This window comes from Euphorbia lathyris, chromosome 2, assembly GCF_963576675.1.
Source record: "Euphorbia lathyris chromosome 2, ddEupLath1.1, whole genome shotgun sequence".
NCBI lineage: Eukaryota > Viridiplantae > Streptophyta > Magnoliopsida > Malpighiales > Euphorbiaceae > Euphorbia > Euphorbia lathyris.
The window spans coordinates 65,000,524-65,072,612 of NC_088911.1; the positions used below are offsets into that span (position 1 = coordinate 65,000,524).

The following is a 72,089-nucleotide window of genomic DNA, read 5'->3' on the forward strand; positions in this document are numbered from 1 at the left end:
TCAAATTCTACTCAGCTTCAGCGGTCAGCTTCGTCTTGAAGCGTTTGTTCTGAAGATGACTTTTCTTCTATTATGCTGAGTTCTTTTCTACTCAGCTTATGTGCCTCATGCTGACTTCATTCTGTCGTACTTTTTATTTCTGTTCACTTATAATTATACTCAACATTGAACAAACATATTAGTACAATTAAATCAAAGCACTTAAATTTAATTGCCCCTTAATCATGGATTAACTTAAATAATTTTGTCAAATCAAGATCATGTGGAATGGTGTTTCAACAGCTAGCCCTCCTTCCAAACATGGCAATTTTATCCCCTATTCTTACGGTGGAATAAGGAAAATGATTGGTTCAAATGGTTGCAACCATCCTTGACGGTTCGCCTTTCTGCACCACTTTGTATAAATGGTGGCCACTTTACTAAACACACACCTTTTTGCATCCCCCAACCCTACTAACCGCTTTTGACATTCCACCATGGCACGAAAGAATACAAAGTCGGCTACCGCCACCAAGGGCAAAGAAAAGAAACCCAATGTGAGTTCTAGCACCCAAACCTCTCTTGTCCTCTCCAAGCAACTTCTTACTTTCTCCGATGAAACCAAGCAAACCAATTACGAAACCTTCCAAAACACGGAGCTGTGCGCCACCAGACAAATCTGCTGGGAAAGTTTGCGCGAGGTTGGTCTTGATGCGGAGGTTAAGCAAATGATTGAATGTGCTAATCTGGCTAAATTTCTAGCCATTGACGAGTTCACATACCACGAACTCACAATGGAGTTTATTTCCATATTTCAACGGGATGCCAAGTACACTAACCCCAATCATCACAAGCGCTACCAGTTTCGACTCATGGGAAACCACATGAACTGCTTTATCAACACAATGAACATTTTTCTTGGCCTGGTCGACCAAACCAAACTCGAAGAAGAACCCTACTTGTCGGCATACCGCGAGATTCCAGAGGAATTCGATGCTAGTGTTTTTTGGCATGCAATCACTGGTCAAGCTGAGTATAACCCTAGTTCCTCTAAGGCCTCGGGTATCGAGAACTATTCACTGAAATATTTACACCGTATTCTTGCTGGTTCACTTTTTGGCAGGGTCCATCAAGCCACAGTCCCATCCGCTGACCTGTTCGCACTAGCATGTTTGCGTGACCGAAAGCCGCTCAATGTTGGGTACTATTTTACTGAGTACATTGCCTCCTTACAACAAAAGAAGAATGTCGCTAGCCTGTTCTGTGGACCATTCATCACCACCATTGCTCAGAATTTGGGATTTTTCGATCCCAAGTTCACTACACTAACCCTTGGTCCAGTTATGGATCCCTTGAACTTGCAGGTGATGAAGCGGATTGAAATCTGTTGCGATATCAAAGGAGTCTGGTACTTATGGAAAAAAGCGGAACAACTCAAGAAAAAAAGACAAGGACCCAGCTGGTCCATCCAAGAGACGCAGATCCGAAGATTCCATGCCAGAACCTGCTCATGTCACCCCCATACGCTCCATTCCAGAACAACCACCAACTGGTGATGATGATAAAATCTACCTCATTGCCGCTAGATTGAGCATGGAGACCGTCCTTATCAACATGCGCGTGATGGAGCAGCGAATCAATGCCTACGAGCAAGAAGTGGAGATTTTACGAGCCAAAATAGCCATTCTAGAAGGAAACAACCAGTCCGCACCAAAACCCCATGTTTCTAATGAATCACAGAAGAGCCCCATCAAGAATGAACTAGTTGATGCAGGTACCACACTTCCTGCTCCAAAGCCACATGCAGATGAGGAGGCGGAGTCCTCCCAGTCCCCCACAGTGTAAATGTATCACTCTCTTTCTCTCTATCCTTTGTTCGACTTGCTGCTGCTATTGTTTTCGCGCGACGCTGTTGAGACTAGTCTCCTGCCCAATTGTTTTCCATTGAGGACAATGTGTTTGTTAAGTTGGGGGTAGGAGACTTGCGTCTTCACAATTGTTTGGCTGTTTAAAAATTTTGCTATAATGTTTGCCATGCTCAAATCATTTTATTCCCACTTCTGATTTTTTTGCTTAGTCCTCGCTTCATGTCAGCACCACCCCACAAAAAGAAAAACAAAGCACAATCACCATATTCACCCTGTGTGCTTCACCCGCAACTCAACCATCCATAATCACTTTGGGATGATTCTACCAAACTTAGCATAGTTAAGTCACCATGCAATTGTTGTTTTCTTTGTGATGATTTGATGATTTGTTGATGAATAGTTTAGGCTGAGTAATTAATTTGTGAAGTCCCTGATCAGATCAAATATAGACTAAGTACAAACAACTAGTGAGGCTTGTGCCTAAATTATGCATGTTGTATGCAAACTATTTCATTGTTGAGTGGGCTTTGTGTATATTAGTTAAGTTAGATTTTGCCTTGTTTGCCCTTCAGTAGAAAGAAATGAATCTTGGCACATGAGGATGAACATCCAATCATTCAATCATTCACCAATCAAACAACCATAGTTGAGGGCTGGTAACAAAAGAAAAAGGCCTTATTTCCCTAAAAATATCATAGGGGACGTTGTGAAATAAACAGAAGAGAACCTGTCCCCTCAAAGCATTCAAAAAGAAAAAAAATGAAACAGGAAAGCCTACAAACAGAAAATGACCAGCTCCTCAAAGCTAAACCTATCCGCCAAACACAAAACAGCTACTCCAACCATACATTCCAACCAATTCACCATTCAAACCACCCCCACCCTTCTAAGGATTCCGAAGTGCCAAGAGTTGTTTCAAGTATCTGTTCGACAGGAAGGCAGGTCAAAACTTATTCTTTTTATGCCTAGCTGTCGAGTGACCTAAACACCCTGCAATCAGAGAGCAAACACTGTGAGAGAGGAGCGAATTCCCAGATGTACTAGGAAAATGATTGATCTTTGATTAGGGGATTCATTAACTAGTTATGTTAGCTAAATCTATCATCATTTGAATTTCAATCATCACAAGTAACGTTAAATGCATTGTCTTAACTGTTCTTTTGTTTATGTAATTTCATCTTGTTCCTCCATTTATTTTGATGTGTTGTTTGAGGACAAGCAAAAGCTTAAGTTGGGGGTATTTTGATGCAAGTAAAAAGAGCAAACTTATGAAGACGATCGTTCATGGAAAAGAGCTTTAAAGTCCTAGTTTTCAACCAGAAATGGAAGAAACAGCCAGAAATTACAATTCTAGCAGGAATCTTCACGAACAGCCTCTCAATAGAACAGAACAGCTTAAACAACAGCATTAATGGGTCATTTGGAAGGAAAATGGATAAACGCGCGGGTCGAGCAAGTTACATGAGAGAGAAAGAGAAGAAAAAAACGTGGAAAGCAAGACAGCTTCCCATCTTGTGCCAAGTGTAGTAAGATTAATCACTTGTCCTTATTTTTACCTTTTTGTGACTTTTTCCCTTGTAATTAGGGTTGATGTAAGGGGAGTATAAATAGGAGGAATGTTTTTATGTTAGGTATCTCGGCATTGCCGCCACCATTAAATTAGATATTTTCTGTTTTTATTTTTCCGTTTGAAGAATGTTTTTGGGAAGAACAAGTTGTTCACTCATGACAATGAGTGAGTAGTTCTTCTGCAGGCCTAGCCAGCCATTTAGACGGTGACTGTAAGTATCTTTTATCAATGAATGAAGTATTTTTATCCACGATCGAGTCTATTTGATAGTTGTCGAGGATGACACGAGAGTGCTCCGATGTAACGGACACGGCTAATCGGCATATTTTGTAGTGGACAGATACGAAAACTACCACATATTGGGGTTTCTTATTGAATGCTCTATGTTGCTTAATGCTTGTTTGTATGTTAACGCAAGGAGACTTGGTTAATATTACTTACTTAGTACCTTTGGAAATGGGACACCGGACCTTAGTGACCTTAGAAAGAGAGACCCAACTCATGAATATAAATTGATATCATTCAGCAGTAAAAGTTAGGCACAGTTGTTCGTTAGGCGTATGGCTAGATCTGTGCTTGTTTATCTTGAATTCATTCGTCTTACTTTCATCTTAATTGCCGTTTAAGTCTTTTATGTTAATATTTTACACACCAACCAACCAATTTAAGGATCTAACACTTAAGGTAACCTATTCTTCTCACTAGAGAACAATCCCTGTGGAATACGACACTTGGTCTTACCAAATACCACATTCGACCTAGTGCACTTGCTAGCGTCCATATTTTACACACCAATCTGCCCGAGGTGAACGGAGGTACTTGTTGGGTTGTCAAGACGTTACACATCTACCTCCACCTCGAACTACACTAAGTGTTTTCTGTCTGCCCCTACCTCGACCTCTGCCTCCACTTCTACCTCCACCTCTTTGAACATCAGCCTGTCAAAAATACAATATGCGTTTAGTATATTAAAAGATTGTCGCGTTACATTGTAACACGACGATATCAAATAGCCAAATGTTTGTCGTGTTGTCGCATTTTATTATAACGCGTCAAACATCAGTAACCAAAAGTTTGTCGCAATGTCACATTTTATTATAACGGGACAAACCTTATTCAGTTGAATAATTGTCGCGTTATAATACCTGCTTCTTTTCATTTACTTCATCAAATGACCTCTCTTGCTCTAGTTCTTACAGGCATATTCTCATGACTTTCATCCTATAAATAACAAGTAAATAACAAGCAATACCAACCAAATAACGGATGATAAACTAAAAGCAACTACATACCAAAATAATAATTGTATCTTTCTTATCATCTTCTACTTCCTGCTTCATCTCTTTGATACTTACATCAATACATCTTTCATCTTTATCTCCTTTGTTTTCCTCATCTTCCTTACCATCCACGTCCTCCTTACCCATCTCCCTTCTCGTTCCCACCATCTCCCTTCTCCTTATCATCTTCCTCATTCTCCTCAACATTCCCACCCTCATTCTTCTCATCTTCATTACCATCCAAATCCTCTTTCACATCCTCTCCCTTATCCTCATTATCTCCTTTCTCCTTATCATCTTCCTCATTCTTCTCAACATTCCCACCCTCATTCTTCTCATCTTCCTTCCCATCCTTCTCATCATCCTCCTCATTCTCTCTCTTCCCATCCTCCACATCCTTCACATCATCCTCATTCTCTTGCTGACCCTCTACATCCTCATCATTCTTCTCCTCTACTACATCATTTCCACCATTATCAGCTCCAAGGATTTGACCCTTTAAGCTCTTTATATCAACCTCACAGATGATAACCGCCTCCCATAACCATTCAATTGGTCCTTAATGCTTTCAAACTGTCCATTACACCACTTTTGGTGAGAGGTGAACATATTATTCACCCGCTCCATTATTTCCTCCACAACTCCCCTGCTCTCAACCACCCTTGGTTTTATTACATAATCATTCACTTCATCTTCCTCTTCTTCGTCCTCCCCCTCCACTTCTTCCTCCTCTTCATCATCTTCTTCATCACCATCATCTTTATCACCTTCATTGTCTTCTTCCTCTTCGTCATCATCATCTTCTGCCAGATAATCCATCAGAAGTTGATACCAAACACATTCCTTCTCCCCTTCCTCGGGTTCAATAGTTGACATTTCTGGAGGATCAGCTACCTACAAAGAATTTCCAACTGTAATAAGTGAAACCAAGCTTCCCAGTTAATGCAACTCATATAACAACCAATTACCTCAAACATTGACTGGATTACAGACAATGTTGTAGTCTTTAAGAATTTCCAGCGAAGCACTTGGGGAATGATATCCTTATTAATTCTTGTATAAAATACATTAGTTGCATTCCATATCTCCAAAATCCAAATCTGTCAAGCAAGATACGACCAGATACTTAGAAAATTTAAGGTTGTGTCGTGTTGTCGCGTTACCGTATAACACGACAAACTTCAGTAGTTATCAGAATGTCGCGTTATAACGCGACAAACTTCATTACACACCTGCCTGTCGCGTTATAATATAACGCTACAAACTTCATTACACACCTGCCTGTCGCGTTATAATATAACGCGACAAACTTCATTACACAATTGACTGTCGCGTTGTCGCGTTATATTATAACGCGAAAAACCTCATTACAAAACTAACACATACAGTTGATATTGCACAAGAAAGCAACAAGTATATACAGATAGATAGATTAAAAAAATATCATACCTGGAATGCATGACTAAACAAACCAGCTCCCCGCCTATTGCACCCTCCAAGGTCCTCAGGCTCTCATCAAAAGTAACCACACCCCATGGAAACTTATGGAATAACTCAGAAAAATCAGTGAGCTCCATGATCTAATTACAGACATTTTTCTCTCGACGCATGTTCTATGATGTTGCCATGTATGAAATACAATATGGCCATCAACACAGCGTCCCCATCATCTTGATTGGCCCAATTTACAGCAGTGAATTTCGCTGCAATGTCTTTGTGTTTTAATTGGCCACTGGTACCACCAAAATACCTCTTTCTTGTTCTTCATCTTCTTCATTTCTTTCATAATTTCCTTTGTGCTTCCAAAGGGTAACCCCATAATCAATCCAAATTCCTTTGCAATATATTTAAGCTCCACACCCCTAACGTTGAAACATAACTCTTTATCATGTTGTTCAACCGGCCTTATCTGTCAGGGTGTGTACAAACAAACCGGACAAAGGGGCCACTGACTGATTTATCCAAATAAAGTTTGAAACATGATTCCTTAAACAATTGGCATTGTTTGGGGGTCAATGTTTTACTGATAACCTTACTCGATGCCAAATTATGCCTGTTAGATAATTGGACACTCGTATTTATGGCATCCGGGTACATGTAGTTTATATATATCTTCCTCCTTTTGTTCTTTTCTGTTGCTTTCTGATCATACTGCATATATATCATTGTCGCATTAACAATTAACAGGACAAAAATTAAGGATTAAAATATGTCGCATTGTTGCGTTTTCATATAACGCGACAATTTTCATAAGCTAAAACATGTCGCGTTGTCGCGTTTTCATATAACGCGACAGTTTTCATAAGCTAAAACATGCCGCATGTCACGAGGGTAACTCTGTGTCGAGCCAAAGCCCCGTGTGGCGCCTCGACTTCCCCAAGTCTCGGCCAACCAACTCCTACCGAAGGGTCCCGTCAATGCCTCTGCCGGTATTCCGTCCCGAAAGGGTCTCCCTGTGGGGCAACCTCGCCCTAGAATGGGCTCACACTACGGGGCACTCGCCGACCCCATAATGTCCATAGAGGTTCCACTCTATGGAGGCATCCGCCTTCCTTCCCGAAGGACGCATGCCCGACTCTCCTAGTCTCTAGTAGATTAGGGTGGATCACTTACACCAGTACCGACTACTGACCCAAGGGGTGGCGGAGATCCATACGCCAGGGTAGTCCTTGTCCCCTATAGTGTTCCTTATGCCAACTCTGCTCCTTCCGTCCGCGTACGTTGACATGCCTCACTCGCCACTCCATGCTGAAGCCTTCTCATAGCTTGCCAATGCTTAGGGTTGAGTTTACATATGGCCAAACTCCCCCCCTTACACGACAAAATATATAAACTATTACTTGTTGCATTGTCGTGTTAACGAGACAACGCGACAGATAACATAAGCTAACTATGTTGCGTTGTCGCGTTAAATGTAACGCGACATAGTTTAGCTTATGTTATTATCGTGTTGTCGCTTTAAATGTAACAGACGTCATTGTTGTTGCAGCAACAGCAGCCGACACATGTAAATCCATCCAATTTCCACATATAACCATCTCAAAACGGATTTTCATAACCTAAATCCTAGATTTGCAGTCAAATTATATAATTATACAACAATGTTGAACAGTATGAAACAAATCGAGGAAGATTATTTACCTTTCTTTTGCTGCAGTCTTCGTTTTTCCTCATACCGCCTGCATTTTTCTTCCTACACATGAGAATGGCACTATAAATTACTTGTTCTTGATAGAGAAAGGTGGTCGGAGGTTGAAATCACCTGCTCCTGCTTCGTTCTCTTTAACGTTTCGTTTTCCCGCTGCTGTTCTCTATCACGTGTTTGAAGAGTAAAGGGAGAATGAGGAAGATGAGGACATTTTTGTCCAAATGATGTTAAAGTGTCTAGATATGTAAGAAATTATAGAACTAGACTAAATATGTAGATGAGTTTCCAAATTGGCCTAGTTTTGTAATTTTTCCAAATTAAATATCAAATTAACTTGTTACATAACAAATAATCAATCAATCCCTTGTTAATTAATTGATAATCAATTAACTTGTTCCATTCCAATTAAATACATAACATGTATTTATGATTATACATCTATTCAGTTCCACAAGTTGTGTGTGCACGATCCTCATAACACTTTTTTGCATCTTTTTATTCTTGAACGGCTTTTGCTTCATCAGTTTAACATCTGATAAAAAAAAATTAATTTAACATGCTACAATCGCTTCATTTAAAAAAAAAAAAAAATACCAGTTTTGGTCTATTACTTATTTTTCCAGGCTATTTAAATAAACTAGTACATGAATTCCTAAAATTGCGAATTTTTCGTTTACAACGTAAGTAAAAAATATTGCATATGATGGATGAACTAAAAGTCTACAAATAAGCTATAAGTTGACACCATGAGACAAAAATTACACCTCTTCAATCATATGCTTTAGTTACTCTGTCAAGCCTCATCCTCTTCTCTTCGAGTTACTTTGAGATGACTATTCTTTGGAAGATTCTTCCTACATTTTTTACTTGAAGCTATGGCTTTTATAAGAACAACAGAAGAACAATTCTTCTTTGATTTCTTGGGTGATCTACAAAAATCAATCCTGCAATGCATTCAGTGAGGAAAGAATTGATCTCCCATGTATTCTTTTCTAACAAATAAGCTTTAGAGATAGGAGGGTATCTCTAGGTCATGGCTAGAGAAAGCCTCAAGTTCACGGAGGGACTTACTTACAAGAGGACTTACATACTTACATATCGCTCCACTATGGAGATTCCAATAGTGGCAGTAGGAATCGAACCAAGCTGAGAGTACCACATGAGTCGCTTCCTTACCACCCTCATATGCCATGTAAATTTTCATGCAGCAAGTAAAGAATAGAAATGGTACGTGGAAATATGTAGAAAAATAAAAATCCAGCTTGCGAGTTACAAATATACTTGCCTCTTCTTAGGAACCTGGAAATTGTCATCAAGTGAATTTTTACAGACTTCTTCCTGTTGTTTCATTTTCATTCCCTGCACAGGCAAGAATAAGCAAACACAAACTCATCAGCAGCATCTCACTGATTATAGTTTGCTCAAGTCTGCTATAATTGGATTTTGCAATACTGTTAACAATATCAAATCTAAAACTAACTGAACAGCATTGTTACTTTCTGCTAAATAATATACACCAATTTTTTTACTATTTTGAGAAAAACCAGAAATTAAACAGTGGTAGTTTCGTTAGGCAACAAAACCCTTAGTTTTCAGGAGTTTCCTCTCTGAGAAAACAGAAGCGGATCCAGACAATCACAGAAGTTATACTTGAAGTGAAAAAATTTACCTTATCCAAGGAAAACAAGGAAAGTGATATATAAAAAGAAAGGCAGAAAGTATAAATAAAAGAAACTGAACATAGCACACACACACAGCTATTTCCAGATTACAATGCGCATTTTAAGATAACAAAATACACAAATAAAAAGGCTGTAAACTTTCAAGTTACAAGAATAGCTCAGCAGAAGCCATATAAAAACTAAGTGGAATTATTGAAATGTTTTGGTCGGCAAATAGTGGAACACATTAGTCAGATTTTGGTAGCCAAGTCCCAAAGGTAGAATAAGATATTTCCCAAGTTGCACCCTACAATATAATTTTCTGACCAGTTGAGAGAGATAGCAATTGCATAGGCATGTTGTAAGGATTAGGATTCCTGGCAATAGAAGATTAGGGCAGAAATAGAATATAGGGAAGAGAAGAATAAGGAAGAAGAGAGAAACAGAGAAATAGGAAGAGAATCGCAGAGTTAGAGAAGAGAGGAGAGGAAGGAGATAAGAAATAAAATCAGAGAGAAAAGAGGGAAAGGAAGAAATAGAATATTCATTGATTTCATAATGGCTATTACAATGGCAGGATAGACCTCATATAAATACTTGTATCAGCTATGAGGTGGCAACCGTTACAGAAAAGGACAATTCTAGTATTACATGAGTCAAACACAGAAATTACTGGCCTTAAATCAGTCAACCACATTAATTACTGATATTAACTCAATCAACCACAGTAATTACTGGCATAACTCAGTCAACCACATTAATTCATGATATTAACTAAGTCAACCACAGTAATTACTGGCCTTAACTCATTCAATCACATTAATTATTGGCTTTAACTCAGTCAACCACATTAATTACTGATATTAACTCAGCCAACCACATTAATTACTCTAACAGTAATACCTAATTAACCACCTAAATAATACTCCCTCCATTCCAAAATATAAGTCATTCTAGGTTGTTTCACACAAATTAAGAAATACAATTAATATAGAGTGAAATTAATGAATTTACATTGGTTAACTAAAAAAATTTCTCTCTCATATAATGGTTGGAAAATAAGTCCTGTAATTTTGAAAAACACACAGACCAAGATAAAGAATTTAAATGTTTGGACCGGAAAACTAAACTAAAAGTTCTTGGAAAACTAGAAAGACTTATATTTTGGAAAAAAACTCGATTGCTAGAATGACTTATAAAAAGGAATGGAGGGAGTACCTAAATGCTTCTCTTTAATTGCTCTAATAATCGTGACACATATGCTTAATTTGAAGTACCAAATATGACAACTTCATCCGTTAGTACTACACAAACTAGAGAACTAGAATGTCATAAAGGACCTATCAAACTTGATACTTGAAAGTAATCCATAACTCAGCAAGTGCTTAGATTACAAAACCACATGCTTATAAAGTAAATTGAAATTATCAAGTTTGTAATGAAATGATATAAGCAAATTCATTACAAATGATTACTGCAATAAGCAAAAACAGCTCATCACTAAGCAGTGGCTGCATGTTAATGAACAGAGATGACAACTTAGACAAATTGCAAACTAACATGAAAATTAATGGAATCATATAAATATATACCCATTAAGCTGAGTCATCATAGCCACAAACAATTTATGTATTTGCAGTTGATCACAAAGGAGTTAGTTAATAGAACCGCAAGTAAGTAACTCGCCAATTGGAAATGACACAAATCTTCAAAACAGTAAAAAATGCTGATACTGAGCACCCAAAAGGTAAACCAAATACATTAAGTAACAGGTCTCATATCTTAACTGTATAGAGGAAGGTACAAAAGAAAAAGAACTTAAAAGGACTAGTCTAAACATATTGTACTTCCAGCTTAATAGCTTAATTACATAGCTAGCTGCAAAACCAACATTCAATGAGGCATCCAAACATAATCTTTACCATTCAATCTACAATGAAAAATAAGCATAAGATCCACACTTCCCCCTACCTCATAGTGAAAGAATATGGGAGGACAACCATATCAAGCATCAATTACATGCAGTTACGAGCTCCCAAAAGGATTTCTGAAATCATTGGCAGTATGAAATCATAATTGCCTTAACATTAAATACACTCAGACATTAGATGAACCCTGAGTCAGCACTAATCTAACCAGTAAATATTACTAGAAGAGTACTACATTTAACATTTGACGCAAGGTTGAGAGAATACAGAAGATCTAATATGTGATTTGACTAGTTGCAATGAACTAACTGAATGTACAAATTAAGACTCAATAGTAGTCTGATTCAACTAATTAGTGCAAAGTGTAACAAAAAATGTAATTAGTTCAAAGTATAGTAGTGATCAACTTCAACCAGCTAAACATATCTAAAACATGCAATAGCAAGAAATCAAGTGTAAAACAAACAAAACGAACTTCAAAATAAAATGAATTGGCAGGCTGAGAAGATGAGTGTCAGCACCTATATAAATTCTATGTCAATAAGTACCAACAATCATATAAGCAGCTGTTTATATAAAACTCCGTTCTAAAATAGCATGTAGAAGGAAGCTTACATCATTCGCAGGCAATATAAAGTTTCCACCAAGGGAATTGGCAAAGATGGAGTTGGTAGACTTGGATTTCTTCTTGTAACTCACATTTCCAATTGTAGAATCTAAGTGAGTTCCTTTTCTCTTCTTCGTGCCAACAGTCCACGACTTCCCTTTCTTGTCAACAACTTTCCATATATTCTTCCTTCTAAACACCAACTTGTCCAACTTCCACATGTCAAAGCTCGTATCGATAATAGTAACCTCACTTCTCGAGTATCCTTTTAACTCTTCTTTATCCCCACCGCTACCATTTCCGCAGCTGCTTTTCTCCTTCTCCTCATCCCCGCAATCTGCATTGGAATTCTTATCGGAAACATATTCGTCTTTTCTTATAGATTCCATGTCATTAGCTGCACAAGGCATCGAAACGTCGCAAAATTTAGGGTGGGTTTGTTTCCTGGCACTCTTTTTCCAGGAAAATCTCGAAATTTTCTCGTTACGTTCTCCCATGTTGAATAGGTCGCAGAGAACATTGTTCATGACACCATACCATTCTCTGTCTCCATTGCCGCTTGAAGTCTCAGCAGCTATGCTCCGATCGGCGGGTAATAATTTATTATCCGATTGAATGGACTCGGAATTGGAATTGGAATTGGAATTTAGAACAGAATAGGATGCGATGGCCGGTGGAGAAATCGAGACGGGATCGTCGTGATTCGTAAGGAAGTGATCGAGGTCGAAGTTGTCAGCGGCCGGGAAGCCTTTGCTGGAGCGGAGCCGATCCAGCCAGTTCGAACCAGACTTGGCAGTCGGTACTGAACAGAGCATTTGGGCGAGTAGATTGGATAATTAGACGAATTGGGGAAAAATAGAGAGCGACCTAGTCATCAGCAGAACGAGACTTTTGAGGTCAAATTTGGACGAGATTAGGGATGGCAACGGTTAGGTGGTGATGTCAATCTCAAACGTTTACCCTTTTATTTTTTAATTATATGTATCTTTTTTATTAGGAGGCATTTGGTTCAAATTTCGAAATCGGAATTGGAATCGGAATCAGAATGTTACAAAATCAGAATCAGAATGACTATTTATTTATTTTGTTTGGTTTAATTCGGAATCGGAATCCGATTACTATTAAGGGTGTTTGGTTCAAATTTCGGAATTGAAATCAAAATCGAAATCGAAATTGGACAAAAGTAAAATTTTTTAAATTTTAATAAATAAATAAAATATAAAAACCATTAATTATAAGGTAACTAAAAAAATTAATTATAAAAATATTTATAAATTAAATTAATATAAATAAATATACTATATTATAGTATATAAAATTATTACTATAATATAAAATTATTATTCTAAAAATATAGAATATTATACTAGATAAATGAATATAATATATTGTATTATACTATATAAATAAATATAAATATACCAGAGAAACATATGTGGGTAGTTATCTTTTTACTTTTTTGTTTATGTATATGCAGTTAAGGTATAGAATCGTAGGTTTTATTTTTATTTTTTTTCTTTTTTTTTTCAATTAAATTTCATAAGGTATAGAACGTGGGTTTTATTTTTTTTCTTTTTTTTTTAATTAAATTTGATAAGGAATGGGAATCATATTTGATTGAAGGGGAAGGAAAAGGGAATGGTTGATTCCCATAGTGGGGTAAATATGATTCCATTCCCGTATCAAAATTTGTAAAACCAAACATCAACAAAAGTAATTAATTATTGTGATTCACATTCCCTACTCTAAATATGTCTAGCCAAACACCCCCTTATTCTAATGGGTATACATTTTGCATCCTATGTCCGTTTCATTTAATTCGTGGGTACCCTTACCCGTTAAGAATCAATAAATGAAACAAAAAATATTAACTTTAACAAAGTATAAATTTAATAAATCATCCATTTAAAAATTGAACATGTTGAACCTTAATTAATAAGAATAAATTAGCTTAGTGGTATCACTCAATAGTTGAAAAACAAAAGTTTGGGGTTCAAATCTCACGTCTTACATCTAAAAACCAATGGTATTTATTAATATATAAAAAAAAATATAACGGGTACCGGGTACCCTGGGGTATTCTCATACCCGTCCCATTACCCTAACGGGTAATGGTTTTGATCCCATACCCGTCTCATACCCTTTTATACAGGGTACAGGTAGTCCTATTAGGGCCGAGTAGTGCTGGGTACCCGCGGGTAGAGTACCCATTGACATCCCTAGACGAGATGTATTAAAACTAGATGGGGTTAATACATATATTTACCCCTATATTTTCACGGAGAAATAGATATACCCTTATATCAAATAAGGGCTACAAAACTATTCCTGAATTTTTCACAAACCTGTAATTATGCCATAATCTAACAGACTATCAATGTGGCATAAACGAAGTAAATTTACTGTGGACCTAGCCATTCAAAATATGACAAGTGTTTAAGTTCTAACTAATAACAAAATGATAAAAAATTATAAAAAAAATCCAATTATACTTCGAATCTTCTTCTTCTTCATTTTTTTTCCAGAGCTTCTTCTTCTTCATTTTTTTCACATCTTCTTCATTCTCCTTCACATTCTTCTTCATTTTTTTCATCTATCAGAAATCTCTTTTTTCCACATCTTCTTCATTCTCCTTCACATCTTCGTCTTCTCCTTGACACTAGCAGCAAAATTGATCCGCATTTCTCGTCGTTTCCTTTGTTTTCTCTTCTCAATTCCATTTTCCCTCTCAGCAAAGACGAACATTCATTGAAGCAAAGAACAAGAAATGGTAATGCTCAGATAATCAAAGGCAGCAAAGAAATGGGTAATTCTTAGCATTTTATAGAGAGATTGAAATAAAAAAGGAGTTGCCCAGAAAAAAGGTGTTATTCCCCTCTGAATCTGTTTGGTTGAGAGTGGATTAGAGTAGAGAGAAAACTAGGAAAAGATGAAAAGGAAAAACTGAAAGAAGGGAAAGAGAAGAAATTAAAACAGAAAGAGACATGGAGAGAAGAGAGAGAAGTGATACATGGAAGTAAGACTATGAGATTCTCAGAAGATGATGTTCATGGGATGACGCCGTTTATGTCAAATAAGTAAGTCTGTTAGATTAGGGCATAATTACAGGTTTGTGGAAAGTTCATGGATAGTTTTGTAGGTTTATTTAATATAAGGGTATATCTATTTTTCCGTAAAAATACAGGGACAAATATGAATATTAACCCAACTAGATGTCATACGGAGTTTCGTTTTTAATTTCATCTTTTTTTTTTTTGAAGAAGAAGAATTAATTTCATCAATTATATATATATTTCTTCAAAAAAAATACCTGTTGGAATTATTAATTTTTATTATTATTATCAAAGAATGAAAGAATTGATTAGGCCTGTAGGCAATTTTGATCGTTACAAGCTAAGTTCCAGATGCTAGCTGGACAATACTCTATGAGAACAATTTTAGAATCTAGATCTTTTGCCTAACTAGCCGAAACGTGAGCCACTTTATTGCCTTCTCGAGGAGTAAATCTAAACTCACACGGGGAAAACGCTTGATATTGTGTAGATTTAGCAACACCGTAGAGCGTCCCTGGGAGGCGCCGTTGGGATCGGCCGGGGGCACTCCGATGCCTAAGTCAGTAAACTTCTTAAGAGAATAAAGTGTAATGACAAAGCAAAGCTAAGAAGAGTGTGTAAGTGTACCTCTGTTGTCATGTTATAAGGGTATTTATACAAGTTTGAGTGATAAATGTAATAAACTTCTCTTTAATGTCTCCTTAATGAAGAGTAATGCTCTTCTAATGTAGTTTAACTCCATCTTCTAACTTCTAAGTTCTGGCAGGTTCTGAGCTATCATTAATGCTAGTTGAATGATAGTGAGTTACGCCGTATAATCCTCTGCTTCTTCTAGAGGGGGATTGCCATATGAGGCGAATCCCCTTTTTGCCCCCTCTTGGGCGGATCCTTGTAAGTAGCCCTAGCACGACACCGTATCTCTAACTAAGGCGGATCATAAGTGGAGTTCTACGAGACGACATCGTATTCTTGTTATGTGCTATGTGGCGGATCGTAAGAAGGAGTGCTCAAGACGACACCGTATTTTTTATCTGTACGCCATATATCTTGGAGGCGAGTGTTTTCTCCATTTAAGTCCTCTTTGCTAGGGAATATTTCCAGTTTAGTCCTTCATGTTTCATGGCCGATGTTATCAACTCTAGACTCACAAATAAAACATCAGAATACAGGAAATAGAGACTAGATTGTGGAATCCGTCTCTTGGTAAGACCAGTGATCATCCCCAAGCTGTCTGACTCAATAATGATAGGGCTAAGGCAACAGTCTTGGGCAAGCTTTGCGCACTCCAATACTGCAAGGTGTTCCGCCCCATCTGCCGAGCAACAGTATGCAGTTGGGATTCCCGCAGTAGCAAGAATCTGCCCATCACCATCACCGGCAATTATTCCAATACGGGTCTGACAGGTTCTTAGATTTCAGGAGGCATCATAGTTAAGCTTAAAAGTTCTGGATGGTGGTGATGTCCAGCAAACACCGTTCCTCTCATTCGCCAATGACTGTCTCGAAATATGGCATTGCATCGGTAGATGATTTCTCCCATTGGCACTACATTCCGCTTGGTACTCCAAGATCTTCGACTGGACCACATGCAACAGGATAACTTCTCCTTTATGGACCAGATTGTTCCTTTTGAACCAGAGCCACCACATAGCCATTACGGCAATTTGTTGTTCCTGTAGAGAAATTTTTTCCAGCATATACTGAAACAAAGACCACATGTCAAGCACATAAGCCTTGTCCAGTCGAGCCGGCAACGGCAAGTGATGCTACAGATCCTTCGCGACTAGGCATTTGAGGAGAGCGTGTTCAGTATCTTCCTTGCCAAACCCACAACCCTTGCACATAGTCTCCAACATTAATCCTGTCTTTGCAAGTTCATGAAACATGAGAGGTTATATTTCAGCAATTTCCACACAAAATGATGAATCTTGGGCGGGACATCAAGCTTCCATAACAGAGCCCAGTTCTCCTGAGTACCAGTCAATGATAAGGCCCTATACTACAGTTTTAGCCTAATATCCTCAACCAAATAATAGCGAGATTTCACTGTAAAATGCCTATTTTTGTACACTCCCAGTACTCATCATCAGTCGGCCTCTAGAAACTCAGTTTCAGCTGCACAATGGCTCTCGCTTCATCTTCCATAAAAATCTCATGCATTCGATCCCTCCTCCACTGACATTCATCACCATCAATAAGTTCACTCACCAGCTGACCTGCACAGACAAGCCTACAAAATATAAAAGACTAAAAGCCTTAGCTACAATGTTACACTGGTATATTCTAAACGACTTATGGTTTTTCACATTTTGAGAACCTGAGTATCATACACATCTATTAGAAACGAAATTAAGGGGTCTGTCCGTGACAGGGTCCCCGATCGGGAATGCACATCCCCGATCGGAGATCGATTCACCCCGTAGGCTACCGACCACATCACATTGGCTATGCCACTTGGGATTTTCTATCCCTGGTTAAGGCATCCCCGGTCGAGTATCAATCGGTACTCGATCGGTGAAACCTTCCTCAAAATCCATCCCCGATCGGCTATCATCGAACAGAAACACAGTTAAAACATAGTCGTTTCTATATTAAACGGGCTATTCCCGAGCATCCATTGATTATTTCATATGTAAAATGTCAAGTTGTCAACATGCACATCCCAAGATTAATTTTGAGTCTAGAACTACTTGCCTAACGTTCTAACACGTGAAAAGTAGTTGGAAACTTATCGGGAACTTTAAAGCAAGAGTCTCCTGAGACAGCACGACCAGTACGGGTTCATCCTTTGAGATGATCTTCCCGTACAGGGCAGATACACTAGTCCTCCCTAAGTGCCTCCCAACAGGCACCGAGTCAAGATGGGCGAGCGAAGGGACGAACTCCGGGTTCCTACCACGTTGCTCCAGCAGCATAGGAGCAGCAGCCTCGTTCGAGCCATCGCTCGAACTCTCTAAAGCGCTGTGATGTCTCTATCTATGTTCTTGTTGGGGTTTTATATCCTAAAGACAATTGTTTTAGGCTATAAATGTTTAAATGAATTGTTCTTTTATATCATTTGTTTTAAAAAGATATAGTATGTTTAACTATATAAAGACATTCAGCTTTTAGAACTAATTAAGTCAAATAAAAGAAAATCCTGAAGTTTATTTAAAGTGGTTATAAAGTGTTCATACAAGCATGAAGTGAGACCAACCCTTATAATAAACTAATAAACTTAAAATCACCCCAAGTCAAGTAATGGGTTTATGGGATTAACATAATACTGTTGAGACTTGCATGTAATAGTGTCTTCTGTTATAAACAAAGAACTGATCTCATAAGTTTTAGATATGGAGATATCTAGACAGTTACATGGATCCGGTGAATGAGTTCATTAGGATTGGGGACCCGACTTGAGATAACAGGATGAATGGATTTATCCTATGTCACCTGTTTATCACATTGGTATTAGTAGGTATACGTAATCCTCAGACTCAAATATTAATTAGTGATTCTGGATTATGGAGTGTTATGCTTTGACTTTGTTCAAACACGATCCATAACAGGAATGATCCTTGGGTGTGTGCGGGCAGACGTTGGGTATCACACAAAGTAATTGCAGGATAGTTAATATTAGATTGGGAATTCATGACTCCTGATAAATGGGAGATATATCCATGATCGCTTGTGGAGACTTAACTCTAAATCCTTGCAATGTGATATGTTAAGAGTCAAAATGGAGATTTCACTTAATCTATCTATTCGGAGTTAACTCTACCTGGACAAGTAAAATGAACGTCTTGTTATATGTAACTTGACACTATCCATAGTTACAGATTCGTTCAAGGATATAGCTGATGAAGGATCAAATTATACTAGACCTAATACGGAAAGGTCAACAACGGAATCAACTTGTCTTCTTATGGATCTGGGGGAATGTTTACGGTTCTGCTATTCACAGTTCGCGCACTCATTCCGATATACAATAGCTTGAATGTAATTTTGGAAATTAATTCAACAAATGTATACGGCTAGTAGCAATAAGAACCTAATGGGTCACACATGAGACTTGGAACCAATAGAGGGCAAGATAGTAATTATTGAATGGAGAGAGAGAAATAGAAAAGGGGGGGGGGCGAAATATACATATATAATATGTATATTAATTTTATTTAGATAATTATAATTGGATTATAATTATGGTTAAATTAATTATAGAATAAAATAAGTTAGGAGATTTAATTTGATTACATCCTTAATTGAAAATATTATCCTATCCAAAATATATATATAGTATGTATATTAATTTTGTTTAATTAATTAATTTAGATAATTATAATTAGATTATAATTATGGTTAAATTAATTACAGATAAAATTAGTTAGGTGATTTAATTTAATTATATCCCTAATTAAAAATATTATCCTATCACAAATAAATAATATAAATATTATTTATATTATATTAGATATAATTATAGATAATATTCACATTATCTAATTAGAAGTACTATTTGGAATAGACTCTAATTAAGTGTTTTAATTCAATCTAACTAGGGATTGGAATTAAGAGACTATAAATATACCCACTACTTAAGAATTCGGCCAACATATTAAAGCAGGAAGAAAATTCCGCTCATCTCTATTCGATTAATCCCTATATCCGTTTTCTCTATCCTTGATCTTGTGTTGATTTATTAGAGGCAATCTTTCTTGATTGTTATTTATCAGCTGCGTTCTAATCGTTTTATTTATTGTTTTTGTTTGTGCTTGTGAAACTCGGGATTAAGAGTTATGGGAACTTCCTTTGCAACTGTAGATAGATCGTCAATAAAGGTATTTCGCTCTATCCTTCTCTATATGAAATAACGCTTAACGGATCTTGGGTTAAGGGAAATAGGTAAAAAAATTTATATTTTTGTTGTGCCTATGTTTGCCTATTTTCCTTTAGTGCCATCTCAGAAAATTTCAGTCTCTAGTGTTTAGGATGCCAAAGGTTGCTGTTATGGAAGTGTAATAAGAAATGGCATCCCAAATGACATATTTATAAACTATTGTTCGCGTTGATGCTCGATCGAAGACATGTTCCTCGATCGGTGATCTCGATCCTCGATCGGCGATCAAAACGCTGAACAGTTACCACCTTTTCACATTCTACATGTGGAATTTAATGCAAAACCATTAAATACATTTAATCAGATTAAATGTGTTTAATTCCAATAAAAACGTTTCAACTTTCAATTCAAGTCATTCTTTTTTATTATTATTACTATTTATCCTTTGGAATTAATTCAGAATTAATTTCCTGACATATTTAACCCCTGAGAAAAGGGAATTATCTATGTTCTTACTGCAGGTAATAATTAACCAACTTTTTTGGAGATTCTAGCCCAAACAGAGTAATCTAGCTCATTTTATGTCGTCAGACGGTATAGTCACCTTTTTGGAGATTCTAGCCCAAGCGCGGTAATCCAACACATTTATGTCGTCAGACGGTATAACCAACTTTTTGGAGATTCTAGCCCAAGCGCAGTAATCTAACACATTTATGCCATTAGACGGTATAGCCAACTTTTTGGAGATTCTAGCCCAAGCGGAGTAATCCAACACATTTATGCCGTCAGGCGATATAATTACCCCACGGAGGCGCTCGCCCAAGTGCAGTTCTCCGATATTCGAAATAAGTTCTCAGAACCTTTCGGACGAGGTATTATAAAGTCCAACCAGTTCTCAGAACCTCTCGGACGAGGTATGATAAAGTCTACCCAGTTCTCAGATCCTCTCTGACGAGGTATGATAAAGTCCAAAATATTCATTCCATCACGAGTCAAAGTCTCCTATATCCTCTCCCGAGCGAGGATCGTGTAGCAGGAGGCATATTCCTAACACCATATCATACTCAATCGGGAGGCAAAATATTTTGTTTACCCAAAAATCGATTGAGGCAAGATATGGTTATTACGAGATATGCCTAGAAGAGTCAAATCAACTGCTCAGGTTATTCGATCGAAGACATGTTCCCCGATCAGGGATGAGGGTCTTGATCGACGATCCTTGATAGTTTTCGGGCTGTTTTTAGCCAGTTTTCTAGCAGTTTTCATCCGCTTCCACCACTAAAGGGAGAGAAAACTGCCAGACGTAGGGGACAGAACATCAGAAGCATTCTTCTTAGTGAAATCAAAGAAACTTTAGTGAAATTGAGTGAAATTGTGAGATTTTCTATACAAATCTTACCAAAACACGTCATTTTGAGAGGTTCAAACACCCAAACACAATCATTTCAAAGATATTAGTCAAAGAAACATGTTTACTACTATTGTTCTTCACTAATATATCAATTCTGACGTCATTACACATTTGGAATTGATCTTTTGGGTCAAAACTACTCCAAATTGCTGGTTTTCGGTTTAGTGTGGTGGAGTACCACATTCTAATCACTTGGGATCTCTTGCTGCATGGGGCCGGGTTGCTGCTCAAGTCACAATCACACGTACGTCGGCCTACCCCACACCAAAACTGGAAAAGCATTTGAGAGGTAATGTCTGAATGGTTTTAAAAGCCCGCTCCTTCTATTTGCTCTCTGTTTCTTTACTTTTTATACTTCTTTCCCTTGTTTTCTGATTCTGACATCAAAATAGAGGGTCTGCCCAAAATGCAATCCTCGATCGAGAATATCAACCTCGATCGAGGACCCCTATTACCGATCGGGGATCATCTCAGATCGGTGACAAAAACTTTCGGGAAGATTTATGTTTTCTTGTCCGGGTAGATTAGGTTTCTGTTTTCGGTAAATTTATTATTTTCTGCCAATCCTTACAAATGAAGATAAAAGCAATCCCGTGTATAGAGGTATTTTGGGTATTTCTGTTAAAATCTATTTAGACGAATAAATTAGGCTTCAGAATAATTGCATGCTACGTGTTAGATCTTAGGAATAAATGAGTCCTATTTGATCGAGTCTGGTGTTGTAGTTAAATCCAAAAACGGGTCCCAAAGCACCCACAACTAACGTTTATTGTCTTGCAGGTTTAATAGATTTATTTTATAGGGCTAGATCTGATGTATTAGGGCTATTTGTGCCATTTGTGAAAATGATGTAATAATTTATATTTCGGTATTTATTTATCGCTTTTGAACGATTAAAACGATGTATAATTGAATCTGGAATAGAAATATTATGGTATTTTAATAAAGACATGTCTACATGTTTATTAATCAAACCATTGAATCGTTTAAGTCACGAACCTAACTATGAAGATATAACATGTTGTGAGCCCGTGTGCTATCTAACTTCTTTGACATGTTTCCGAACATTAAAACTCGGGTGGAGACTCTGATATAAATACTTTGACCTAAAACATGATAAAAGGTTAAGGTATAAATATAAAAGAATTCATACACCGGAAGGGACACGCTAAACGTCATCCTAAAAAACGGAAAGTGAAAGTGTTATGTAAAAACAGAATCCCAGTTGTCGGAAATCCATCCTTCCTTGCGGGTGTAAAGGGTTATAGGGTTCGGCGACCGCTCACAACTGCCTTTGAATCTCTTTCGATAGAGGCATGTTTGTTTTCGCTAAGTTTGAATATTCGTTCGGGAACCGTATTTTCGGGAAGAGTTCTTCTCAAGGAGCTCCAAGATGTCTTCTCTATTGAGGGGCGTGCCTAGGTGTGTTAATGAGCAAGGGTGGCTCGCGAACTATTCGATCTCGGCTCGGTCAAAGTTCGGTCAAAGCTCGACTCGACATGGCTCGACTCGAGCTCGCGACCGGCTCGAGACATTAACGAGCCAATACCAAGCTTAGAGAGGTTCGGCTCGAAAGCTCGCGAGCCGGCTCGAATATTTTAATTAATATATTTTATTAATATTTAATTTATAATATGTCATATATTTTTTTATTAATAAATATGAAAAATTGTAATAAATAACATTTTTTTAAGTAGTACCTAATAATAGTTTTTGGGCCCAAATACATAATACCCAACCCAACCCAAAAACCCACCCATAATGTGTGAAGCTCGATTTGAACCTAAAAATTTCAGGCTCGTGAGCTTTTCGAGCTCAAGCCGAATCTGACTCGAGCTCGAGCCGAGCCTGAAATTTCAAGGCTCAACGAGTTTCGAGCCGAGCCGAGCTCGAGTAAAAATTTAATCGAGCCGAGCCGAGCCTGGCAGGGTTCGGTCTCGGCTCAGCTCGTTAACACCCCTAGGCGCGCGCCTTCTTCAACCCTCGTTTGCTCAGGCTCAAACCTTCGGTTGTGGCTGCTCTGGGGTTTCGATAGGGAATGATGTTTGCCTCGACCACGTGGTTTTTCATCGCCCCTCAGATTCATTCCCCCATTATTGTGCCTGCGAGGGCTCCTTGATCTGGAATACCCTCGTCTGGGTGATGGACCTCAGGAAAGGCCCTTGTGGTTCTAAAGGACTCCCCGCCTGATTCTTCCTCATGGACATACTTTTCTCGCTCTCTTTTACTTTCCATAATTATCGCCGCAAATCGGCCATCTCTAGCTCATGAGTGGCTTTCACATCATCCATCTCTTTCTGTATGGCCGCTAAGTTTCGGGCGAACCTTTTGGAGACCCCTTCGGCCAAGAGCTGGTATTGAGGGTCTATCTGAGGCTGGGGGCCGGCATGCTAGTCCACTTCTTCATCGTTACTCTAGTGGATTTTCGAATGAACTCGACCTAATTGAGCCATTGCTGAATATTTTGACAGATGGTGGATAAACGAAGTCCACGTTCACCGCACCAAAGATAACTTTTTTACTTGAACTTGGTCACATGCCTCGACCGTGATGATGATCCGACGTCGTATTAGAGCTTGTAAAATAATAAGCAAGTCAGACGGGGCCGGAGTCTAGCAAACTCGCTCTGATGCCTAAGTCAGTTTATGGTCTAGGACCGAATGGAAGGGTATGGACTAGTTTAGAGATAGTAGTTAACGTACCGAACCTTGTGCTTATACCTATGTATTTATAGTGCATGATTAAGTTTAAGGTTTCTCACCTCCTTAGGAATCCTTACAAGCTTAGGATTCTGTATCCCTCAAGGATTCTGAATCCTGGAAGGAATCTCTTATCTTGTAGGATTCTAGAAGGTCCTTTGATGTGTTGAGGCTTGGAGGCTTAGACGTTTAGTGATGGACCGCCGTTCGTTGGGCTTGGGCTGCATCAATGGTTTCCGTCCTGCTGGGGCCGTTTTTGGCCTTTGTTATGGATGGGCCCAGACTATAACGAGGATGGTGATACCATCATGCACGCCATATCGTTTAGCATGATACCACACATTCTCTACAATTAATCATTACAAAAAATAGGGTTCTAATAACAGGAAAACTCATCACTAAAGTTGAATTCCAATAATTAAACATGAGCGGGATTTCCACTCATTAACCAATGATTAAAAGTCCTCTTAGTAATAGTTTAATGAGCAGAATAATTCCTTTCATTACTAACTTATAATTATGGTATATTTACCATCAGTAAAAATTATTTTTAATATTGAAACTATTTTTAACGATTAAAAATCCACTCATTGAAACTATTTATAATTATTTATAATGATTAAAAAATAGTATTAATGATTAAAAATACTCTCATTGCATCTTTACAAAACCCAACATTAATGATGGAAAACACTCATTACATGTTTTAAATAACCAACATTAATAATGTATTAATAATTAAAAATAAAGTAATTACATGTTGCAATAACCCTCAATAAAAACTATCATTAAGGATGAACAGTACTCTTCTTAAATCATTATTTTCACAAAATTAACCAAAAAGCTAGCATATCATATATTTTTATAGCCAAACTATTCAATAATTAGAATATATGCTCAAAAGATTACAGCGTTGGTTTCATTAAGACATATAAATAATTCATTATTTACCTTATAAAATATAGCCATTTACCTTTATGACTACCATATATATGATGAAAATTAGAATCATTTGTCCAAAATTGTAACTAGAATAATAAGCTTGAACCAAAATTCTAACTTGATTGATAATTTGCTCAAATAAGTTGCCCTGTCAAGTAGCTGGCAAGAAACAACAAGAAAGAATCATTATCATAGAGGCCAACTAACTAGAGTGAAACATATACTTCTAAAAACTTTGAAACATATATCCTCGAGACACAAACAAAAAGTATATCTGAAATACTATAAATTCACATTGAACACTAACATAGAGAAGCATAGTATCATTCATTTTCACTTCACTTATTCATAATATCATTTTCCGTTCACCTACTCGTAATTCAAAACCTCCCATATGTACGTATGAAAAGATGCATATATACTATGTTCTCATACGTATTCCGTTGATAAAAAAATAATAATTAGAATCAGCTAAAATATGGACGTATTAATTTATCGTTGAGAGACTGAAATATACAAGGTGGGGGAATAACACAATAAAGAAACAATAAGAGTTATTGATTCACTAATACATGATATGCATAAAGTGAAAGTCATAATAATTAATTGATTAATATTTCATCTTATACATCTCTAAGTTAGACATCGAGGAGTTGATAGTATAGAGATATTTGAAATGGGGTAGTGGGTTAAATAGCATAAATAGTGTGTAGTTCAGAATCAGAATCGGACAAGTGATTAGAGCACTTGAATTTCTTCCTTAATTTACGTTTCCTTCGAGATTTCATGACATAGTAAGTCATAGCACCAAGAACACCAGCCATAACAACTCCACCAATGACAGTAACAAGAATAGCAGCCCATTTGTTATGCTTGCCAACTACTATATAAGAGGAGGAAATAAAGGCGACAGTAGTGCAAACAGAAGCGAGCCACATAAGCTTATTGATGACCTCAATGACCCGCCTTTCCGATTTGGTCTCCCCTCTTACTATGGTAATCTGCACAACTACAACGGCTAGAGATGTGAAGAGAGCAATAGCATTGAATATGAAAAAGATCTTGAATGAACATGTTTTGACCATGACAGCCATTCCATTGTTATTATCTCCTCCTGGAACTGTGAAAATAGCTGCAAATGCTACGGTAGCGAACAGGACTGCTACAACAGTCACTGAATTAGTTGCATTGTTGATGCCTTCCCTGTGAAGCTTCCGAAGTTCCTTTGCTATTCCATTCACATTTTTGTTTGTTCTTCGAGTTTGTTCCAGTTGTATGTGTACGTCGTTCTTGATCTGTGTAACAGTTTTTCTGAGTTCGTCTCTTGGCTGGTTAAGGTCGTTGGCTCTCACAGCACCGAAATGGATCAAAATAGCCTTAATCTCAGAGATATCTTGGGAGAAGGGGAGTCCTTCAGCTATATCTAGAGGAGTCTTGTGATCTCTTGTTAATGCATTGACGTTGGTGTCACGTAGATGTAGCAATTCATTCACTATATGAGAACGCTTCTTTCTGGTGGCTACATGTAAAGCAGTGTTGGAAAACTTGTCAGGTAGCATTACAATGGCAGGATCAGCTTGAAGAAGAAGCTTCACAACATCAGAGCTAGTCCCTTTGACAGCCATGTGTAAAGCAGTCTGACCTTTCTTATCAGTTCTGCGTGCTAATTGTGGATCATACTTAAGTAATTCCATCACAATATCAACATGACCTTGACGAGCTGCAAGATGCAAAGCATTTTTTCCGTTGGATCTTGATATCTCAACTAGACTTGAATCCTTTGAAAGCAATTCACGAACTACTTGTGTATGTCCTCTTGTAGCTGCTGATATAAGGGGAGTCACGTTCGATTGACCTATAGTTTTGCTCAAACAAGGCTCATACTCTAACAATACCTGAACAATGCCTGAACAATACCTGAACAATTTAAATACTCTTCTTTAATATATATATATATATATATATTATTGAGTAAGGACGGTACGTACCATGATGACCTTGATTAGCAGCAACATGCAAAGGATCCAGGCCACACCGATTCTTAAGTGTAAGTGCCTCCTTACTTGTATACTTTAATAACTCTAAAACAACCTCTAAATGCCCTTTCTCAGCTGCCGTAAACAGTGCTGTTTCTCCCAATTCATTCACCTCATTCACTATTGCACCCCTTATCTCTCCCACCTTGTCAATATATACTTTAAACAATCCTTCATTTATGTCAACTTACATTACAATAATAATTAATTACCTAATCCAGATCAGACCTATCGTTTCAAATTTTACAACTTTACGCCCATCGAATGCAAGTTCATCAAGAGTGTTTTTATCAATATCAATATCAAAACTACACCCTCACTCTTTCCTCTCTAGTTAATCTTTTCCACTCCACTCCTAAATCAGATATTCATTACTTGGAAATTGATTACTAATCCATCCACCTCCATGAGTTAATTCTGTTTAATTCCATAATCTGTTTATTAGATGGAATAAAGACTTTCATGATTTAATAATAGAATTGGAGATTAATATTTTTAAATTCGATGAAATATTTGAATTGTTTTTGTCTAACTCGTACAAAATACAATATATTTTTTTATTTTTTTTAAATCACATTTGATGAATTATTTCTCAAATTGACCCAACTTATCAACGTTAAAAGTAAATTGTTGAGGAAAAATTGCTTTTGTGTGTAAACGTTAGGAGTATTTTTTTTTACCGTATCCCAAACTTAAAATATTTAAAAGTTAATCTTAATTCAACAAAATAAATTACAATAGGAGTGAGGTGGGGTTTGGCTTTTAGCAATAAGGTATCTTCCTCCATATCGGTGAGGTGGCCGCCTTCCTCTGCTGCCCTTCAAAAGATTCCAAAAGCCACCCGACTCCCCCCACTCTCTCCTTTTAGCAATAAGGAATTCTTAGCCTCACCCCTTTGATGATCGCCTTGAAAGCGAGGCACTTTATTTATATATAAGTATGGCTTCAGAGTCTATAGGAATAGTTCTGATTTGGGAAGAAGGGACATAGCAATTTCATATGTATTATGTAAGTAGAAATCTAAGAGTTCCCAAGGCAAGATATCAAAAGTTGGAGAAGCTAGCTTACAGATCGGTAATCTACGCACAAAACTTTCGACACCACTTCCAAAGCCATTTTTTTTGTGGTGCGTACAAACACTTTGTTAGACAAAGTGGTTCAAACCCTTAAGAATTTACACATGCTAGTATTATGGGATTTATGCCTAATAGAGTTCGACATCACATTCAAACCAAGAAAGGACTTTAAAGCTCAAGCAGTAGCCTACGTCCTCATATAGATAACATAATTCGATTCAGATAGTACTTCTTTGACGTACATCTGGAAAGTCCTTATTGATGAGAGCTCAAATAAGGATGGCACAGGTATAGCAATATTCATCACAGTCCAAGAAAACATCACCCTCATGTATGATGTCTCCCAATAATAGCCATCATCCAACAAATTGGTGGGGTGCAAAGTTGTCCTCTAGGGCAGTCAGATACTAAATGTGACCAAACTGGATTGTGTAGTGCTAAAAAACGACTCTAAACTTCTAGTCAGCTTGTTCCATAATAGCTACAAATCTAAGGAGGCTTACGTGAAGTAGTACATGGCCTTAGTAAAGCAATTGATGTCATCTAGAAAAAGGGAGAGGAAGAAGCTAATGGCACATTGACATAATTTCACAAGCTAGTATCTAAATCGGATGTAATGGTCCTAGACCTCAACGATGAGTTTTTTTGTCCAATTTTCTATTACTTAACAATAGGGATGTTACCGGAGGATAAAATCAAGAAAGTCAAGATCGTTCGAAAGTTTGACCGACTTGATAATCAATGACACTATATACTTGAGGTCCTTTAGCCACCCAGGGCTTAAATGTGTTGGACTCACCGAAGGAAAATACATTCTTCGAGAAATCCACGAAGGCATTTGTGGGAGCCATGAAGGAAAGGATTCCTTGGTAAGGAAATCGTGGTTTCAGGAATTCGAGTGGCCCAAAAAGGCTCAGGACACAATCAATTTAGTCTAGAAATGTAAGGCATTCCAGATGATTTCCCATATGTGAAATCTTCAGCTTCAACAATGAAAATCATTCAACTAGCATGATCGCTCACCACATGGGGCTCAACATTGTAGGTGATTTTCTAAAGATATAGTTTGAGAAGAAGTAACTGATTGTAGTTGTAGACAATTTCACCAAGTGGGTTAAGGCCAAACCTATATCCTCCATCACACTTAAGCGAATCATTGCCTCCAAATGGAATAAAATTGAACTAGGCTCGACATCCTCCACAACATCATTATAGATAATGATAAGAAATTGGATTCCCTTGCGTTTCAGTCATACTGTGATAGGCAGCACATCAAACTCCGATTCGCTTTCGTCTCCCATCCTCAAACAAATGGGATGATAGAAGTAACAAACCAAACCATAGTTTATGGTCCGAAGAATATACAAGAAGATCACGATTACTTATAGGTGGAAGAATTAAACAACGTCCTTTGGGCCTATTAAATAATGCAAAGAATAGCCACAGGGGAGACACCATTCTCCCTTACCTGCGGGACTAAAGCCTTTATTCCAACCGATAGCAAAGCTTCTAGCCTAAGAGAAACATAATATTCCGAGGATGACAATAGAGAGAACTTATGAAAGAATCATGACTTGTTAAAAGAGAACCCACATCGTGTAGCAATCATTATGGCGAACTACTCGTAACTAATGAAGTCCACACATGACAAATGAGTTCAACCATGCCATTTCACATAGGATAGCTCATCCTTTGGAGCACCAAAACTTCTCGGCCTACTGAAGGAAAAGGCAAGATGGAATGAAATAGGGAAGGACCTTTCGAGATTTAGGAATGTTTCAATCCGCACACCTATCACTTAAAGACGCTAATTTTGGAAGCTAGTCCTAAGACCTTGGAATATTCTAGCTCTTCGAAAATATTACCAATAGATGCCCTTTAGCATTACTGTAATAATTATTTTCCTAAGTGCTACCCTTTGGTAATCGACTAATTTTTCAAAATCATTAGAGTTTGTGTTCAAAATTATTTAGATTATTATTAAAGATCAACCTTATACATGCTACAAAGATCTCGATCCTAATATTTTGTAAATACACTCCATTCTTTTCATATCGATATAGAAATTAAGATTACATTATGTTAAAACACTTCCAAATAATATTCGATTAAGGTTAGATATCGCTTCAATCATAATCAGAAAAACCCGAATTAAATACTTCATAAAATGGGTAGACACTTGGATTCAAATAGGGAAACATGATTCAAATATTGTCAAAAAAAATTAGACATAAATGTTTTCACAAAGTTGGTTGGGGAAATTCCCCTTGTAATAGGAATTCAGCCACCTCCTTATTATCATCCCGAGGAAACACCTACGTGGAGAAGGGAAAACTACATCCATATATTTCTTCATTAAATTCGTAAGGACAAAGTTCTAGTGTCGGCGAGGCATGTTCACGGCTTCATCCTTGTGCAAGTTCTAATTCTTTACTAATGGCCGCTTCTCACTCATTCACCAACTATTCTCGACATCACCAACCTTATTACATTAGCCAAGGCTGCATTCTCCTTCTTTCTTCCTTATCCTCTGATTGCTTAGCTTCAAGAGCATCATTCAAGGGCAACAACTTTAGCCAAACATTGGGTGAAATCTGGATATATGACTCAAATTGAACACCTAGAGGATATCCACAATACTATCTAAGAGTGGAACTCGCATACCCTACTCTAGTACCAAGACGAAGAGTCCTAGAAACCTATGTAGTCCAGTGTTGATGCAATGCTCCTCGGAGATTAAGAAGGCCTTATCTTTTGGAGTTCTAGGTATGTATCTTACAAACCCATCATTTCTTCAGTGGTCAAGGTAGATGTTTGATCCCATACATAAGGATTCTACAGCTTGGAAGGGTTTGTTTGATTGGTGGGAGCTTGTTTTTTAGAGCCATTTCTTCAAAATTGCTACATCACAGTTCATAAGCAATATCATAATTTGTGGTTCACAAAAGTTGTTTCTGGTTAAGACTTCCATATAATAAATAAAAAGAAAGAGATAAAAACATTTACTGATTAATGGAAATTGGTAGGAACTGTGAAGAAAATCTAAAAATTCCTCCCTCTTTTATAAGTGGATTTAATGGACATCATTACAGGCGAGCCGCTCAAGAAACCCTAAAACCCTTTCACTTCATTTCCTTTCAAAATGGCAACATGTGTCCTAACACGTGGCTATTTCCTAGTGGAACAATAATTTTAATTTAAAAAGGCGCCTGTAAGGGAGCACGTGCTCTATCAACTAACATCTCACCTCAATGCATTTTCTTCTTTTCTGAACTACCCAAATGGATGCATTGGACATCAAGTACATGAAAGTACACAAATTTATTTTTATGAATGTTGCACCACCCTTAGATTCATGCACCTATTCTACTTAGGCCTCTGCCCAACCACAAAGTTATACAGGACTTCGGTTCTTAAAATCACAAACCTAACACACGAAGCACGAAAGATCTTCGAGTGATCGAAAATGGGGGGACATTTGACAATAGGCGAATAATCATAACAGGACCATGGACCAATGAGTGTGTCTCGGCTAGAGATAACATTCATTAACACGTCGATCAATGAGAACGAGCCTTGAATCCATAAGAACTAAATCCTTATATTCACACCTATAATTACGGGATGACGGCTTTACCTACCAAATCTCATTAGGCCCACCAGATGATATTCTCCACTGTCATCCAAACAATGTGTCCTAAGTCACTATTAGGGTGCACAAATTGTCAAACTCTCGAAACTACCGTTGAAACTTTATAAATTGAAAATGTAATTGCGTAGTAAAATGCGCATCATCACTAAACCCTAGAATTGTGTTATTCATCATCTTCTTGCTCTTAAACTCTGCTAATTTAAGCATTAGAATAAGGCTGACGGTTCCTAACCTCTCCTTTGACTCTTTTCTATTTGATCTTATTGAGTGATCCTCTCAAATATCCATACGAGTTCCTCCTTATATTTTCTCACATCCGTGAATTTACAATGATATGAGTAGATTTATTGCATATATTTGAATTTATGTTTTCAAAACAACACCAATAAAAAAATGTTAGGTATATGACTCAGTAAAACAATCCTTTTTCATCGTTGGAAAACAAATCTGAGGCATTCTCTATCTGAAAACGTCATGAGGGTCTATTGGAAATTATAGCAAGAAAGGGAGGCAGAGAAAGGGGATGTTGGTCAACTTTTTGGCCAAATGAACATGCTAACAATACATTATGTAGAGTAGAGTTTGTAAACTTTTAAACCATAGGTATGTGATAAACTATATGCATTTTTTTTGTACTTTTCCCTATTAATCCCTTTTATTTCACAATAATTTCCTTTTAAAAGTTTTTTATTTCAAATTATTTCCGATTCTATGAAACCAAAACATAAAAATTTATGTGTCTCGCAAATATAAACAAAAATAAAAAAGAAGAACTCAAAACTCAAAACTCAAAACTCTTAAAGATCTACTAGAAATTTCAACCATCTGAGGCAATCTCTATCTGAAAACGTCACGAGGGTCTATTGGAGATTATAGCAAGGAAGAGAGGCAGAGAAAGGGGATGAGTGATAAATCAGGAAGAGATCAGACAAAGATGGATGAGGAGTTAAATTGACAAAAATACTCTTGGTCAACTCTTTTGGCCAAATGAACATGCTAACAATGCATTCTATAGAGTAGAGTTTGTAAACTTTTAAACCATAGGTCTGCAATAAACTATATGCATTTTTTGTACTTTCCCCTCTGAATCCCTTTATTTAACAATAATTTCCTTTTAAAAGTTTTTTATTTCAAATTATTTCTGATTCTACGAATCTAAAACATAAAAAATCATGTGTCTCGCAAATATAAACAAATATTTACACCTTTTTTACCTCTCATAATAAGTACAATTTCTCTTTTAACTACAAACAATACATTAACTTCCTCATATCTCTATTTTTTTTAATGATTTATGAATACCAAATTTAAAATAAGTCAAATGATTTGTTCATATTTAATGATACATTAAAAATGATACTATAATTTATTAGTTTTTACATTTTTTATCCAACATATTGTGTTTAGTCCTCGTGTTTAATTACTTTTATTCTATTCAACTGTTTAGTCCCTTATAGATGGACTAAATTGTTTAATAATTCAAATATTTTAGTATATATAGGGACTAAACTGTTGAATAGAACAAAAGTTAACGACCTTATAATCTATTATTAAAATACGAGAACTAAAGGTAAAAATCTAGGAACTAATAAATTATGTAGCCTAAAAAAATAACGATAATATTAATAATTTTATTGTTCTTTATAAGATTAGATATATACAGTGACTTGTTAAAAAAAATATATACAGTGATGATGGGATTAAAGGAGTATTTAGTTAAAAAAAAATCAAGTTTATCCCAAGATTTAATGTTTTTTTAAGCAACCCAAGATTTAATGTTGATTACAACTTAATGAGCACTTATAAAGGGTATACATGATAAATTTATTTTGATTGATTTCTTAATTTATGTGTAAAATTTTAAAAACAACCATTGTAAATTAGAGGGAGTAAAAGCATAAAAGAAAATAAATGTGGCTAAAACTAACTACTCAAGTATTTGGAGCCTTGATGTTTTTTATATAACAACAATACTCTCATTATTTATGTTCTAACTCAAAATGTGAAATTGATTCCTTAAGGAAAATGAAAGGATGTATTAAGTTACCTCGGCATCAAAATCAGCACCAGAAAGAGTACCCATCATCTGGGAATCAATTTCAACCAAAATTTGGTTGATAGCACCCAGATCCCCACGTTGTGCTGCTAAGTGCAATTCGGTGTCATGAAAGCGGCCAGTCACCTGCTTCACATATTTTTTATCATATCTCTTACCGGAGTTGGAGAAAACTAATGACTTGTTTGAACTCGACACAAGCAGCGCCTTGCCAGAATTTGAGAACACCAAATTTGCCTTAGGCGTTGATGTCGGTGACCATAATGGTGAAGCTATTGATACTGATGATACTTCTAAGAAAAAGGTTTGAGAATGAGTTACTATGCATATATATTAACAAATGGAAAGGATCGATGATCTGATTTGGTTACCCAAAACTTAAGGAAATTAAGATCCCCTTTCGTTTTTTCTTTTCTCAGAAATTTACAAAAATCAAATATAGTATTTCAAAACCTTTCCTTTTTGGAATCCGTTGAAAGAAAACATTAAGAATTAATATCATATTCACAAACTAACCACATTTAGCTGAAGAATTTAAAAGAAATATTATTAATTTGTTATATCATCTTAATATATATATATATATAAAAGCAAAATTAATCACCTTCTTCATTTGCGAACCCCATATGTGAAGAAGATGAAATGACCTCTATCAAATCATTCTAATTAATGTCTAAAAGAAGAACATGGAGAAATGGGTATGAAAATAAGAAAAAGTAAGTAAAAATTATGAAAGGAGATACATTTTCTTCTGTTATGGAGGGAGGGAAGGAGGGAGGGAGGGAGGAAGTGATTTGTTTTGTGGGTAAGTTTGTCATGTTATCAAACACAACACGGGCCTACCGTACAATTCCATCTCTACCCAATTCGACAGCTACCACTACAATACAATACAATACAACGAAGCCATGCCCATTAAACCACTACCAAAATCATAAAGAGTTTTAGGTATAAATAACTAGGGACAATTAAATTCATATTATATTATATATATTATTAACAAATTGAAAGGATCGATGATTCTTTTTTGTTACCTAAAACCTAAGGAAATTATGATCCCCTTTCATTTTTTCTTTTCTCAAAAATCTAAAGAAATCAAATATAACATTTTAAAACCTTTCATTTTTGGAATTCTATGGAAGAAAACATGGAGAATTAATATCATATTCACATATTAACCGCATTTAGCTGAAGAATTGAAAAGAAATATTATTAATTTGTTATATCATCTTCTAATTTTATATATATATATATATATAAAGCAGAATTAATCACCTTCTTCGTTCGCGAACCCCATATGTGAAGAAGATGAAATGACCTCTATCAAATCATTGTAATCGATGTCTAAAAGAATAACATGGAGAAATGGGTATGAAAATGAGAAAAGTAAATAAAAATAAAAATAATGGAAGGAGATACATTTTATTCTGTTATGGATGGAGGGAGGGAGTGATTTGTTTTTTGGAAAATCAACAAAGTAAGTTTCTCATGTTAACAAACACAACACGAGCCTACATGTTATCTATCACATGTATTTTTAACATAACAATACAATTCCATCTCTACCCATTTCGACAGCTACCACTACAATACAATATAATGAACCCATGTCCATTAGGGACAATTAAATTAAATTATATGGTCTCCAATTAAATTCATATTATATTATATTATTTCTGATACTCTCTACTAGTAAAATAGAGGACGATTTTATATTAATATGTATTTATATTATTTAGTTAATTTCAATTAATAAACCATGGATGAATATGACCTTCTCCTTCTGTTCCCCTCTCTTTCTTTTGAATATATATTTTCTTCTCGACAATTCAAATGCTTCAACTGCAAATTTCCTTTCTCCTTCCCGCTCTCTTTTGCGTCGTTGTTCTTCATGTTTCACCTCTCTTTCTTTTTTTCTTTTCTCCTTCTTTCATTTTGCCTGCCTTTTCTTTCTTTCATTCTTTCATCATTTTCTCATTTCTCACTACCTTTCTCTTCACTTTTTTTCTTTCTCTTTTGTATTGCATGTTAATGCAGATAGAATTGGAGCCTAGAGGCTTAAAATTCTAGCAACGGATGGCTTTCTACATATGTAACTAAGATCAATGTATTAATTTTTGTTCTTATTTTGGGATGAATGTTAGGGTTTTAGGAATTTCTTATTCTTGGATTTTATGAATTTTTCTTTGATGATTGGACTGGTGCACATAAAATCTTCTCTTCTCAAACTAAAATTAGGTGAACTTTTTTCCTGTCTTTATTCATTTTCTTGCAGTTCATACTAAAAAAGAGAGGGTTAGTAGATAATGTCTCCATTTCAATTATTTAGCAAAATTCAAATGTAAGGCAAATAGAAAATTTGAATCAATTTTGCATTTTCCTAAACTATAATTTTACTTGCCTTCTATAATTTTCAGAACAAGCAGAAGATGAATTGATAGATTTAAAAAAAAACTGTTTTTTTTATTGCCTTTCATATATTAGAAGTATGCTACACTTGAAACATTTTTACTTATTGGTTGCATATAGACAAACTTTAGTAACCCGAGGAATAAGCTATTGTTCCGATCCAATAGAAAATTAGCGCACATGTCATGTAATAAGTTCATTGAAATTTAGGATGAAATGAGAATTGCAAACTCAAGCAATGTAACTAAGTTCATTAAAATTGTGAATGAATGGGAATTGCAACGAAGTAGCTTTTTTCATGCTTCTTGATATCAGGAAAATTTTCATTTTTTTCATTAGTTATATTTGGTGAAAGAATTAATATATGCTAATAATATGGTATGTTCCACTAGAGCGGGCCTTAGGGATTTGAACCTAAAAAAAGGCTAAATTGGTCGTTCAAGTTCCCTAATATGTCAATTTAATCTTTAATGAACTTCATAAATCTTTAATCTTTAATATAGTCAATTCTATATGATGTTTTGCTTGTGTTTAATATGTATTAATTGGGTTTCCACCGAGATCTTTGGCTTCCATTCTTTGTAGATCTACTTGTTGTTGTGTATATGTACTTATTGAGCTAAGCACACTGAGTGTTGTTGTGATAGTAGCTAGTTTGGCCTAATTTGACTTCGTATTTCATAATTTTTAATTTTCTGATTCAAGGTAAATTTAATGGTTCTTTTGATTTTATTGCTCTTGCTTTATTTAATTGGTTGTGTAAAAAAGTGGCTTAATTGATTCACCAAACTTAGAATTTAAGTGCCAAATCATTTTATAGTGACATTCGGAAAATCAATTAGCCAAAATAATTAAGGGAATCTTTTTGATTCAAGCATGCTAAACCGCTTTAGCACCTTTTCAATGTATGTAGCTTGTGAAAGACCAAGCAGTCTTCTTGATCTATCTCTATAGATCTTTATCCCTAGTATATAAGCTGCTTCACCAAGGTCTTTCATTGAGAAGTTACCTGATAACCATACTTTCACCGACTGTAGCAGAGCTATGTCATTTCCCATCAATAATATATCGTCCACATATAATATGAGAAATGCTACTGAGCTCCCACTAACTTTCTTGTAAATACAAGCTTCTTCGCAATTTTGTTCGAAACCAAATTGTTTTATGGTTTCGTCAAAATGCTTGTTCCAGCTTCTTGATGCTTGCTTGAGTCCATAAATGGATCTCTGAAGTTTGCAAACCTTGGTTGCATCCTTCGATATGAAACCTTCAGGTTGCATCATATATACATCCTCAAGCAGGTTTCCATTTAGGAAAGCTGTTTTCACATCCATTTGCCAAATCTCGTAATCGTAGTGAGTGGCAATAGCGAGCATTATTCTGATTGATTTGGACATGGCTACTGGAGAGAAAGTTTCATCATAATCAACTCCTTATTTCTGACGGTATCCTTTCGCTACTAACCTAGCTTTGTAGGTGCTAACCTTTCCATCCATGTCGGTCTTCTTCTTGAAGATCCACCTGCACCCAATCGGTTTTATCCCTTCGGGTGGATCAACCAAAGTCCACACTTGGTTAGTATATATGGAATCCATTTCAGAATCCATGGCCTCAAGCCATGCTTTAGAATCTGGACTGGTGACAGCCTCTTCGTAGTTCTCGGGTTCGTCATTTAATGCGGGAACCTCTTCATCATCTCCCACTAGAAAACCATATCTAACTGGGAGTTCACGAACTCTTTGTGATCTACGAGTAGGTGGTGGCACTTGAGTCTCATCTAATCGGACTGCTTCGGGTTCCTCTATCGCCTCTGTTGTTTCAGCTGGTGTTTCTTCTTCTTGAACTTCATCAAGTTCAATCATGCTTCCCGTTTGCGTTTCTTCAAGAAACTCTTTCTCTAAGAACACTGCATGCTTGGATACTATTAGTTTCTGATCATCTGGATAATAGAAGTAATACCCCCATAGTTGCCTTAGGGTATCCTATGAAGAAACATTTATCAGATTTAGCATCCAATTTATCTGATGCTATGCGTTTGACAAATGCTGAACAACCCCATATTCTCATGAATGAGAAATTAGGTTTCCTACTAATGAACAATTCATATGGTGTGGAACTGGCGGATTTAGTTGGTACTCGATTTAGGGTAAAGAGGGCAATTTCTAAGGCATAGCCACGGAACGTCTTTGGAAGTAATGATGTGCTCATCATGGATCGCACCATATCTAGTAAGGTACGGTTTCTCCTTTCGGATACACCATTATGTTGTGGTGTATAAGGAGGCGTCCATTGTGAGCATATCCCACATTCAGTTAGATAACTCAGAAAATCATCTGAAAGATATTCACCACCTCGATCAGATCGAAGTATCTTAATTTTCTTTCGTGTTTGATTTTCTACTTCATTCTTGAAGCATTTGAATTTCTCAAAAGATTCTGACTTGTGCTTCATTAAATAAACATGGTTATATCTAGAGTGGTCATCTATAAAGCTAATGAAGTATCTGAATCCTCCTCTTGCTTGGACTGACATAGGACCACATACATCCGAATGTATTAATCCTAGAGTGTTTGATACACGCTCACCTTTATTGCTAAAGGGTGTCTTTGTCATTTTTCCTTTTAAACACGCTTCACTTGTTTCTAATGATTCACAATCAATTGAATCTATAAGCCCATCTTGATGTAGCTTAAGCATGCGTCTTTTGTTTATATGGCCTAAACGACAATGCCACAAGTAAGTTGAATTATCTAGCTTATGTCTTTTGGTATCAATTGCAAATACAGAAATTTTATCATCTAACACATAAATCCCATTTAATGATATTCCTAAAAAATAGAAAATCCCATTTCTATAAAACTCACAATCTTTGTTCTTTATTGAAATATGAAAGCCGTCGTCAACAAGACAGCTAATAGAAATAATGTTTCTGGACATCTCTGGAACATACAAACAGTTCCTTAATTCTACTACAAGCCTAGATGGCAAACTTAAAATATAATCTCCAGTTGTGAGCGCTGCAACTCTTGCTCCATTCCCTACTCACAAGTTTATGCTTCCTTTCTTCAATTCCTTAGTCCGTCTTAGTTCCTGCATATTCGTACAAATATGAGATCCACATCTGGTATCCCATACCCAAGATTCAGACTGTGAAATTGTATTTATTTCAATATAGAACATACCAGATGTTGAAGCATCATTTTTTCCCTTCTTGAAGGAGGCTAGGTACTCCTTGCAGTTCCTTCTCCAATGCTCGTCTTTACCACAGAAGTGGCACTCTCCTTTGGGCTTCTTCACTTGCTTCCCCTTTGCTTTAGTGGGCATGGCCCTCTTTCCCTTCTTGGGATGTTTAGGATTGGGAGTATTCCTTTTCCTCTTCTTTGATCCCTCAATGACAAGAGCCGGTATTGCCTTGTCTTTCTTCATATTGGGCTCAACTGTCTTGCAAGCTCTTCAATAGAGGTTTGCAAGTCATTCATCTGGTAGTTCATGATGAACTGTGAATAACTCTCTGGGTGGGATTGAAGAAGTAAGTCCATACTTAGTTCATGATCCATCGCGAATCCAATACTAGAAAGTTTGGTAATAAAGCCAATCATCTTGACACAATGTGCCATCACAGATGTGCCCTCTTGCATCCTGCATCGATACAACAGCTTCGAAATCTCGTAACGTTCGCACCGAGTCTGTTTCCCAAACAACTCCTTCAGGTGCGCGACAATGGAATAGGCATCCATCTCCTCATGTTGCCTTTGCAATTCCGGTGTCATTGATGCAAGTATGATGCATCCCGCATGATCGTCATTAGCCTTATGCTTTTGGTAAGCATCGATCTCTTCGATGGGAGCATCATCAGCTGGGGTAGGGGGTATCGATGTATCAAGTACATACCCTATTTTATCGAACTTCAAAACGATTTTGAGGTTGCGATACCAGTCGGTGAAGTTTGAACCGTTCAACTTGTTATCGGTAAGTATATTTTGCAGATTGGTTTTAGTCATGATTTTACGAGTGTTTTAATTTAACCTGAGAGTGAGAAAGAGTAAATGTATGTTATTCATTTTGCTTTAAAATATATCAATCTAAAATTATAGGTCTTTTAATTTCATTTTAAATTGCTCCCACTATTTTGCCAAATTAATATCCCTCCATATTAATTCGAAGAATTTCACAAATCCTTTAGTGAGCTAGGATCCTAACTCCTGAAATTTCACCTTGAGTTTACTCAACAAGCTAGTCCCATTTGTTAGGTAGATTCGTGTAATCAATCACATCAACAATGCGATTCCTAGGTTATTGGTGTAACGCCCGTAAAAAAAAGAATTATTATATTCATACATTTAAGGTGTCTAAGATAATTAATTAAGTTTTATTTAATTTTAAGTAAAATAAAATATTAATATATAATTTTTATTTCAAAAAATATATATATTTTGGTATATAAATAGGCGTAATAGATTAGCACTTCTTTTATTAAAAGAGTAATAAATTATTATCAAGATATATCATGAATGCTAGTATAATGTGTTTGTATTCCACTTAAAATGTTAAGTATATATATATTTAATATTATTAAGAATTAATGGTTATTTTAATAAAAAAAGCAATTTTAATTAGGTCACACTTCTTTCCCTTTCCTTGTATATATAAAATCTTCTTTATGTTGGAGAAGGGGGGCAGCCGTAAATGATAGAAAAAAGGTATTATTCCTTCAATTCCAAATATAGCCGCCACCCTTTTTTTAGAGAGAAAATTCGCAGTGTTTGTCATACGAAGGGAGAGGGTTGAAGATAGCGGTCATGGCTTGATAAATATGTTCGATTATATAAATATCAAGTAAGTGGTTAATTATATACGTAGTCTTTCGTTGTTTGCTTGTTTGTATGTCTATTGTAATTGACTGTTAAACTTCTAATGAATGTGAGTAGTTAATTAATATATGGTACATTTGATTGTATATTTGTTGTTATACTGACTAATTGATATAAATTGTGTAATTGGTTTGATCTATGTGTTTGACATGCCTATATGATACGTTAATGATGATCACGTTGGTAGGAAAATATTTGAGAATGACATTGACGATGATGACATGAGAAAGAGAAATATACATATGGTAAATGTAAATTGGATTCTAGAAAATGTCAGAGATATGAGAATAAAAGCTTAAACTAGGATAGTATATTCAATGGTTGCGATTGAAATGAGAAAAATGAATATTGTGATCACGTGAAATATAAACACCGGGTATTTGTTACGACAGGGTGTTAAGGTACCGGGTATTTGTTACGACAGGGTACCTAGAAGACGGGATACCGGGTATTTGTTACGACAGGGTATCCCAGGATATGATTTTATTGGCCAAGCAACCATTGGGTATTACTAGACTAGAGTAAGCAGGACCCTTTGAATAAATTAATAATAATCTATTAACTATTGAATGTTTTGTTTGATAACTAATAAATATTAAATGCATGTGAACTGAATTGTATGCGCGTGTGGTTGTACTATGTATATAGTTAGCTATCTTACTGAGCCCCCAAGCTCACCCCACTCTCCACCAGTTTTCTTTTCAGGTTAATGCGATTAAATGCTTAGCGATGCTCATTTGACCAACCAGTATGTGGAGTCGTCAGTCTTTAAGTGTTTGCTTTTATTTCATAAATGATATTATTCGGTTTGTGCGCATCAATTTGATGATACGTTCAATAAAATTTTATTATTGTCTATATATTTATGGTTTGTGAAATGGGATGTTACAATTGGGTTACTAACCACATTAGTAACTAATATGTATTCATATTAATCCTAACCATATTGCCCATTAGTTTATAACAACATGAGTTTTCTCATCCAATTATCATAATCTAATTTAAGTATTACCCCATATTCGTGAAAACGATTTTCGATAATTCAGGTGTTACCATAAGACCCCGAGGTTGAGTTTACTCAACAACCCAAAGGCCCCCAGTACTACCGGCTGAATTATAATATTAGAGAGGGGCAGCCGATTTTAATAACTTGCTTATTTACTTAACTTTTAATTAGCGAGGGATTTTTATTTTAAGTCTCATAATCTAACCTAGTCTTGATTTGCTTTATCATACATCAGACACATACAATTTACATTGACGTTATGGACATATTATCTAAATTATTCCATTGAGCCAGTAACGGAATAAAAGGTCAAACCTAAGGAAATACTAACTATTACATATTTCTCTTTAGGTCCTCCGTCTTCTCCATGGCGCCTCGAAATTACATCAATATTAATTTCTATACTACTAAAGAAAACTTCAACTAATTTGAAGGGAATTAGATGAGAGAAGAAATTACAATAGATAGTAGATAGGAAGGACACGCAGGTCCTATTTCAAAAATACCAAAAGACTAAAAGAGGGTCCAAATATGTCCATAACTCCAAACATGCATAGACTCAATTAAATAAATTTAATTGGTTGATTACATAATTTATTTATGTAATATTTAAGCTAATCACATTAAATTGTCAAATTAACTTTCATCCAATTTTAATTCTGTCAACTTTGTATCTTTTATATCTAATCTAATCAAACTGTACCAATTACATATTAGATTAATATAACTATACAAATCCTTTTAGTATGCATATCCCAATTAATTTTGTTTTAATTCATTTAACACCTTTGATTTACAAATATCAAATAATAAGTAAAACAAACTTTTCAATAAATTCTTTTATTTGATAATAAAAAACAGAAAACTATTTATTTCTAAAACGTATATATATATATATATATATGTATGTATGTATATATATATATATATATTCAAAACTATTTTATTTTAAAAACCCATTTTTAAAATATCCAAATAGACACAATCTAGGTCGGGCCCGTAAAGGCCCGACCTAAATTGTTGCTGCCGTCTAAATTGTTGACGCCTTAGTCGCTACTTGTTGCTGCCTCGCGGTGCAACCCGGACTGTTGTTCGATATTATATATATATATATATATATCTGTTTTAAAACAATTTTAAAACGATTTTCAGAACATAAGAAAAAACTTTTAAAAATTTTCTGTTTTATCTTATAGAATTAACAAAACTAACTTTTATTAATCTAACCATAAAACAAATAGATTTTGTTACAATGATTATCAACCAAAATCATTAGGAACTTGTGCATAATCAATTTTAATTAACAATTAATTAAAACTTACTTATCTTTAGATCAATTAATCAAAACAATTTTATTAATTAACCTAACAATAAATATATGTTGAATCTGATTGAAAAACCTTTTAATTTTCATATATGAAATAACGGATTTAACGCAGGCTCTGATACCACTGAAGGAAAATAGGCAAACGTTTGTCAGCGGAAATATAAAATTTTTAACCTATTTCCTTTAAACCAAGATCCGTTAATCGTTATTTCATATAAAGAGGGATAGAAGGAAATACCTTTTGACGAACTATCTACCATTGCTAGCGAAGTGCCCTCAACTCTTAATCCGAGTTCATGACCACAAAGACACAAATCAAACGATATTAGAACTCAACCAAATAATAGCAATCAAGATAGATTGTCTCTAATTAATCAACACAAGATCAAGAAATAAAAGAAAGAGATGAAAATCAATTGATTCGGAAGCAAGCGGTGAGAAAACGATCCACAACTGTTGGGGTAGATTTTTGCACCCTCCGGGATAGTAGGCTTAGCCGAAATTCTCAGTAGTAGAGGATTTATATAGCCTCTCGTATCTAAACCCTAGTTAGATAGAATTAGGTTATTGAATAAGAGTTATATTCGGAATAATACTCTTATTATTATTATCTATAACTATATCTAAATATAAAGCTAATAATAACTTATTAATAGGATAATAATTAGAATCAATTTAATCTCAATAAACCTCCTAGCTTATTTATCCTATAATTAATTTAATTCATAACCATAATCTAATTATAATTGTCCGAAATTAAATTAATTCCTTATGTGTCCCTACACATAAAATCGCCCCCCCTCTATAGTTGGGCCTTAGTGGACCCAGTTGGGCTTCCGTCAATTAATTAACATCTGTTTCTCTTTTGGGTTCCAAGTCTTATGTGTGACCCATTAGGTTCTTATTGCTTCTAGCTGTATACTGTTGAAACACTTTTCCACATGATTTTGATTTGACAAAATTATTTAATAAGAATTAAATCTCCATGATAAAAATATTCCAACACATTAAATTTAAATGCTTTGATTTATTTGTACTAATGTGTTTGTTCAATGTTGAGTTATTTAAATCTATAAGACATCAAGTTGTATGGCCCAAAGGCGCACAAGAGAAAGTCAAGCCCAAGTCAACGTGTCAATGCCTCACGGCCCAAGCAGATCAAAACGCAAGTCGCACTGAGTAAAACGCAAGCCCAACATTGAGAAGGATCGAGAAACCTTCGACCAAAAGCTTCAAGACGAAGCTGCTGAGTTGAGCGACAAGATAGTCAGGTCAGCAGCTGGCCTGAATAAACTTGGAGACAAAGTATTTCTACTTCGGGTAAAGTTCAGAAGACGCAGAAAGCTGTCTAGAAGACTTTACCATAAATGTGGACACATTCTGTTCTGTCTAACGAAAAGCTGCTGAGCACTACCGAAGATGGAAGATACAAGGTTTTGATTGGCCAAAGACGCTGAGCACGTATTGAGTGAAAGCGACAGGAAGCCGTTTCCCTCCAACGGTTATTTCAAAATTCGAAATAACCAGTGCATCAAGTGTCACTATAAATAGGCCACTCAAATGCTTCATTCGATGCAGATCTTCAATCAAGTCGAAACGCTGACCAAATTGTTACTTGAAGTTCTGTGAGAAAAGCAAAGCAAATCTTACACCAATTCCAATTTTGTGTAAAAGTCTAGAGTGATCTAAATCATCTAAAGTGTCTTAGCAATTGTTGTTTAGGACAAACAAACACTTATCATTTCTAGAAGAATAGAAAGGAGAAGCTGAGTACTCGGTTATAGTACTCAGCGGTAGAAATAGGAGTGAGTAGAGGAATAGAGGAAGGTACTCTTGTATACTCAACTTGCTATTGTAAAAGGTTTATGCTCTACCTTTAAAGAGCTCAGTAGAGGATTCCAAAAAGCTCGGAAGGAATTCCGAGGACTGGACGTAGGCGGAGAGGCCGAACCAGGATATGTCTGCTGAGTAACATCTTTCTAACCCTTATCTCCTTAAATTATTGCTTGCTATAACACTGAATAGTTAAACGCTAAAAAGAACATAAGTTGAGTTGAGTGAACTGAGAAGCTGAGTTCAGGAATAGACTCAAGTGCTATTTCCTGACTCAAGGATAGATTCAGTCTTAGTCACCTGTTGAATAAGCTTGTATCTAAAACTTACTCAGTCTCACTGTGCTAAAAGACTTCAAGAAAGTCTAAGTTCGAAATTAACAGTCAGCCATACGTGAAAATTTTAAATAGTTCCTAACCCCCCCCCCCCCCCTTGGAACTAATATTGTCACGTTACACGGGACCAACAAGTGGTATCAGAGCTTAACAGCTCACTGAACAAGATATAACTATCTTGAGCTGATCCCCACAATGGCTGAGAACAGCACTCGTTTCCTCCCAGGAAATCAGACAACTCAGATTCTTCCTGAGGGACTGTCCATTACTAGGCCTCCTCTGCTCTTCGGGTCTAACTATACCTTTTGGAAGAACATAATGAAAAACTTCATTCAGGCAACAAACATGAGTGCATGGCTTTCCATAGTCCAAGGCCCGTTTGTTCCTGTTGAAACTGTTGACGGACAAACGTCTGTCAAAGCTGAGGCTAAGTGGTCAGAGGATGACCTCAAGAAACTGAAAAATCATGCCGCTGCTATAAACATGCTTCACTATGCATTAGATGCTGCAGAGTACAATAAAATCTCAGGTTGCGAGTCAGCACAGGAGATATGGAAGAAGCTGGAGGTCACCTATGAAGGAACCAGTAAGGTCAAGGAATCCAAGGTGAACCAACATATGAGGCTGTACGAGTTATTCGAGATGAATGATGGTGAAGGAATTTCTGACATGAACTCAAGGTTCACCAATATTATCAACGAACTCAAGAGGCTCGGCAGGATCTTCACTGAGGAAGAGCAAGTGAAGAAAATACTGAGGAGTCTTCCCCAAAGCTGGCAAGCAAAGAAGACAGCCGTTGAGGAAGCCCAAGATCTAACCACCTACAAGTATGATGAACTCATCGGATCCTTGCTAACCAATGAGATATCAATGAAGAATTTTGAGGTGAAAGAAAAAGGTAAGGACAAGAATCAAAAGTCTCTTGTCATGAAAGCTGACTCCACTGATGGTGACTCATCCGATGATGAAGAAATGGCCATGTTCACTAGGAAGATGAAGAAGCTGTTCCACAAGAATGACAAGTACAGTAAAAAGGCATTCAAGAAATATGATAACAACAAAGCTGAGTCAAGCGACAACAAATACAGGAAAGAAAGCTCAAAGACTATCACATGCTTTGAATGTCATCAAACTGGCCATATTAAGTCAAGCTGTCCTACTTTGAAGAAGGACAAGAAAAGTGGAAGAAAAGCAATGGTGGCCACTTGGAGCGATAGTGATGAAACATCTTCATCAGAAGCTGAAGCAACTGAGTCAGCAAACATCTGTTTCATGGCAGATGATGCTGCTGACCTCTGTCCGTTTGAGCAAGCTGACTCATTGTGTGCATCCGACAATGAGGAACAACCAACTGAGGTAACAACTCTACCCTTGCTCAGAAATGAAATGATTAACGCCCTGAGTGATCTTTACACACTTGTCAAAAAGTGTAACAAGAAAGTGCGTGCACTCAACAGGCGATGTGATAAGATTGAGGAGATCAAACTCAGTGACCTTCGTCATCTTCTCCAGGACAATACTAGGCAAGATGAAAATCTCAAAATCATTCATAGTTATGTCACTGAGGTCAAATCAGACTCTAAGAAGCTGAGGAAGGACATCACATCTATTCAAAACCAGCTAAAGGTTCCGAATAAGAAAAATGTCCATCATTACGCTGAGTACTCAGGTACTAGTCAGCGGAAATGGACTCCCCAACGAAATGTCCAATGTGACTTTTGTGGGAAGAAAGACCACACTACCAAGGTGTGTTGGCATGCTCAGCACAATGGTGCTGACCCGCCAATAAGGCGTCCACAAAGAAAGGTCCACTGTGACTTCTGTGGTAAGACTGGCCACACCACCAATGTGTGCCGTCATAAAATGAAATATGATGTATCACCTACTGTGCCTAACAAGCGAGGACCCAAAAAGACTTGGGTACCTAAAGATAACTAGTTATATTGCAGGTCGGCCTGAGGTGTGCAGAGAAGTCAAAGTTGTGGTATATTGACAGCGCATGCTCGAGGCATATGACGGGTGATGAAACTTAGTTCATCACACTTGAACTTAAACGAGGAGGAAGCGTAAGTTTTGGAGACAACAAAAAGGGTAAGATAGTAGGGTCAGGAACCGTTGGTGGTAATCCTACATTGAGTCAGTCTCCCTAGTCAGAGGACTTGAATATAACCTACTGAGTGTAGCTCAGCTCTGTGATAGCGGTAGGAAGGTTATATTTGATGCCACTGGATGTAAAATACTCGAGGGGAAAACGAATGAATTGATTTTAACCACCCCTCGCGTTGACAATGTTTTTATGCTGAGTTTAGAAAAGAAATTTTCAAAAAATATATGCTTAGTGTCAAAGGAAGAAAATTACTGGCTATGGCACAAGAGACTTGGTCATGTAAGCATGAACCTCCTGGCCAAATTAGCAAGAAAGCAATTAGTTGAGGGACTGCCAGAACTTAAGTTCGAAAAGGATCAACTGTGCAACGCCTGTCAGCAAGGAAAACAAACCAAAAAAATCTTTTCATAGTAAAAACATCGTCTCAACTAAGCGTCCACTTGAGTTGCTACACTTGGATCTCTTCGGACCAGTCCAGCCGCTGAGCTTGGGTGGTAGGAGATTTTCCTTGGTCATTGTAGATGACTTCTCGCGGTACACTTGGATTATCCTGTTGAAACACCTTTCCATAAGATTTTGATTTGACAAAAATCATTTAAGTTTAATCCATGATTAAGAGACAATTAAATTTAAGTGCTTTGATTTAATTGTACTAATCCGTTTGTTCAATATTGAGTATAAATATGAAGGCAAAAAGAAATAAAGATTAAGACAGGACAAAGTCAGCATGAGAACACAACACAAGCTGAGTGAAGAGCAACTCAGCATAAGAGAAGATAAGTCATCTTCAGAATAACAGCTTCAAAATAAAGCTGAACAAAGAAGCTGAGTGAAACGAAGCTCAGCACAGAAGAAGTCTGCTCCAAGAAATAGATTCTACAGAACAAAGCTGACCATGGAAGCTGAGTGGAAAAAGAACTCAGTATGTTTATTGGTGAAAGTCAAAAATAATGTTTTTCGAAGTGAAGCTGAGTGATCTTCAGGACAGCTTGAAGGATCCGTTAGCTAAAAGACAACTTCGACAACTATCTGCACCAATAATAGAAGCCTTGAATTACGCAAAAGCCAAATTCCAAGATGCATGGGTCAACTGTTCGATGCTATAAGACAAACTGCCGCAAGAAGACAAAGTCTGTAGGAAGAAGACAAGTCTGACGTCTGAAGAATTCAGAAGACAGGATTGGCCTGCACATCTGAAGCTGACCAAAGGTTTGTCCCCCCAAAAGAGCCGTTTTGGACTCAACGGACAAATCAATTTCAAATGATTTGTTCCTCTAAATTCAACTATAAAAGGGACAAAGATATCATTTGAAAGATTGCCGATTTTCACAGAAAATTACAAGTGAGAAAGATACAAATTCAAAGCACTCAAAACAAAAGAGAAAGCTTACACCAATCTTCTATTCTTTGTGTAAATGCTAGATTGATTGTTTGTAATCATCTAAAGTGTTCTTTATCTTAAAAGGAACAAGTTTGTGATCAATTGTAATATTGAGAGTGTGTGTGCTGAGTACTTGGTTTTATGTACTTAGTGGTAAAAAAATCTAAGTGCTGGGTTGTAGCGCTTAGTAGGAGTTGAGTAGACGAATAGAGGAAGCTACTATTGCATATTCAACTGCCTGTAATCAGTTTGTGCTCTACCCTTAAAGAGCTCAGTATTGGATTTGATAACATTGTGATATTATCCCAAGGATCAAAAGGGATATTCGCCTGGAACACCACGTGTTGATCACCTGATACCGGAGTATCACGGCGTATTGAGCAAAGGGATCCGACAGGCGGATCACTAACACCTCACCACAAGAGATCCGCGGGCGAACCTATGAGGCGAACCGCCATAATCGCCCAATCCGCTATTGAAACAGCTGAGCCGATCCCGCAATAAAGACCATTAATAAGCAATCAATTTCCTAACAGACATGCTTAAAGGAAACCAGTAACCGCCATTAATGGAGCATTAATGGAGACTTTCTAGTTACTAAAGGTTACAACTTCATGACTATATATAGCTAGTATCACGAGATATCAAGGTACACATTCACTTACCCTTTGTCAATTCAGTTTGCTCTCTTGTTTTTCTATACTGACTTTGGCATCGGAGCTTCCCCTCGTCGAACCCAACGACGCCCCCACAGGGACGGAAGTCAATCGGAAATTCTCCACTAGTCATCAATTGGTGCGGTAAAGGTGGACCCTTAATCAAATAAAGGGTTTTTCGTTAAAAAGATATGACGAATGGAGAACAGAACCCCTCCTCGGGGATTGAAACACCATTGGTAACACCATCAAGTCAACCTGAAACAAGCAACGGACGCGTTGATATGAGCACTCCTGCAACGCAGGATGGAAGGAGTATGTCGCCGGATACATTCATTGAAACATGTGCGGGATCCATAGGAAGAGCGTTTGGTCCTGAGATGGAAAGACGCCTAAGGTCGTTCATGATAGTACCAGAGCTTCGGCGCACAAATCCTACGTCATCTCAATGGCAACAGGCCACTATAGGATCAAATGCCCATAATTCTTCATTCTTCCAAATTCAACCCACGGATTCCATGGTGACTACTACCGTAGCAGGTACTAACCCGCCACTCAATCGGCAATTATTTTCTGATGGAGCAGGAGGAAGTCGTAGGGATAACCAAACTCCCCCTGGGGGATCCGCAGGCCAAGGGATAAATCTAGGCGGATCAGGTAACCCAAGCCGCCCGCGGTCAAGTCTCCCCGAAGGCGGATCAGAAGGTCGAAGGCACAAAAAGCGGAGAAAGGGGAAAAGCAGGCGGTCGAAATCCCTTTCGCCCCCGAGACAGAGATCTTCCCATCGGGGTAGATCACCCCCATCTACTGGTCGTAGACGAAGCAAGAGGCCATTAGAGACGCCATGTTCGGATAGGCCACCGCCACCATCAAACCAATGAGAGGATAGACACGTTCCTCTGGGAGACCACGGAGGAGATAACGGCCAAGCTCCTCTTGGAGGACAGGGTGGTGGAGGTGGGCGTTCGCCATCAGATCCGTCGTCTGGGTCTAGCTCCTCATCTTCTCCAAGTAGATCTCCCCTTAGAAGACCGCCGAGGGCGGGTCCGGAGAATTTTGATGATCGTGTAAGAGCTACGGTACTTCGCATTAATGAAGAGAATGCCTGACATAATCCATTCGCTAATCGTGATTAGCCCTTTACAGCATGGATCGAAGCTGAAGAAACGGAGAGGCATTTTAAAATACCTAATATACTTGTTTACATGGGTGCAGACAACGCGGAGGCCCATGCAAGAAAGTACCGAATGTTTCTCAGCCTTAACCGTGCAAGTGAGGCGGTCTTATGCCGGATGTTTATCACCACCTTAGGAGGCCCCGCCTATGATTGGTTCCAATCTTTACCTCCTGGATCAATCGACAGCTGGGATCAATTGAGTAGAGAGTTTTGTGCTAAATTCGCCGGATGTATTCCTCCAGTGGTCAAGTCACGGAAGCTTTTTGAATTAAAGCAGAAGGCAAATGAACCCCTTCGAGAGTATGTAGACAATTTCAACAAATTGTGTATACGAATTGTCGATGTGGATGTCTCCATGGCAGCGAAGGCTCTAGCGAAAAACACCACGTGTAAAAGCTTGCAGGAAGATTTAATTCGGAAGAAGCCCAGAAGTATGGCGGAATTAATTGAAAGATGCAAGGACTTCATGGAGGTAGATGACATTCGCAGGGAGTCATTGTCTCTTCCAAAGAAGGACAGAGGCGAATCTCGCCATCGAGATAAGGAGAAAGACAAGCACCAGGACTCATCCTCTAGAGGTCGGCGAAGAGGCTCTAAGAACAAATCGGCATTTGTGTCGTCATTTACACCACTCAATGCCTCTAAAAGCGAAGTGCTCATGTGGATTGAGAATAGTCAGCACAAGCGGAGCATTTCATACCCCGAACCAAAAGGGGGGGAGTACACCAACACTAGGAAAAATCCCAAAAATTATTGCAAATACCACAGGAAGAATGGCCATGACACTGACACATGCTGGGAATTAGCCAGAGAGATAGAAAGTCTTATCGAAAGAGGAAATTTGGACCGGTTCGTCCAAAATGATGGCAAGAAGGGAGATGGTGATAGATCCAGAGATGATCAGACGAAGAAGAAGGCAAAAGGGACCATCAATGTCATAGCAGGCGGACCTGGGTACCAACCTATGTTGAAAAAAGCAAAAACCACTGCTCTAGACAGAGCATCACTTAATCGCCCTTTTGCAGATGTCGGCCCAGAGATCTCTCCTCATGCGGATGCCCTGGTCATTACTATGATGGTGGAAGGCTGGGAAATGAAAAGAGTGATGATCGATACCGGGAGTTCGTGCAATGTCATCACAAGAGGAGCATTTGCCAAGCTTATGGTCGACCCAATCCAAGTGGAAACCACCATAGTGGACATCCTGGGAGTAACAGGGCACACCATCCAAACAAAGGGCCAGGTAACACTAGACTGTGAGTTAGCAGATGAAGATCAAATCTGGAAAGGCGATCTGGAATTCTCCATCCTGGATGGCCAGTTAGCTTACAATATCATCCTTGGGCGACCCTTTATCTCCGAGGCAGCAGCTCTTATCTCCATACGCCACTTAACTCTTTACATCCCCACGGCCAAAGGAGGTGTAATGATCAGAGGAAGCCAAAAAGTGGCTCAAGAGACGTATTCAGCATTGTTAATGATTCGCCCACAGTCTAAGGATGAGGACGAGGAAGAGCTTGTCACAATGGCCTTGGGTGAAACAGAGATGTACCTCATGGCGGATGAAAAGCAGGTACGGATGGCTAAAGGGCTAAAGGGAGAAATTAAGGAAGCTATCACCAAGGTTCTCCATGAGTCAGAAGATGTCTTTGCGTGGAAAGATGAGATTTTTCCCGGGATTAGTCCAGATGTGATCACTCACAAACTCAACATCGACAAAGACGCGGAGTGCCTGAGAGATAGACCAAATGGACTAGTTAGAATTTCTTCACAAACATAAACATAAACCTCCAAATAACCAATAAATAGGTAAAACCATAGTTTAGAAACTTAGGGACCAAAACCATAAGCTTTCAGTCCCTAAGTAATTTACCCGTAATTCTAAATTCGTGCAAAATTAGAGATGCCCAGTGACTAAAATGTGTTAAGAATGTGATATAGAATTCTATTGGCAAGTTGTCAACTATAAACTGAGTAGTTGAACTTTGAGCTAAAATGGAGATTTTACCCAAATTGAGCAATTTCTTCAAATATTCACAAATTAAAAACAAAAATCATACCCAAACCACATATTGATCATAATGTAACTATATATTGCAAGAATATCAAAAATTAAAAGCAAGTAAAAGGTTATTTGAGAAAAAAGATAAAAAAACCCAAAACTTAGGTTTTGTCCCAAATCTCAAAAATTAACACCCTAAACTAAAATCTAAACCTAGAAACATGTTAGAAATCAAAAATAGGTAAGAATACATACCTTAGTTGTTGAATTCGGGTTAGTATGGAGGATTTGGGGTTTTAGGTTTTGTGAAAAAGAAAAAGAGAGAAGGGAAGAAAGAAGAGAATAAAAAGATAAGGATAGGGGATGACCAAAAACTTGATGCGCCTCACGGCGTTCGGTACCGCAAGGCTCACTAAGGGATAAGTGTACCCCGTCGTTATCAAGTAATAAATCTGAAAAGTCCAGGTATCGAATCCACAAGACTTATTTACCACAAGTATCGAATTACTTGGTCTCAGGTGTTATCTAGGCTTTGTGGGTTTTGAGTTTGTTTTCTTAAGTTAATCTACTCCTAGGTTGAATTACGCTACTCCTAGCTAAATTATACTAATTCTAACTAAGTTATTCTACGCCTAATTAAGTTAAACTACTCCTAATTAAGTTATACTACTCCTAGGTGATCTTTCACTAATGCAATTACCCGAAGGAACATGGTATGAACGATAATAATGAAGTTAGGTTATTAGGTCTATTGATTAAAAACCTAATCTAAGTCAATTGTATTCAAGGCGATTAACCCTACTTACCCTCCTGAAGTTCCTAGTGCTTGATTCCCTTGTAAGGCCGAAACTAGGTCTAAGGCTCAGCAATTTGGGCTTAATCAACTAAGAGGTCGTCAATCTCCTAGGCTCTGACTAGGTCAGATTCAGCTCGCAATATGTGCCTACTAGATTTTGGGGGCTTTTGAATGAGTTAAACCAATTGAATAAAGTGTAAGACAAAGATTAAATCAATAAGCATAGAACAAAATAAGAGCTAAAATATTATTAAAGATGAAGGATAATATCACAGGATACAATTAGCCTAGGATTCATAGACTGTATCAAAGAGTACAAACAAGGAAAGATAAAAGGAGATACGAAAATCCCTTTCAGGGAACCTGTCTACTCTGCAATCGGCTTCCTAGGTCTTAAGGACGGACCTTGAATATTCCCCGAGAACAGCTTTGAAGGAGCTTCAATGGAGGTTGAAGAAGATGGAGGAGATGGAGAGGAAATTCAAGGGGAAAGCTAAAGTAATTTACAATTAATGAAAGATGCCTAATTTACATTGGAAAAATCCTATTTATAGACGCGGTTCGGGCCCTCTTCTTGACCTATTTCGTGTCCTTATGCAGGTGGGAAGTTGTGGGACCGGTCGTGGAGTCGTGGGGGCGGAATTGGTCTTTTTGACCAATTCCCGCAGGTCTGCTCGCCGAGCAGGGCGAGCTGCTCGGCGAGCAGGCACAGCCTGCTCGGCGAGCTGGCCTAAAATAGGCCAGTTCGTCGAGCAGTCTTGCCCGATACGCCCCCACGCGGTCGCCTAATACCAAAAATGTGTTTTTCGCCCGAACTTATCCCTGCGCATGCACAAAAACTCCAGATAACATTAGTCCAAAGGCTAAATTGACCCGCCAATCGCTTATTTTGAGCAAACGCTTCATTCGGTGCGACTTTTGGTGAATCAATTAGCTTCAAAAGATAACGGAATTATAATACGCATGCCATTTTGGCCGTATTTACCTAAATTGATCATAAAACGAGCCTAAACAATGAAAAGTAAATAAAATGTTTCCAATTTCTAACTAATTCACACAAAAGCATTTAAATGCGAGAATTGCTCGCTTATTAACTAAAAAACGCTAAAACCCGTCCTAAAACCGTACCCAAAGATAGGGGTTTTTGACCCCTATCAAACCTCCTCGCACTTAAAACTTTACTTGTCCCCAAGTAAACTAAAAAACTAAACCCGCAATCACAAGCAAGCTAGAAAACCTCCCGGTTTGACTAGGTGCTTGACACAATTTCGAGCATCTGTAATCACATGCATTCGGAAATACAAAGTAGAGACACGATATCCAAAAGTCGCATTTCAATTATCATAGGTCATATGTTTTAAGAAAAAGGACACCTGTTCAATTAAACGAGCTTGAGGGAATCGCTAAGTAAAACACCTCACCATAGGTAGTTCACTCATTTCACACAATTTTGGTGGCTAAAGTGTTTACTCTCGGCTTATGTTCTTGCTTAGGATTACGTTGATTTTGCACGTTCATCCGAGTTCCTCTACTATGCTATATGACTCCGATGATATCAAAAACAGCCTCGAATTGGGGTTGTAATGTGGTTAGAGGGTTAAAGGTACAACAAGGGTTAATAGTTCTAGCGCTAGAAAAAGAAAGTTGGCTTTAGCAAATACGAAGTGACTGAGCTTTTTATTCATTATTATTATTATTATTTATTTATTTTTGAGACGTTTTGATTTTAAGAACTGGGGAATGAAGTTCTCCCCTTTTTGTTCGTCTCTTCTCTTTTCTTTTCTTTTTTTCCTGTTTTTCTCTTCTTCTTTTTTCTTTTGGGATAGTGGTGCTCATTCACTTCTTAGCCTTTTGGCTTGCTACTATGATGCCATAAACAAAGATAAATCGCTAGAAACGACAAAGGCTCGAAGTGATCTTTGCAAAAACTTAGGGTTAAGTAGCAAACCCAGTGATGGTTTGCAAAAAATTGGGTTAGAACGAAAGAAAAATCTATAAACTACAAAAATATAGGCTCAAAGGGGCTTGAGGCTGGTTCATCATTTATCATCTCAAATCATTGCATGTAGGTTCAACACAGTATTAGGTGCAAAATCTGTAATCTTTCCACAAGTCAAAGCATTCACACAAAAATGTCAAGAAAAAGAGCTTTTTGATGTTCGCTCTTAGGCTCAAATTCAACTCACAATTCCTTGGGTTCAATTTTGTGTTTACTAGTTCTCCCCAAACTCAAGTTTAACATCACATGCCTTCAATTCTTAAATTATCTACCTAAGTAATGATTTTAGCATTTCTTCAAAAGTAGGGTCTAAATGCAAACTTTAGCTCATGCTTTTACTGATACAAGGATTATGTCCTACACCTAAACTAGTTGTCATGCAATCTTAGATTCGGTTCTTAGCCTTCAAGGACAAATAACGAAGTTTCGATTCGAAGGAGGTTCACGGTTTTAGGTCCTAAGCATGCAAAACATAAATAAAACCCGAAAAACACAAAACTAAACTAGACATGACGCAACAAAAATTTAAAAATTATACAATTTTTGTAAGTTTGTCTACCCCTCCTTCTCACACTAAAAATATGCAATAAGTTCCAACATTGCATCACAAACCATAAAGTACAAGTGCAAAAAGTTAGGGTGGAGAAGACAACTTACTGATCGGTCGGGGGAGGTGGCCACGGCATGTTGTAGCGCTCATAGTAGTCTGCCGCTACATATTCAAGGCCCGTGAGCCTCCGATCCATGTTCTGTTCGAAGGTAGTGAACCGTTGGTCCATTTGTTGAACAGTATTGAATGTCCGAAGGTTAAGGTCTCTCATTTCTTCCATCATGGTGTTAATGGCTTGGAATTGGGCCTCCGTCCCCGGCCCTTGGTGTTCCGTTTGGTCATCTGTTGCTGTAGTTTCTTCTTCCTCAGGTTCGTCGTGCTCTCCCTCTCTTTGTCGTGGTGGGTTTCTTGCCCGTTTTCTTGCCCTCCCACTTGAGCTTGCTCCTCCAGATGAGTTCATGTTCAAAACTGAATGGAAAGTAGATTTTCCTAGAAATGTGGAGTTAAGCAAGGTGGGGTGAAAACCATCTTCCTGAATGTCCAAATCTTTGAATTGGCTATCAAGGAAGTTGGTAACCAAATGTCCAAGGCCAATGGAGCCGCGTTTTCTACTTGTTTGGCTTGAAAAGCCTTCAAAGATGGCTTTGATACTATTAACGGGTTTATGGTTGGCCACACACCACAGTATGAGCAATTCTGTCTTTGAGATCTTATTGCTCTCATTTTTGCCTAACAAGTTGTGAGCCACAAACTTGTGTACAAGGTTTAGCACTGGGTCTAAGAGGTGGATTGGGCTAGCAGTGCGGGAGTCAAATTCTGATAAGCCTGTTAATTGTTCCCAAGCTTTATCTTTTGTCATGGGTTCCTCAAAACCCGAGACTGCCTCTGGATGGTTATAGACTCCCATCAAGGCTGCTAACGTAGTGTCACTGAGACGATAGGGTACACCGTTCAGTCTGAAAGAATGCTTACCACACCCCACAGGCAACTCCTTTTTCAAGGTGGTCAGAAATTCTACAGTGAAATTGTAATACACTAGGGTCCTTTTAGTGGCCAGTCTATGCCAACCGTGGAATTTTAGGATTTCATTGAAATCCTTTTCCAGACCTATAGATGCTAGATATTTCTGGTCAACAATGATTAGAGTGGCAAGTTCTTGCCTAGAAAACCAATGATACAATAGCCCCTCTCTCTCATCGACTAGCCCAAAAGGTGGGTTATACTTAGCTTGCAGAGCGTCACTGAATTCGATGTCAGAGTCGGCTTCATTGTCAACTGTGATCTTGGCCTTGCCTTTCCTTCCCATAGTGCCTGAGAGATAGACCAAATGGACTAGTTAGAATTTCTTCACAAACATAAACATAAACCTCCAAATAACCAATAAATAGGTAAAACCATAGTTTAGAAACTTAGGGACCAAAACCATAAGCTTTCAGTCCCTAAGTAATTTACCCGTAATTCTAAATTCGTGCAAAATTAGAGATGCCCAGTGACTAAAATGTGTTAAGAATGTGATATAGAATTCTATTGGCAAGTTGTCAACTATAAACTGAGTAGTTGAACTTTGAGCTAAAATGGAGATTTTACCCAAATTGAGCAATTTCTTCAAATATTCACAAATTAAGAACAAAAATCATACCCAAACCACATATTGATCATAATGTAACTATATATTGCAAGAATATCAAGAATTAAAAGCAAGTAAAAGGTTATTTGAGAAAAAAGATAAAAAAACCCAAAACTTAGGTTTTGTCCCAAATCTCAAAAATTAACACCCTAAACTAAAATCTAAACCTAGAAACATGTTAGAAATCAAAAATAGGTAAGAATACATACCTTAGTTGTTGAATTCGGGTTAGTATGGAGGATTTGGGGTTTTAGGTTTTGTGAAAAAGAAAAAGAGAGAAGGGAAGAAAGAAGAGAATAAAAAGATAAGGATAGGGGATGACCAAAAACTTGATGCGCCTCACGGCGTTCGGTACCGCAAGGCTCACTAAGGGATAAGTGTACCCCGTCGTTATCAAGTAATAAATCTGGAAAGTCCAGGTATCGAATCCACAGGACATATTTACCACAAGTATCGAATTACTTGGTCTCAGGTGTTATCTAGGCTTTGTGGGTTTTGAGTTTGTTTTCTTAAGTTAATCTACTCCTAGGTTGAATTACGCTACTCCTAGCTAAATTATACTAATTCTAACTAAGTTATTCTACGCCTAATTAAGTTAAACTACTCCTAATTAAGTTATACTACTCCTAGGTGATCTTTCACTAATGCAATTACCCGAAGGAACATGGTATGAACGATAATAATGAAGTTAGGTTATTAGGTCTATTGATTAAAAACCTAATCTAAGTCAATTGTATTCAAGGCGATTAACCCTACTTACCCTCCTGAAGTTCCTAATGCGTGATTCCCTTGTAAGGTCGAAACTAGGTCTAAGGCTCAGCAATTTGGGCTTAATCAACTAAGAGGTCGTCAATCTCCTAGGCTTTGACTAGGTCAGATTCAGCTCGCAATATGTGCCTACTAGATTTTGGGGCTTTTGAATGAGTTAAACCAATTGAATAAAGCGTAAAACAAAGATTAAATCAATAAGCATAGAACAAAATAAGAGCTAAAATATTATTAAAGATGAAGGATAATATCACAGGATACAATTAGCCTAGGATTCATAGACTGTATCAAAGAGTACAAACAAGGGAATATAAAAGGAGATACGAAAATCCCTTTCAGGGAACCTGTCTACTCTGCAATCGGCTTCCTAGGTCTTAAGGACGGACCTTGAATATTCCTCGAGAACAGCTTTGAAGGAGCTTCAATGGAGGTCGAAGAAGATGGAGGAGATGGAGAGGAAATTCAAGGGGAAAGCTAAAGTAATTTACAATTAATGAAAGATGCCTAATTTACATTGGAAAAATCCTATTTATAGACGCGGTTCGGGCCCTCTTCTTGACCTATTTCGTGTCCTTATGCAGGTGGGAAGTCGTGGGACCGGTCGTGGAGTCGTGGGGGCGGAATTGGTCTTTTTGACCAATTCCCGCAGGTCTGCTCGGCGTGCAGGCGTGGCCTGCTCGCCCGAGCAGGCCTCTGAGGGCCTGCTCGGTGAGCAGGCCCCTGAGGTCCTGCTCGGCGAGCTGGCCTACGAAGGCCAGCTCGCCGCGAGATGGCTGCGCCAGCTCACCCGAGCAGGCCCCTGAGGGCCTGCTCGGCGAGCTGGCCTAAAATAGGCCAGTTCGTCGAGCAGTCTTGCCCGATACGCCCCCGCGCGGTCGCCGAATGCCAAAAATGTGTTTTTCGCCCGAACTTATCCCTGCGCATGCACAAAAACTCCAGATAACATTAGTCCAAAGGCTAAACTGACCCGTCAATCGCTTATTTTGAGCAAACGCTTCATTCGGTGCGACTTTTGGCGGATCAATTAGCTTCAAAAGATAAGGGAATTATAATACGCATGCCATTTTGTCCGTATTTGCCTAAATTGATCATAAAACGAGCCTAAACAACGAAAAGTAAATAAAATGTTTCTAATTTCTAACTAACTCACACAAAAGCATTTAAATGCGAGAATTGCTCGCTTATTAACTAAAAAACACTAAAACCCGTCCTAAAACCATACCCAAAGATAGGGGTTTTTGACCCCTATCAATAGCATACATAATCGAACCGATTGCGCTGGCGTACGGGACTACAGCCATGCGTCTTTTGTCATCATCGGTTTTAGGACATTGATGATTGTTTAACTTTACTCCATATAGCATGGGTAAGTTACCTCGTTTCGATTCAAGCATGCTAAACCGATTTAGCACCTTTTCAATGTATGTAGCCTGTGAAAGACCAAGCAGTCTTCTCGATCTATCTCTGTGGATCTTTATACCAAGTATATAAGCTGCTTCACCAAGGTCTTTCATTGAGAAGTTACCAGATAACCATACTTTTACCGACTGTAGTAGAGCAATGTCATTTCCCATTAATAATATATCGTCCACATATAGTATGAGAAATGCTATAGAGCTCCCACTTACTTTCTTGTAAATGCAAGCTTCTTCGCAATTTTGTTCGAAACCAATTTGTTTTATGGTTTCGTCAAAACGCTTATTCCAGCTTCTCGATGCTTGCTTGAGTCCATAAATGGATCTTTGAAGTTTGCAAACTTTGTTTGCATCCTTTGATATGAAACCTTCAGGTTGCATCATATATACATCCTCAATCAGGTTTCCGTTTAGGAAAGCTGTTTTCACATCCATTTGCCAAATCTCATAATCGTAGTGAGCGGCAATAGCAAGCATGATTCTGATTGATTTGGACATAGCCACAGGAGAGAAAGTTTCGTCATAATCAATTCCTTGCTTCTGACGATATCCTTTCGCTACTAACCTAGCTTTGTAGGTGCTAACCTTTCCATCCACGCCAGTCTTCTTTTTGAAGATCCACCTGCACCCAATGGGTTTTATCCCTTCGGGTGGATCAACCAAAGTCCACACTTGGTTAGTATACATGGAATCCATTTTAGAATCCATGGCCTTAAGCCATGCTTTAGAATCTGGACTAGTAAGAGCCTCTTCGTAGTTTTTGGGTTCGTCATCTAACACAGGAACCTCATTATCATCTCCCACTAGAAAACCATATCTAACTGGGAGTTCACGAACTCTTTTTGATCTACGAATAGGTGGCACTGGAGTCTCATCTAATGGGACTACTTCGGGTACCTCAACCGCCTCTGTTGTTTCAGTCGGTGTTTCTTCTTCTTGAACTTCGTCAAGTTCAATCATGCTTCCCTTTTGTGTTTCTTCGAGAAACTCTTTCTCTAAGAAGGTTGCGTGCTTGGATACTATTACTTTCTGATCATCTGGATGATAGAAGTAATATCCTATAGTTTCCTTAGGGTATCCAATGAAGAAACATTTATCAGATTTCGAATCTAGTTTGTCGGACGCAATGCGTTTGACAAATGCTGAACAACCCCATACTCTCATAAATGAAAACACGGGTTTCCTACCAACGAACAATTCATATGGTGTGGAACTAGCGGATTTAGTTGGTACGGTTTAGGATGAAGAGGGCAGTTTCTAAGGCATAGCCCCAGAACGTCTTTGGAAGTAAGGCTATGCTCATCATGGATCGTACCATATCTAGTAGGGTATGGTTTCTCCTCTTGGATACACCATTGTGTTGTGGTGTATAGGGAGGTGTCCATTGTGAGCATATCCCACATTCAGTTAGATAATTCAGAAAATCATCTGAAAGATATTCGCCACCTCGATCTGGTCGAAGTGTCTTTATTTTCTTTCCTAATTGATTTTCTACTTCATTCTTGAAGCATTTGAATTTCTCAAAAGCTTCTGATTTGTGCTTCATCAAGTAGATGTAACCATATCGGGTATGGTCATCTATGAAGCTTATGAAGAATCTGAATCCTCCTCTTGCTTGTCCTGACATAGGACCACATACATCTGAATGAATAAGTCCTAGAGTGTCTGATACACGCTCACCTTTATTGCTAAAGGGTGTCTTTGTCATTTTACCTTTTAAACATGATTCACATGTTTCCAATGATTCAGGATCGATTGGATCTATAAGCCCATCTGAATGTAGCTTTAGCATGCGTCTCTTGTTTATATGGCCTAAACGACAATGCCACAAGTAAGTTGAATTATCTAGCTTATGTCTTTTGGTATCAATTGCGAAAACAGAAATTTTTTCATCTAACACATAAATCCCATTTTGTGATATTCCTGAAAAATAAAAGATCGAATCTTTATAAAAATCGCAATGTTTGTCTTTTATTGAAATATGAAAACCGTCGTCAACAAGACGGCTAATAGAAATAATGTTGCGAGACATTTGTGGAACATACAAACAGTTCCTTAATTCTATTACAAGCCCAGAGGGCAAATTCAAAACATAATCTCCAATTGCGAGGGCGGCAACTCTTGCTTCATTTCCTACTCGCAAGTTTATGCTTCCTTTCTTTAGTTCCTTAGTCTGTTTTAGCTCCTGCATATTTGTACAAATATGAGATCCACATCCGGTATCAAGTACCCAAGATTCAGACTGTGAAACTGTATTTATTTCAATATAAAATATACCAGATGTTGAAGCACCGCCATTTCCCTTCTTGAGGGAGGCTAGGTACTCACTGCAGTTTCTCTTCCAATGCCCCAAGTCACCACAATAGTAGAACTTTCCTTTGGGCTTCTTCAATTCCTTTCCCTTCGTTTCGGTGAGCACAGCCTCCTTGCCTTTATCAAGATGGTTTGGATCGGGAGAGATCCCTTTCCTTTTCCTTGATCCTTCAATAGCAAGGGCCAGTATCTCCTCGTTTTCTTTTATAATGGGCTCGACTGACTCGAGCATATGTGCAAGCTCTACAAGAGAGGTTTGCAAGCCACTCATTTGGTAGTTCATGATGAACTGTGAGTAACTCTTGGGGAGGGACTGAAGAAGTAAGTTTTCACTTAGTTCATGGTCCATCGCATCTCCAATACTAGAAAACTTGGTGATAAGGCTGATCATCTTGGCACAGTGTGCCATTACAGATGTGCCCACCTGCATCTTGCTTTTATATAACTCCTTTGTTATTTTGAAGCGCTCGCACCGAGCTTCATTCACAAATAACTCTTTTAGGTGCTTGACCATGGAATAGGCATCCATATCTGAATGTAGTTGCCTTTTTACTTCCGGTGTCAAGGATGCAAGTATGATGTCTCCTGCTTGATCGTCATCAGCTTTATGCTTCAAGTAAGCATAAAATTCTTGGTAGGGAGCATCATCCGTTGGGTAAGGGGTATCGGTGTATCAAGTACATACCCTTTCCTCTCGAACTTCAAAACAATTTTGAGGTTGCGATACCAGTCGGTGAAATTTGAACCATTCAATTTGTTATCGGTAAGTATGTTTTGCAGATTGGTGTTAGTCATGATTTTAAGAGTGTGTTTAATTAAACCTGAGAGTGAGAAAGAGTAAACGTATGTCATTCATTTGCTTAAAGTATATCAATCTAAAATTATAGGCCTTTTAGTTTATTTTAGATTGCTCCCACTATTTTGCCAAATTAATAGCCTTCCATATTAATTCGAAGAATTTCACAAATCCTTTAATGAGCTAGGATCCTAACTCCTGAGATTTCGCCTTGAGTTTACTCAACAAGCTAGTCTCATTCATTAGGTAGATTCATGTAATCAATCACATCCTTAATGTGATTCCTAGGTTATTGGGTTACTAACCACATTAGTAACTAATATGCTATTCATATTAATCCCAACCATATTGCCCATTAGTTTATGACAACATGAGTTTACTCATCCAATTATCATAATCTAATTTAAGTATTACCCCATATTCATGAAAAATGATTTTCGATAATTCAGGTGTTACCGTAAGACCCCGAGCTTGAGTTTACTCAACAACCCAAAGGCCCTCAGTATTGCCGGCTGAATTATAATATTAGGGAGGGGCAACCGATTTTAATAACTTGCTTATTTACTTAACTTTTTAATGAGGGATTTTATTTTAGGTCTCATAATCTAACTTAGTCTTGATTTGCTTTAGCATACATCAGACACATACATTCACATACATTGGCGTTATGGACATATAATCTAAATTATTCCGTCGAGCCAGAGACGGAATAAAAGGGCAAACCTAAGGAAATACTAACTATTAGATATTTCTCTTTAGGTCCTCCGTCTTCTCCATGGCGCCTTGAAATTACATATTAATTTCTATACTACTAAAGAAAACTTCAATTGAATTGAAGGGAATTAGATGAGAGGAGAAATTACAATAGATAGTAGAAAGGCAGGACTCGTAGGCCCTATTTCAAAAATACCAAAAGACTAAAAGAGGGTCCAAATATGTCCATAACTCCAAACATGCATAGACTCAATTAAATAAATTTAATTGGTTGATTACATAACTATTTTATGTAATGTTTAGGTTAATCACATTAACTTATTAAATTAACTTTCATCCAATTTTACTTCTAATGGTTTCGTATCTTTATATTATTCCTTAGATTAATATAACTATACAAAACGTCAATTATGCACATCCCAATTATTTTGATTTCAATTCATTTAATATTTTGATTTACAAATTGGTAAAACAAACTTTTAAACAAATTTTCATTCGATAATCAAAACAGAAAACTATCAATTTCCGAAATATATATATTTAAAACTAATTTTAACTAATTAAAATTAAGTGGGTTTCGGGCCGGGGCCCGGGTCGGGCTGCTGCCGTTTGGCAGCAGCCCTCTGGCGGCTGAAAACGCCGCTGCCTTGCGGCAGCGGCGGCCCAGACGCCGCACGTGGCTGCTGGTCGCGCCGCGAGGCGCGACCCGAGCCGCTGTCGTATTTTTTTTTAAAATAATTTTAAATATACATATATCAGTTTTAAAACGGTTTTAAAACGATTTCAGAAAATAGGAAAAACTACTATAGATTTCCGTTTTATCTTTAGAATTAATAAAACTGATTTTATCAACCTAACTATAAAACTAATAGATTTTGTTATGGTGATTATCAACCAAAATAATTAGGAACATATGCATAATCTATTTTAATTAGCAATTAATTAAAACTTATTTATCTTTAGAATTAATTAATCAAAACAATTTGTTAATTAATCCTAACTATAAATATTCATTCAATCCTATTGAAAAACTTCTAAATTTTCATATATGAAATAACGGATTTAACGATGGCTCTGATACCACTGTTGGAAATTAGGCTAAGGTATAGCAGCGGAAATATAAAATTTTTAACCTATTTCCATTAACCCTAGGATCCGTTAATCGTTATTTCATATAAAGAGGGATAAGAAGAATTACCTTTTGATGATCAATCTACCGTTGTTAATGAAGTGCCCACAACTCTTCTCCGAGTTCCGAAGCACAAAATAAAACACAAGAAGATTAAGTTAGAATCAACCATTGAGTAGCAACCAAAATAGATTGCCTCTAATTAATCAACACAAGATCAAGGATAAAAGAAATAGATGAAATCAATTGATCGGAAGGAAGCCGTTGAAAATCTAGTCCTCAAACTGGGGGTCGAAATTCTCTCTCTTGCTCTTAGGGATGGATTTCGAAAATCACTTAGGGTTAGCCTTTTGTGTGTTGGCCGAAATTCCTATATAGGGGGTATTTATAATCTCTTGTATCTAATCCCTAGTTAGATAGAATTAGGTTACTGAATAGGAATTCAATTCGGAATAGAATTCCTAATTATTATCTCATTATATATCTAATATATTAAGGATAATAATAATAACCTTATTGGATAATAATAGGAGTATTATAATCTAATTAAAACTCCTAACTTATTTATCTTTTAATTAATTTAATTCATAATCCTAATCTAATTAGGATTGATTAAAATCAAATTAATCATTCATGTATTATACATGAATTTCGACCCCCCCTTATGGTCCATGGGCCTTATTGGGCTCAATTGGGCTTCCATCAATTAATTAACATCTATCTCTCTTTTAGGTTCCAAGTCTTATGTGTGACCCATTAGGTTCCTATTACTTCTGGCCGTATGCAACTATTAAATTAATTTTCAAAGAATTATATTTAATTTTTGCATAACGGAATGATGTACAGAGTATGTGATTAGCAAGTCCGTAATCAATCCCCCAGAGCCATAAGAAGACAGGTTGATTCTGTCGTTAACCTTTCCGTATTAGTTACAGTATAATTCGATCCTTTATCAACTACATCCTTGAACTGAATCTTATGACTATGGATGATGTCAAGTCACATATAGCGAGATGTTCGTTTTACTTGTACAGGCCGAGTCAACTCAAATAGATAGGTTAAGTGAAATCTGTATTTCAAGTCTTAAGCTATCACCTTGCAAGGATTTAGAGTCGAGTCTTCCACAAGCGATCCTTGGATGTATCTCCCATTTATCGGGAGTGATAAATGCTCAATCCAATGTATAACTATCCTGAAATTACCTCCTGTGACACCCAACCTTTGCTGTTCACACCCCAGAGTCATCTCTGTTAAGGATCGTGTTACAACAGGATCAAAGTCTCACATTCAGTAATTCAGAATGACCAATTAACATTCCTTTGAGTCTGAGGATTAGTTATACCTATTAATACCAATGAGATGAACAGGTGACAAGGATGAATCTACCCATCCTGTTATCTCAAATCGGATCCCCAATCCTAATGAACTCCCTTTCATTGGATCCACGTAACTGTCCAGATATCTATATATATGAAGCTTGTGAGATCAGCTTTCTGTCGGACAGAAGACATTGTTACATGCAAGTCTCAACAGTGATATGTCAATCCTGGGCATATCACTTGACTTAGGGTGGTTTTAAGTTTATTAGTTTATCATAAAGTTTAGTCTCACTTCATGCTTGTATGAACACTTTATGATCACTTTAAACAAACTTACGGATTTCCTTTTATTAGACTTTATTTAGTGCTTAAAAGGGATTGCCTTTATATAGTTATAAAACATATATCTCATTAAAACAAATGATATAAAGAACACTTCATTTACATTAAGTTTGTATCCTAGAACAATTGTCTATAGGACACTAAACCCCAACAAATTCAACTGTGCAGAGTTCAAAACTTTCTATGAAGGATTGGGCATTCTGAACAGGTTCGCCTCAGTTTACTATCCACAATCAAACGGTATGACCGAAGTTACAAATCGGACGATCGTTAAAGGAATAAAGAAAAGATTGGGGGAGCATGACAAGAAATGGGCGGATCAATTAATGAGTGTTCTATGGGCGTATCGCACTACTCCCAGGACGGCCACAGGCGAAACCCCGTTCGCCCTCTCTCATGGCGTGGAAGTTGTAATCCCAGTCGAAATACAAATCCCCAGTGATAGAGTTGCATTCTATTGCGAGGATGAAAACAGTCAAAGACTAAAAGAAAGTCTTGATCAAGTGGAAGAGAAGCGAGAAAAAGCATATGTACGCATGGCGGCATACAAGCAGCGGATCGCAGCTTATCATGACAAAAATGCCAAGCTTGTAGACTTGAATGTGGGAGACCTCGTGCTCCGCAAGGCAGACAAAATCCAATCTAGAGAAGGGAAGGGAAAGCTAGGACTCACCTGGACAGTTCTGTATCGAATAGTGGACAAAATTGGGTTCGCCACATTTAAAATACAAGACATGGAAGGAAATACATTGCCGCGTACATGGAATCTCCAAAATCTCCACAAATATTTCGCCAGAAAATAGAATGTAAACAAGGTCTTGAGTACTCTTTTTCCTTTAGTAAGCTTTTTTCCCATGAGGTTTTTCTTATTAAAGGTTTTAATGAGGCTCACATATAAGACCCGCTTGATGTAATAAAGCGTATCTCCAATAAATAAAAAGCAATTGTTCTATTGTCAATATTCTTTTTAAGTATTTCCTTGCAGCAATATAAATATTCCAGTCTAAAAAAGAAAGGGGGCATCCAATGCTTCCCACAAAAAGTACTACTATCACATAGCTACTTTTTCTCCTCAAAGATAGGAGATCAATCTCATGGGCGGATCAATCCTTAATTGATCACCATTAGAGATAGAGTTAAAACATTTTTCGGACGCGAGATCTTTACACTCTCTTACATCCTTCCCAAAGAAGGGTTCACAAGTCCTAAAGGCGGATCGATTCACCTCAAAGATAGGTAGCAAGACGATCCCTAAGGCAGCTTAACTTCCTCTAAAGGAATAAAACAACTTCAAACCTTCACAAAGGTTCGCACAATGGAGTATGGCTGGCCACCTACTTCAAAACAAATCCTGAAAGCCTATAAATTTACTTACGCAAACGTAAAAGTAAAATAAATAATAGCAAGGATTAAACAAATGTACTTAAGTTTTACAAACAAAACTAAACATTGATAGGAGCATCCTCCTTAACATCCTTCTCGCCTAATGCGCCCTCTTGTGGGGCTTCCTTCTCAATGGCTCTGGATACGCCCAACAAAGAGACTTTCTTTTCCACAGAAGTAGTTCCCTCAAGAGGAAGAGCAACATCAGTTATCAGCTCTTCACCCGCCTTTGGAGGCACTTCTTCAAGGTCCACCAGCTTAATGCTAGCAGGAGGTTTGCTTTCTTCGGCGGATCCATTCATCCATTTCCGAACGTGATCACGGATGTAATCCTTGACGTCCGGGATTTTGTGATATTTGAGGACAACGTCTGGGTCGGGAACGGCGAACTCCGGATCTGTAAAATCAATCTCGGGATACGCCAGTTGGACATACGCCATGATCCATTCACCGTAAAAGAAAGCCTGCTCCCCTGCCATGAATTCAGCGTCTGCTAAGGCATCCTTATATTCCTTAGCATCTGCTTCGATCTTTTCCTTCAGCTTCTGGATCTAAGCATCCTTGAGGGCAATGGCGGACGCGGCATTCGCGTTAGCATCAGCGACTTCTTTCTCCAACTTTTCTATAGTGGCCTTATCCGCCACACCTTGAAGGAGCTCAGCTTCCATGGCACGCAAGCGAGTATACATCTATCAAGGCAAACAGTTCATTCAAATGAAAGAACAATAGCAAAACTCTCCCCAAAGGAGATCACTTATTCATCCAAATAATAACAAAAGGACAGAAGGAACTTACCGTTAGAAGCTCCGTCTTTCCCATTTGGACATGGGCTGATCCTGGGATCTGGTTTTGGTTCTTCTGCACCTCGCCCAACTGACCAAGAGCCTCGTCCAGGTCATTGATGACAGACTCATTTTCCAAAGACCCCTTGATACTATGTTTGGCGGACCAGTAACCGCCCAGGTCAGGCTTCGCCATCTGCACAAAGATGAGAAGATCAGAACTTAGATTCAAAATATGGCAAAAGAAAAAGGTAAAACAGCTTACTTTTTCCTTCTCCACCAAGGGCACTACGGATTTCATGGCATCCGCCATAAACTTTTGACCGTCGGAAGCTGCAGGTTTCCTCTTCTTCAGAGGCGGGTCGGCCATTATATCTGCAGGACGTTTCCCTGCACCCTTTTGGGGATCTGTTGCCTGACCTTTCTTTCGAGCCTCATCCTCCTTCATCTTCTTGTGCATCTCTACAAGAGCGTGATTGGCCTTAGATAAACCCCTAACAAAGAGAACAATAAAGTAATCAAGGTTCAAAGAAAAAACAAAGTTACCTTGATCAAGTTGTGCAAACTTTGAGTAAATGAACTTGTCCCCTTCTTGGCGAATCAAAGGAATGTCATTCATCATGAAGTCCAAGGCGTCAGCGTATTTCCAAGCATCCGCCTTGACACTCTTCATGAGCTCCGCCACTACCTCATCACTATCTGTCAATATACGCATGTCTCCCGCCATATGCAGAGGCTTGGCATTCCAGTACGATGGAAAGCCTAAAGACTCGCCCTCTCTTATCTTTACATAGAAAAAATTTTCGTCCCAAAGATGGACGTTGGACATCTTGCCGCTAAACGGCGAATATATTCCAAACTTTGCAAAAGTGAGGAAAGACTCAGACTTTCGCTGTGACGGTTTATGAAATGATCGAAATACACGAGGGGTGCACACTACCCCTAAGTTTGAAGCTAAGTAGCAATCTAAAGCCAGATCTAACCAGCCATTTGGGTGTAACTGGCTGGCAGTGATATCAAAGTAAGCTAGAATGTCCGCCATCATCTTAGGGAGAGGAAGTCGGAATCCTCTTTCTACATGACCACAATATACGGACAGATATCTGCTTGGCGGACAGGCGGGTCGTTGATGAGGAGCCGCCAATTGAGTCTCATAGTCCTTTATCCACGGAAAGCGATTCGCCAGATCCGCTAGATCCGCGGCGCTTATGCGAGGTGGAGTAGACTCCGCACGAGGCACCTTTTTCCTAGACGGGGCAGAAGAAGAAGCCACCATCCTGGAAAATCGCCTAAAATCTATTGCCGGAGCAGTACTAGTAACGGGGACGGAAAGGTTTTGAATTCTACTTGAACGAGTTCGACCACTATTTCGTGCCGAGTTACGCAACTCAGCTAAATTAGAGCTAACTGTATCTTCGGAGGAATAAGAGTTTTCCGATGAAGAAGTAGTCCAGCTAATTACGATTTCAGAGGAAGAGGTCAAATTAAAAAGTTCGAAGGTCGATTCGGAGGATGAAGAAGAGCTCCTAAACATTCAGAAAAAATAGAATGAACAATATGAACTTACATGAAAGTAAAAGCTTGGAGGACTCTGAAACTCCGGGAAAAACTCTGGGCAAAGAAAGCGCAAAGAAAAATAGAGAAGAAGAACAAATGAGGAAGAAAGAGAAAGAGAGAAAGGAAGAAGGCGTTTTCTCTTTTCTCGAGTGGCGCACCCACAACACGTGTCACCCATCGATTGGCATCGAACAGAGTGACCATTAATGCAGGTAATCATGACGGCGCGCGAAGAAGCTCAAAATCCCTAAATGACTTTAAAAGAACTTTAGGGGGGCTTCTGATAACATTGTGATATTATCCCAAGGATCAAAAGGGATATTCGCCTGGAACACCACGTGTTGATCACCTGATACCAGAGTATCACGGCGTATTGAGCAAAGGGATCCGACAGGCGGATCACTAACACCTCACCACAAGAGATCCACGGGCGAACCTATGAGGCGAACCGCCATAATCGCCCAATCCGCTATTGAAACAGCTGAGGCGATCCCGCAATAAAGACCATTAATAAGCAATCAATTTCCTAACAGACATGCTTAAAGGAAACCAGTAACCGCCATTAATGGAGCATTAATGGAGACTTTCTAGTTACTAAAGGTTACAACTTCATGACTATATATAGCTAGTATCACGAGCTATCAAGGTACACATTCACTTACCCTTTGTCAATTCAGTTTGCTCTCTTGTTCTTCTATACTGACTTTGGCATCGGAGCTTCCCCCCGTCGAACCCAACGATGCCCCCACAGGGACGGAAGTCAATCGGAAATTCTCCACTAGTCATCAGGATTCTAAAAGCCCGGAGGATTCTGGGGACTGGATGTAGGCAGAGAGGCCGAACCAGGATAAGTGATACTGAGTAATTTCTAACTCTCTCAAATATATATATATATATATGTGTATGTGTTGCTTGTTGTATTTACTCAGCATATAAACTGATTGAAGCTGACACTGAGTAAATTGGAGTGCTGAGTTGGAAGCTGACCACAAAAGTGTCAATTCCCAACTCTCAAGTGAAACAGTCTTAGTCAATATCTGACTAAAGCTGTCTTACATAAAAGAACGGCCAAGCTGACCAAAGCTGAGTTAACAAACTCACCAAAATTATTAAGTCAGCAAGATTAATTAGTGAAAAAGTTATATTAGTTCCTAACCCCCCCCCCTTTGGAACTAATCACACGGGACCAACATATCCTGCTGAGTAGCAAAGATGAAACCTTTGAGACATTTTCAACATTAGTTAGAAAACTTGAAAATGATAAAGACCTAAAACTAGCTCACATCCGAAGTGATAATGGTGGAGAATTCAAAAACCAACAGTTTGTTGAGTTCTGTGAAGCCAGCGGCATTGACCATAACTTTTCTGCTCCTAGAACTCATCAACAGAATGGGGTAGTTGAAAGGAAGAACAGAACCTTGGTTGAAATAGCCAGGACAATGCTGAGTGAGAATAGGCTTCCAAAGTACTTTTGGGGTGAAGCTGTCAACACAGCCTGTTATATACTCAATAGGGCTCTAGTCAGACCCATATTGAAGAAAACTCCCTACAAACTTTGGAAAGGACGAAAACCCAACATTGGATACATTCGTGCCTTTGGTTGTAAATGTTTTATCTTAAATACTAAGGACAACCTTGCTAAGTTTGATTCAAAAGCTGATGAAGCTGTCTTTTTAGGTTACTCAACAAACAGCAAAGCATATAGAGTTTTCA

The 72,089-nt window shown here is 37.7% G+C and overlaps 2 protein-coding genes across 6 annotated transcripts; both read right to left on the reverse strand.

The window, feature by feature from the left end:
- Nucleotides 1-8,320: 8,320 nt before the first annotated feature.
- On the reverse strand, nt 8,321-12,909 carry LOC136218488 (uncharacterized). 5 transcript variants are annotated; one of them, XM_066005378.1, is made up of 3 exons: nt 12,050-12,909; nt 9,131-9,204; nt 8,321-8,774 (listed from the first exon to the last, which is right to left on the reverse strand). In XM_066005378.1, the coding sequence occupies exons 1-3, from the start codon at nt 12,854-12,856 to the stop codon at nt 8,639-8,641; spliced, it is 1,017 nt and encodes a 338-aa protein (XP_065861450.1). In that variant the 5' UTR covers nt 12,857-12,909; the 3' UTR covers nt 8,321-8,638. The 5 variants fall into 5 exon arrangements, 2 of the variants coding, with proteins under 2 accessions (XP_065861450.1, XP_065861449.1); XM_066005377.1 differs by having other exon boundaries at nt 8,321-8,789; nt 12,050-12,908; XR_010683808.1 differs by having other exon boundaries at nt 8,650-8,789; nt 8,933-9,204; nt 12,050-12,908.
- A 12,742-nt stretch (nt 12,910-25,651) lies between these two features.
- Nucleotides 25,652-35,741, reverse strand: LOC136217070 (ankyrin repeat-containing protein ITN1-like). The gene is made up of 5 exons (XM_066003647.1): nt 35,683-35,741; nt 34,899-34,915; nt 33,774-34,075; nt 26,951-27,143; nt 25,652-26,868 (listed from the first exon to the last, which is right to left on the reverse strand). The coding sequence occupies exons 1-5, from the start codon at nt 35,739-35,741 to the stop codon at nt 25,652-25,654; spliced, it is 1,788 nt and encodes a 595-aa protein (XP_065859719.1).
- Between the last annotated feature and the right edge of the window lie 36,348 nt (nt 35,742-72,089).

Coding starts and splice junctions, on each gene's coding strand:
- LOC136218488 (XM_066005377.1), bottom strand. CDS start 12,856: ATGCTCTGTTCAGTACCGACTGCCAAGTCTGGTTCGAACTGGCTGGAT. Junction 9,205..12,049: donor TTATATTGCCTGCGAATGAT/GTAAGCTTCCTT, acceptor TTGCCTGTGCAG/GGAATGAAAATGAAACAACA. Junction 8,790..9,130: donor TTCCAGGTTCCTAAGAAGAG/GCAAGTATATTT, acceptor AATGCATTGCAG/GATTGATTTTTGTAGATCAC.
- LOC136217070 (XM_066003647.1), bottom strand. CDS start 35,741: ATGAAAGAAAGAAAAGGCAGGCAAAATGAAAGAAGGAGAAAAGAAAAA. Junction 27,144..33,773: donor GTGCTGATTTTGATGCCGAG/GTAACTTAATAC, acceptor TATATTGACAAG/GTGGGAGAGATAAGGGGTGC. Junction 26,869..26,950: donor TGCTAATCAAGGTCATCATG/GTACGTACCGTC, acceptor GGTATTGTTCAG/GCATTGTTCAGGTATTGTTA.